Source organism: Arachis stenosperma, chromosome 3 (assembly GCF_014773155.1).
Source record: "Arachis stenosperma cultivar V10309 chromosome 3, arast.V10309.gnm1.PFL2, whole genome shotgun sequence".
NCBI classification, from domain to species: domain Eukaryota; kingdom Viridiplantae; phylum Streptophyta; class Magnoliopsida; order Fabales; family Fabaceae; genus Arachis; species Arachis stenosperma.
In genome coordinates, this window is record NC_080379.1 from 3,582,171 (window position 1) to 3,636,424 (window position 54,254).

Here is a 54,254-nt window from a genome sequence, read left to right on the forward strand (position 1 = left end):
ATAAAACAAAACTAACCTCGTCGACAATGGCATCGACAATATGGGCAATGTCGTTCAGTCGGTACAAATTCTGTTCGTTTGTCATGATATCCAGCTGAAGGCCAGCGCTGAGAAACCCCGAATTCGCTCTCAAAGTGCTCCTCCTTATCTCAAATTTTCTTCTCTCTAGCCAAACTCAAAATTCACACCAAATGAGGAATCCACGGCTATCTTCCACGATTTTATAAACACACTCAACGTAAATCACTAATGTCTCCAACGGTTTACGTTCACGCCACCCAACACATAGCGGTTTATGCACATGTCACACTCAACAAAAATCGTTGTTGTTTATAGCAGTTTTTGTGTAAAACGTTAACCCACGTAAACTGCAGCTGCCAATAGCGGTTTACGTTATTCTATAAACCGCAATTACCAGTAGCGATTTCTATAAAGATATAAAAAATTGTATTTGCGTCTTGCCATTTCAAAAGTTGTATTCGGATAAAATTCTTCTCCAAATAATTTATTTCAGTAAATTACCCTAATTTTTAGTGTATAGAGAATTTGATTATAAAATATAAATTTAATTTTGTAATGTTATTTATGAAAATAATTTTATACCATTCATTTATAAAATTTATATATTTAGATAAGTTTTTAAATAATAAATTTAAAAAATAATTAATTTTATTGATATACAATACACAATTAATTATCTTACACTGATTGATCATTGAAATTAAATTTATAAAATATTATCTATCCAACAAAAATTATAGAAATTGTTAAGTCTTGTTATTTGCATGTAAGTGTGTTTGTTGGTTCAATTTTCGCTCAGAATAAAAATAAAAAAAAAATAAAAAGAAAGAACATAAGCTCTCAAACTATTTTTAAATGAATGATGTCATGAAACATTGCACTAATAACGTATCGAAATTGACATGAAAGTATAGAACATAGAAGATACCTTATTATTTATTTATTTTTTTACATGAAATATGTTTATCTATGTAATTATACTTGGATTGAAATAAAATAAAACATAAAAAAAACGTTTTTTTTTAATTGTTGATATTGAAAGACAAAAAAATATGAGAAAGGATAGAAAAATAATGTATATAGTATACAATATAAATAATAGATTAAGATTTAGTTTGAATAAACAACTTAATTAAGTTTTTTTTTGAAAATTTAATTTAAACAATAAATATTTATATTAAAAGTAACTTATAAATAAATTATTTTATGTTCTTTTTTTAGTTTTAAAAGTGCTTATTTTAAGAAAAAAGTGATAAAAAAATTTTTATTATGAGAGAAGTCATTTTTTTAACTTCTCCATAAACATTAAAATAATTTTTTAAAAAGCTGTAATTTAATTGAAAATTGTATCAAACATTAATGCTATACCTTTTCATAAGTTAAAAATAGAAAAGTAACTTATAAACCTGTCCAAATGTCCATTCATACGATTACTTCAGAGCTCTACGTTCATCGCTTACTATACATCTTTCATATCTGGTACACCACCACAATAGAACGCCGCCATTCCCCTCATACCGTTCAGACGCAGCAGAATGCTGCTGTCACTCCACCCCTTGCATACGCAACCGAATGCCGCTCTTATCTGCACTCGTGTAGTCGCTGTACCCGCACCACTCTCGGACGCGGCCATAGCCGGACCCCTGTTTGGATCTTTCACTGTCCCATGCGCACTCAGTAGCAGAACGTAGCTATCCCTCCACCCTTTACAGACGCAACCGAACACAGCTCTCTTCCGGACCCGTGCCGTCACAATTGTAGCTGTTGTACCCGCACTGCTCTTAGACGTGGCCATAGCTACACCTCCGTCTGTTTTTTTTTACTGTCCTATGTGCCTTTCGTAGTCCCTTTCTGTTGTTGTCTCGTGATTACTGTTCACAATCGTTGCGATTATAAGTCCCAAGCCAATATTGTGGTTGGTGTTGTAGGCGTGGAGTTGGTACAGTTGTATACTAGATGTTTATTTTATTAGGTATGAGGATAATTATTTTCATTTTAAATTGGGTGTTTAGTTTTTTAAATTGGATTTAAGTATATACAAATACAATTAAATTATACTAGATGTTTTATTTACAGGTATGCGAATGGTTAGTTTCATTTTTAATTATATGTTTAATTTTTTCGCCGATGAGAGGGCTGGGTAGAGAAGAAGCGACAACACTGATGCTTGCTGTGAGGGACGTATTAACGTCGACCAGTGTAGGCAATGAAAAATGGAGTGTCGCCGATGAGAGAATTTGGGAGTCAATAGAATAAAAAGAATATTGTTAAAAATTGAAATGTGAAAAATATAATTTTTAGTGAGAGTAATTGAGAGTAAATTTTTTTTTGTTTTTAACTTTGTTGGGCCAGAATTATAGGATTTTTTATTTTAATATTAAAGAGTGAATAAAATTTTACGGTTAATATTATAAAAAATAGAGTTTTACCATGTTCTGGAAATACTGTTCTATGAACACAATATGTAGAACACCTATTACACTGACAATACGCAGTTTATGTATTTGCAATACGCAATCCGTGTATTATAATTTAATATTAAAATAATGCAATACACAATTTACATATTATCTTTATAAATTAAAAAAAATTAATCGGACAATCTGTCTTATGTGAATTTTACAGCTCCCAATATTTTGTAAAATATCGTAACTTCTAATATTAAAAATTATACTAATTTTTATCCAATATCTAAAAAATGAACCAAAATTTATTATAACCCATTATTTGTATTGTTTACAATTCCTATTGCCTATCTAGCATAGCCGAAAAGATATATATTGTTATGAATTATTGTTTGCAGTTACTAATTTACTATAGATCATGAAAAAAGCGTAGGTCATCAATCATCATCATTCCCAAATCGAAGAACTCGAATCGTCTAGTAAATCAACAGGTGAGAGGATCTTCTTCCCAATTTGATCCATCCCTTCATTTTCTTCAACCAAAAACCCTTTTTTCAATTTGTCTCTACAATCGAAGAACCCATATAGCATTTCATTTAATTGAATTGAACTTGTTCAGTGTTACTCCTTGTCCTTCTCCCACCACAAAGATACAATCTTTATGCGCTCTTTCTCCCCTGCAATTCCCTTTTTGTGATGAATTTCTTGTTTCTACACTTGGGGTTCGCAAATTTTTGCGTTTTATCCTTTTTGGGATCGTAGGTTCAGGAGAGTTTGTTGTCTTGTTTGATTGTAAAATTAGCTACCCTTGTAGCTAAGCATTTGATTTAGGGATTGTATATTTGGTTGTGGTCTCAATAGTTTATGGGGTTTGCAGAAGAGAAAACAAAAAACCCTTGATTTTTGGGAGCTTCTGATTGAAGAGACTCTTTTTATCTTGTTTGGATTGTAAAGTAAGCTACCCTTTCGGCTGAAGTTTTGATCTTTGGGGAATTGCAAAAGTGTGGTTGGAAAAGTTAGGAGCTTTGGGAAATGGGGAAGCCTTTGTTCTATGAGATCTTGGAGAAGCCAGCAACTAGTTGCATCATAGGAATATGCAGTGCTATTTGGTTCTACATACAGAAGAAGAATATTGGATACTCACATGTTGGTCTGAGTTATGAGACTGCCATTGAAGGGCATTATTGGAGGATCATCACCTCTGCATTCTCCCATATAAGTGTCATTCATCTTGTTTTTAACATGAGTGCACTTTGGAGTCTTGGGGTGATAGAGGAATTAGGGCACTTGGGTCTTGGTGTTGGGTACTATTTGCAATACACACTTGTATTGGTTGTTTTATCAGGGTTGCTGGTTCTTGGAATGTACCACATATTGATTCAGAGATTTAAACTCGAGTATTTCCGCCGAATTACAGCTGTTGGTTATTCGTGTGTTGTATTTGGGTGGATGACAATTCTCGCTGTTAAGCAGCCTTCCTCAAAGTTGGATCTCTTTGGATTCCTTTCGCTTCCAATCAGTTTCGCACCGTTTGAGTCGCTTGTTTTTACTTCGATTATTGTCCCTCAGGCAAGTTTCCTTGGCCATTTATCAGGAATTGTGATTGGATATGCTATAGCATGGGGTTTGATTCATGGTATGAACAATTACTGGGCACTCTCCTTGTTGGGTTGGATCATACTTGTCTTCATCTTCAGCTTGAAGAGATCTGGTGCTGTTGACCTCAACTTCCTTGAGATCGAATCCGTGACTGATCCATCCTTCCCGTCGGTACGGTTTTTGGGATCAGGCAATGGCAGAACATTGCAGATCAGTGCATTGCCTAATGGAAATGTTGAATTTGTCTAATAATAAGTTCATAGAAATATATCTTTGTGATTTTAGATGTTACCTTTTGGCATACTCAACATGATAACAATTTGATTTTAATTCTTCCAATATAGAAGTTGTTCAAAGCTCCATCAATATCTTCTCTTTTTTATAGCTTGCATCTTTGGTTATGTGATGATCGATGTTCTCAGATGCCATATATCAATTTTAAGGGAATGATAGTGCTAATTTTGTCTAACTTTTGTGTGCTAAGAGTCAGCTATTGTTTTCATGTATGACACACTTATTATTAGATATAGTAGTATTTTTACCATTTCCTAATCCTAATTGTTTTTAAAGCCAAACAGAAACTCATGTCTCTGGATTTGAGTGAAGATTTAGTACCTGGGTTTATATAGTTGATTAATTGGTAATTGTAATTTTGCATACTTGGAAAGATGCTTGTTGATGAATTTCATTATTATCCACTGATATTAGCCTTGAACATCAACTCATAAACAAAATGTTAAGATAATTGTGGGCAATAAGAATTTACCATTTCCAAGATACTCAAGAAAAGATCAAGCTGCCATGGAGGTTGTTCCTTTTTTTTTTCTTTTCTTTTTCCATAGATATTCTTTTCATCTATTTACCAACGAAAGATACTAATCTTTTTGAGCGGCACTAGGTTTGTTTTTCTAACTTCAGTTTTCTCCAGAAATTGAACAAAGAACTCTTAAAGGGACTGAGCATATACTATTTAATATAATATGTTTGCTTTTTGGTTTAGAAATGTTGGTATCATAGTTGGTTGTTTGTTTGCTTTGTTTGTGTCTTTTTTTTTTCCCAAAGCTTTGGAAATGTAGATTTAACTTATGATAGATGTCACAAGAAAATGTTAGATCATATCTATATATCTATGTTTTTGTGCCAAATCTCGAGGTTGCTTCTTTCTTCCTTTGATTTAAGTCGCCAATTATACTTATAAGTTATAACTACTAGAATCACTGTTAAAGATAATTTACACAATGTAGCACCATAAAAGTTGAGGCAATTCTGAATTCCCAAAAAACAGGTATGCCCCAAAGACAATAACAAAAAATCTCTCAACTACAAAAATTTTCATAAGCTTATTACTAAGAAAGATCTATATATCCAGCTAAAAAGAATTGAGGGAAGTGTATTTTTCTGCAGCCATATAAAAAATATTAAATAAATAGTAATAATATTAATAATAACAGTAACACTAAGAGCTAGCTCTTGCAATGGATGATGCTTTGGATTCGACCATAGGAAAAGAAATTGTGAAAAGAATAACCAACTTTAATGGAAACTCTCCATTTCCCTTCAAAACCTTCAGTATATCTGTGGACACAAAAGAGAGTAACAGTAACATAATCAAAATGCTAATGCTGAATCATGATATTTACAAAACACTTAGCAAATTTATAAGCTAACCAGATAAAAAGCACTCATTCATTCATTCATTGCTTTCTTTCCAATTCTCTCCTCTTTTCTATTCATCTCTTTTAAAGAAGCTATGTTTGTAACAAAAAGGCTAAAAATAATGGTCTAAATCAGGTTTAGAAAACAGTTACATTATATTCCAAGAAGGAAATTTATAGAATTACTTGAAGGGCTAATTAGTGCTGTAAGAACATTGATTAAGGAATCACAAAGAGAGAGTTTACATTGAAAGATTTAAAAGTTAAAGGCGCGTTTGGTTTGTGCTTTCATTTTCTATTTTCATTATCATTGTTTTCAGCTTCTAAAATCTTGCGAAGAAAAAAACAAGAGGTGAAGACAGAAAATATGATTTTATTGTTTTCATCATTTTTTTTTCCTTCCCAAGATTCTAAAAACAGAAATCACTAAAATGAAAATAGAAAAATGAGATCAGAATTGAAGATACTCACCATTTCTTCACATGAATATCCTTTGTGGCAGCGCTTTGAGATGCAGGAGGAGAAGCAAAACCATCTTCTTGAGAACCTGGAAGAAGAATATTCCCTATAGACTTCCATAACCTCATTGACAAAGATCGGTTTAGTGAACTGCTGCTCATGGAAGGTGAAGGCAAAATTGGTGTAGCAGAAGCAGGATCAAGGCTACAAAACCTCAACGCGCCAAGCAGTTTCTCAGGTAGCTCAGATTGAGTTTGGCCCTCAAGAAGAAAAGCCAGATCAACAGTCAAAGTTTTCACATAGCCAAATGCCAAATGAACTATTGCAGTTGCAACCATGGAAGATCCAATATCAATGTCTACCTCTATGAAATTTGCTCTCACACAGTACTTACAAGCAAGTGCTCTCCCAATTATGCATATTGCTTGCTCGCCCACCGCCTTCTTTACAATCCAAGGACCTTTAACAATGTTAGCAATCAACTTAAGCCTCGAGTTTCTCCACGCGTCGTCGCCTTTCAGAAACTTGTCTACCAAGGAACCTTCAGGGAATGGTTCTTTGGATGCAAAATACATGACAGCACAATAGTTATCCTTGGTTGGAAGTTGAAGGTTGAATGCCCAAATAAAAGGCCTATTATCACTATCTGGAAACTCCTCTTCAATGATCTTCCTAACTATGTTGTTTCGATTTCTCAAAATCTCATTTATTTTCACAGAACCTCTGACCCAATCAAATCCAATAGGCTGTAGCAGATAATCACCACCAGGGATCTTAACCTTTGTTCTCAAGTAATCAGAACCTCTAACCTTGAATGCAGATCCAGGAGGTGTAAACCAACAATTTGAACTGTTATCTGATTCAAGATATGGAACAGCTCCTTCAGATTTTATTCTCTCTATCCATCCACATTTCTTTTCGCCACCACGGTTGGCCATAGTGTGTACAGTTTCTGAGAAATAGAAAAGTTTATACAATTGCAATTAAATGGTAAAGAGAGTTGTTTTTAGAATTCTGTCTTATACATTGAGTCGACACACGATTCTGACACAAGATTAGTGGTGTGTGACTGTGTGTTAACTCAATGTATAAGACAAAATGAGTACAAATAACACATCTTAATCGGCAAAACATGATCTATGCTTTCCAAAATTGGCAAAATAACTAGAAATGTTGAGAAAATGTCGACTAAATATGTTTGGCACCAGAGTAGGACATTGTTCATAGCTATGCCTTTCCTACATTTTTTTCTTGAAAGAAATTGAACTGTAATACTAAAAACTAAAAAGCCCTCAACACTTTTCTGCATTACGACTCTATTATGATGATGAGTTTTGGATCCTCTTTGAAGAAATCACAGCAAACATGTCTGGTATGTGGATAATTTTAACAGATCTGGTAATTTTCAACAATAGATCCATAGTATAATGATGCGTTGCATGAATTGCTCATGTGCACGTAGAATATTCATAATAAATTCATATACATACCTGTACGTATATGTACAATAATACAGTGGAATACAAGTACAATGCAGGACTAGCCAGAAGAATCTCAGGTATTAGGATCCACCATTATATCACAAATTTGATCTGGAATAATCAGGGTTTTGTTCATTCATATTTAGAACATGCTTCAGGATCAAGAACATGGATTTTAAGTTTGTAATGACTTTCTTTATATTTCTAACGATTAGGAAAAAATGAGAAATATTTCGTGTACTTAACTGTTTATTCTTTTTCGTATAATAAAAATACCAACCCATATTTGTCTACTCAGTATACGCGAATAACATATTTTCGTGTAAAGAGTTTCAAAAATGCTACTCGGACACCAAAATTAGCAACTAAAATTAGTCACTAATATATTTGTGTATAAATATATATGTGATTTAATTTATTTTTAATTTGTATTTATATTTTAATATGTATTTTATACTGGTGGCTGATTTTGGTGTATATATAACATAGTCAATTCTTGTGAGTACATGTTTTTTTTGAATGATTGACTTGTATACATTTTTTTTATTATTTTTTGATTCTATCTTTGTATGTATATTTTTTATGTAAAAATGTGTCTTGAATTTATTTATTTTTCTTTCTCTTTAATCTCTTAATTGGTATGTCATTTTTAGTGTGAGTAGAATTAGTTCCTATAATCGATGAAGAATATAAATAATACTTTGAATAATTGAAAATTTTGCAAACACGTTAAAAAAAGGAATAGAAAAACTTGTGCTGCTTGCAATAATTTTACAAGGAAAAGTATAGGTAAACAATGAAAATATTAAATAATGTAAACAATAGATATATCGGATGTTCATTTTACTAGTATACGGATGGTTATTTTAATACTAAAATTTAGAAGGTTAATTTAGAGATGTGATATGTTTTAATTTGATTGGTAGTTGTTCATATTGTTCAATAAAATCATTGTCCCCCTAGCATTCTCCATTTTACAATAGTTGATTTCTATGTTTCGCCAAATAATTAAAATTATTAGAAGAGAATATGACTTAAATTCATATAAAAGAAGTTAGTATCAATATTTGCTTAAAATAACAATATAAAAATGATACTGCATAATAGTCTATAGAGAGAAGTTGAAACATGTACAAAGTATGAATCATCATAATGTAACTGCTTCAATGATCGTTTATTTTTGTGGCATTCCAATATTGACCTCTCTTTGTCTCTTTGATTCATACTTTGACATAGCTTGCCACTTCCAAATCCAAGTTTCTCTTTTAGTTGGTTCAACACACATTTGAATTAATTCCTATACCAGGATCAACTATCCTTGCATCTGCAACTTTGAAATTTCATGGATTCAATCATAAAATTATATTTGACATTACATGGTGCTGATGCTACAAAAGTGATTCTCAGTTTCTTTTGCTTTACTAATTGATATTGCTATTATCATATATTAATATAAACATCCGCATATGCACACAGCATTGAAAGCAGAAGTGGGGGAATATTTGGATTCAGAAATTAAATTATTTAGAGAAGTGATAATCACATACCAATATACCTATACATACATCATCTAATGCATTGTGCAACATCAATAAGGTACAGTTCCAACTCATAAGAAAGAAGGCCAAAATGGAAACCATTTTCTTTCTTTCCATGCACCTCCATTTTCATTTGTGAGAGAAACAACCAAGATATCAGAGTGTTAAATGACCGGAAATCTGCTTCAAATTCTTCTTCTGCCTTGTCATGGAGGAACTTATCATACAGCTCAAGAAATTGTCGCAAAGAAGTAGTGGAGTCAATATATCCATCAAAGAAAGCACGTTTGGTCTCACTTCTTTGAGTAGTAGACATTCCTGCCCAAAAATCATTCTTCAAGAAGCTTGGGACCATCTATGTCGCTCATTGTACAGCTCACTCAACCATTGATTGTCTTGTAGATTGAATTCTCTGATGAACTGATTTCACTGGTCTTCAAATTCACCTTGTCACAGTGTCATGAGTTACCCTCTTCATTGAATCTTCTAGCATATTATGTTTAGCCAAAAAATTCAACTTTTCAGGTACTTTTTTCATGATATGCAATAAACACTACCTATGCCGGGTTGTTGGAAAGACTAACTCGGTTGCATCTTGAATTGATGTGCATTGGTCAGTAACAATACCCTTAGGAGGATTCCCCGACATGCAATGAAGCCAAGATTGAAACAATCACACAAAGGCCTCGACGTTGTAAGTTGAAAGTAGACCACAGCCAAATAAAACAGATTGTCCATGATGATTAGTACCTGTAAATGCAACAAATGGCATGTAATAATTATTTGTAAGGTATGTTGTATCAAAATTAACCACATCCCCAAATGAATCATATGTTGCCTTACTTTTTACATCCAGCCAAAATACATTTTTCACTTGAAAATTATCATCAAAGTCTATATCATAGAAAAAATTCTGTTCTTGCTCTCGCATTTTTGTAAAAAACCTCCTCAAAGCCTTACAATCAGTTTCCTTGCCAATTGCATGAATTTCCTTCTTAACATGATTTCTTAGTTCTTGTTCGACAAAAGATAAACTTCCATTCTCTTCTGAATCATGAACAAGAGATCGGAACTCATCCTCATTTCATGATTGGTTTCCATTGTTCTCTTCCGTGCCTTTGGTCTCACTATCTTGATAGTTTAAGGCCCAACATACATCATCATTTGTATCTTTCATGAAGGCCAATTTTCTAAACTTCAAAAGCCTGCAAAAGCCTTGCTTGTGTTGCCAACATACTGCAACAATAGTTACCCTTTTCCAAATAATTCAAGAAAAGTACTTCTTAAGTTTCTCACCCAAATAATTTAACACTTCTAATAAAATGTACTTCAACCATTATATCTAAACACAACAAGCTTTGTTTCTACCACTACTAACAAAGAAGTACTTCTCCTAGGATCTTAGACAAACATGCCCAATATATACTTCAAGCACTATTTCGATTTGTTCAATTTCATGCATTTATCACACACCATATATCATCAATAAATATGCAAACCTAATCGAAGAGCATGAATCATAATTATTGCATAAGACAACAATATTATAAAAGTCTTCTTTTGCTTCACAACTGGGAATCAAATGCATACAATACAAGTCCAAGGAAATCACTCAATCAAGCATGGTCCAAAGAAAAATAACTACCGTAGTAGCAAATTCTCAGACACAACATTGGAGAAAATCTCCATCATGCAATTCAATGCACATACTCCTAGCAAAAACATAACCAATATTTAAAAAAAAAAAAACTTGACAATGTTACAGCCAGCAGAATCATACAAGTTACTCACAAATTGAATTGATGTTTTTTATTCTAAAAATCCTTTCAAAAATGAATCATAATCATAAAAACAGGAATGAGTAGTCAGAAAGAAGTATTAGCCCTAATCAAAACCACTGACCTGGTTCATGGCAAAAGCATACATAGTTATTCCCAATCTCGGAGAAAAAATGAACATGCATAATTGAGAAATGAGTCTTACTGTTAGGTGGAAGTGTTAAATGTTGATGGAATTTTAGTCCTGCAAGTGAGGGTTACAGCTTCTTACTCATTCATTAATGCCTTTGTGATGTGGAAAAAGGGGATTTTCGTGTTTTCTTTCTCCAACTGAGGGAACAGGAAAAGGGTTCAGAGAATGAGAGCAGAGGAACTCGAAAACGAAGGAAAGGAAGGAACTTGAGTTGTGTCGAGTTCAGAGTTCAACACGCCGGGGGCGTGGTATATGCAGCACGCCGGGGGCGTGGAGGCGTGGAGGCCACCTGGCAGCACGCGGGGGCGTGGTATATGCAGCACGCCGGGGGCGTGGTATATGCAGCACGCTGGGGGCGTGGAGGCCACCTGGCAGCACGCGGGGGCGTGGTATATGCAGCACGCCGGGGGCGTGGAGGCCACCTGGCAGCACGTGGGGGCGTGCTGAGTCAGCACCAGGGGCGTGCTGACATGTGGCAACACGCGATTGGATGAGGCATGCAGCACGTGGGAGCGTGTTGAATGCTGCCTTCTATATAAAACATTTCGGTACCATTTTCATTTAGAACAAGTGTGTGCTTTGAGAGTTTTTTGAGTGTGTTGAGAGTGTAATGGAGGATACTGCAAACTTGGTAGTGTATCGCAATGGTGAGATAATACAGAATACTCATGAGGGAGTGAGGTTTGTGTGCCAAAATTCGTTTTCATTTGTGGTTCCGTGCACCATGACGTTAATAGAGCTTCAGAACGGTCTCTGTCAAAGCATGGAGAACGGTATGTCAATGCGAGTGAGCAGAATTTTGTACCGGAAACCAGTTGTAATTTTTGGTGGTCTAATACAGTTTGATACCATGCCGATCACTGATGAAGCAAGTATGCAGAATATGTTTCAAATTCACCGACAGACTCAGATACGACAGCCACAGATTGAGCTGTACGTTGAGTTTGAAGCCGTAGAGGCAGTAGGGATTGAAAATGATTTAGATATCAAAGATGATAGAGCTGCAATGTACGAAGGAATGAATAGTGACAGTGAAGAGGACTTCGAAGCCACTTATGAAGCCGGCGATGAAGACGAGGATAGTGATGTGGGAGTTGAGGTAGCGGCGGACAATGTAGTGGTTCATCCCTCGAGCAGTCAACCGATGTACGTTCCACCTTTTATGCGTGAGTTGGATCTCAACGCCATGCATGCCCCGGAATTTCCGGAATATGCAAACATAGGTACGTGTTGACTAAATAATAAGTTTTTGCTAATTTATACTTTGAATTGATAAATAAACGATGATTTCGGCTTTCTGTAGGTGTTACTGATTATGAGGACGGAGAGTTCCGGATTGGAATGGAATACAGTTCTAGAAAGTCAGTCGTCGCAGCAATTAGAAGTTACACTATCTCTAGAGGAGTTGACTATGATGTGTATGAGTCTGAGGCACAGACGTTTTATGCAAAATGCAAAATGTATGGGCGTGGGTGCGACTGGCTTATCCGAGCCAGCTTGATACAGAAAAAAGGTTGTTGGGAGATACGCAGATACAACGGTAGGCACACGTGCACAATAGAAACGATTTCACAAGATCATTCCAAGTTGGACTCGGATACAGTTGCTGAGGCGATAAGACCAATGGTCGAGACTGACCCGTCCATCAAGGTGAAATCTATAATAGCGGAAGTTCAGTCAATGTTTAACTATACCATCAGTTACCGAAAGGCTTGGTTGGCAAAGCAGAAATCCATAGCCAAAGTTTTCGGTGGTTGGGAGGATTCTTACCAAGCCTTGCCATGGTGGCTCTCGGTCATGGTTCAAAAGATGCCTGGTTCAGTTGTCCAAATAGAAACACGACCACTGCACAACGGGAATGAGGAGGCGCATGGTGTAAAAATACTTCATCGTGTATTTTGGAGTTTCAATCCATGCATTAGGGCATTCAGGCATTGCAAGCCCCTAGTTCAGGTTGACGGCACACACCTGTACGGAAAATATAAGGGTACACTTCTAGTCGCTGTTGCACAAGATGGGAACCAGAACATTGTGCCTATCGCTTTTGCCTTGGTGGAAGGGGAGACAGCTGATGCGTGGCATTTCTTTCTCAGAAATCTGCGAATGTATGTTGTTAGAAAAGACGGTGTGGGTATGATTTCAGACCAGCATGAGTCAATCCGGACAGCAGTAAATCGTTCCGGAGGTGACTGGCAACCTCCAAGAGCATGGTGGATGTTTTGTATAAGGCACATCGGCAGCAACTTCCTAAGAGCATTCAAAGTCCCTCACTTGCAAAAGCTTGTTGTCAACATAGGGTATTCAAGAACGGTGGAGGAGTACAACATCAACTATAAAAGGTTGAAAGAGCGAGGCGAGGCATATGCCAGGTGGTGCGATGCCATTGGACTCAGACATTGGGTATTGGCATTCGACGAGGGACATCGATGGGGCCATATGACGACGAACCTTGTCGAGTGCATTAACTCAGTGTTGAAGGGTGCCCGTAATCTACCTGTGTTGGCGCTGGTTCGAGCAACATATTATCGGTTAAATGAACTGTTTACACGGAAAAGTGCCGAGACTCACGAACGGAAGCGTGCTGGATTTACTTACTCAGTATTTGCACAACAGCGAATAGAAGCAAATATGCAACAGGCTGGGAATATAGTTGTGCACCGGTTTGATAGACGAAATGAAGTATTTGAGGTGCGCGAAATGACTAGCGGAAAGGTGTTAGTTGTTGATCTTGCGCGACGGGCGTGTGACTGTGGGCACTTTCAGGTTGAACGACTACCATGTCGCCATGTTATTGCTTGTTGTGCTAACCAGCGTCTCGATTGGCAGTTGTATGTGCATGATGTGTACAAGATGACAGAGGTTCGTAAGGTATATAGATTTGAGTTCACACCATTAGGTGATCCCGAGACATGGCCTGCTTATGAGGGACCCACATTGGTCGCTAATCCCGCCTTGAGGCGAACGTCAAAAGGTCAGCCCAAATTGACCCGATACTTGAATGAAATGGACTCACGCGACATGCGTGTTCCTCGGATATGCCATCTCTGTGGTGCTCAGGGTCATAGTCAGAGTCAATGTCCTCAGCGTGCTGGACCGAGTGGTGCAGATGACGAAGATGGTTCGTAGGTCTTTTTTGGTCTTTGTGTTTGCCAGTGAATGATTTTTAAAATCGCCGTGTTTGTATTTTTAAATTTGTATTTTGTTTATGCGATGCTTTTGATGTTAGTCGTGTTTATATTTTTTAATTTGAGTCTATCCATTGATGTTTAATGTCAGGTTAATATTATCATCAATTGTTTTCGTGAATTATTATACAAAAGATTAACTACGGAATACATAGGTTAACAAACAAAACATTAAATACGAATTATATTAACTTAATTCTTAAAATTAAAGCTAAAAATCCTAAACCCAAGCTCATTTCTTTCGAACCAACCAGTTCAATCCCTTACCCATCACGCCCTGACCGAACTGCGACGGAGTATACACTATATATTTATTTTTAATAGAATTCTTTTAGATTTTTCTTTTAAAAATCTTAATGGTTTTATCTCTTGTAAAAGTATAGTTAGATTCTTAGTAATAAAATTCAAATATCAATGCTTCGATTGGAATTAGGAATGAAAAAAGTATTTAAATTAGTGATTTTGAATCCCTCGTTTATTATATGGGCCAAGGACATAATTCTAGGAGGAAAGGTTAACTCAACTTTAAGATTACAAGATATATCTGCGGTTTCATTTTATTTAAATAATATATAAAACTATTTTAGAAAATACCTTTCAAATTAACTAAGAAAAAGAAAAAAAAGAAAAGCAACTTTATCTTGTATCTTTTTGTCTACTCTAGCCTCTAGGTTTTGATGCCTAAAATAAAAAAACTCACCCAATACAAACAAAAGTGTAGTTGAACTTGAAAGTTGAAACCATAAGAAACTGATGGCAAGATTTAACTAACAAAAAAAATCTACCTCCATGATCCATTACCATAGCTAAAGGTACAAGAAGACTAGTTTGCATGGCAAAGATATAAAATCTGATCCTTAATCTCTAACTATTAGAACCATTTCTACTGTTCTTGAATAAGGGATAATAGAATGACTATGTCCTAAATTAAACTCTAGACTCAACACAAACTAAAGGGTAATTGTGGTGCAGTTCCTAAAATTCTATGCTAATGTTCCTGTTGTTGCTGTGGTGGTTGTGGCTGCTGAAACTGCTGCAGATGCTGAGGTTGATGGTTCTGGAATAGCTGCTGTTGATGCTGTTGCTTCCTTGAGCGAATTTGGAGTTGTTGTAACTGCTGGGCAGCTAAAATGGTGTGCATGGACTGATTTTTGGATTGGAATTGTTGTTCTCCTCCAACTGATGAAGCAAAGTTCATAGGTGCTCCTCCATTTGGCAAAGCTTGTCCAGTAAGGACTCTCAAATGCTGAATTTCCTCTTTTAATGCATCGTTAAGCGCTACACACGAAAATATAAATGAATTGATTCTTATAGCAACTGAGATATAAGATCAGATTCAGGATCAACTACCTTTGCACATTCAAAATTCAAATTTGACTTTCATGGAATGGTTTCTAAAGTGAAGGCAATAGTATAACAAGTGTATCAACTTCAACAAAATTCCAATTTCCAAGTAGTAATACACAATACATCAAAATGTGCCATAATAAGTTAAGAAACATTATAAGGTTGTTTTGAGCATGATCTTACCATCTTGCAAGTGAACTTGTTGCTCCATCGATTGCACCCGCACTTTCAGCTCATTGTTTTCGGCATTCAGTCCACCTGTATCCCTCTGCTCATAAGATACCAAAACGAATTGATTATTTTTCCTCCAAAAGAGCTTTTCAATCAGAAAGCGACATAGTAAATAATGACAATACACACCACTGAGAAGATAGAAGTTTAAACATATATAAATCACAGTCGCGAATTGATACAAGTGGAGTAAAGTAGAAAACACTGTAAAATCAGATACAGATGATTAGCTAATACACACCTGCAAGATAGTTAATTGTGCAGACAAGGATGTTGCTTCTGTTTGCAATGTCTGTACCCTCTTTTCAAGCTCGGCGATGTAGCGCATCTTCCTTTCTTTTGACCTAGCAGCAGACTGTCTATTTGCCCATATCCTGTTACCCAACTAAGCAGTATTAGTTACAGTGTAATTTTTTTCAAATGTGAACTAAAACAAAATGTAAATAATAGGAACACAAAAATTTCCAATCATGAATAAGGTGGAGGGTTAATCTACTTGAATAGAAAGGTATGCTAATGAAGCCTTTCATGTAAGCAGTTCAGTCCAAGATATACATTGAAATCCGCATACAAGACAGATATAGCAAGAAAGTAGACTAGGGAAGGTAAATAAGCACCACTAAATTCAAGTAACAATTTGGGTGTGGCTTAAAAAATGGTACCTCTTGGCACGCTTTGGATCAATTAAGGCAAGCTCGGCAAGCTTGGCAGCCGAAATAGCCTTCTTGGAATCAACTGCTGAGGCCTCTTCCAAGCCAGAGACTAAAATCTCAGGTTTGATCGTTGTGGATCCATCCATGGACTGGCTATGCTGGTGCCTCACTCTAGGCCTTCCATTAGTCCCAACAGCAGTGTTGTCTTCTGAAGAGGCGGCACCGGCTCCTGATGCCAATGCTGAACTCAATGCTACTGCAGCTGCTGTTGCTGCACCACCAATTGAAGTCTCCCCAATTCCAAACTCGCCTGTAGCGGCCGGCAAATTGAATTTATCCATATCAAGGTACATGGACAGTAGGTCTTCCTCAGTGTCATCGGAGAATGAGGGCCCATCAGCACATCCTCCAACTATGCCAAGGTCATTTTCAAAGCTAATATCATCCGGCAAAGTGAGAATCTCGGAATGAGCACGCCTATGGCCTCGATTTCTTGGAGGGTTATCAGGCATTCTGCTAATGTCATGACTAAAACTAGCAGAGTCCGAGGTTGCAGCCGGAACTGGCAGAGGAGGAAGCAATGCTGATGACGATGGTAACTCTGATTTCACATTAAAAGGGGTTGCGGAGGCTGAGAATCCCGAAAAACGGCCAGAAGAAGGAGGAAAACCTCCACCATGACCAGGGGATTTGTCCTTATCCATGAAGATTATCCAATTGATTAACTACTCCAAAACCCTACTAATTACTAAAAAGAAAATCAACCATAAAAAAATGCATAGCCTTAGTAACATAAGCAAACAATAAGCCTCAATTTCAATTCAGCTGAAATCATATCTCATAAGGATACATAAACAAACAAAACTATGAAAATCAATGTAAAGTAATTCTGGAAGCTACAAATAATAGAACATGGGCAGTTAAAGAACAAACCATGAACACTCGTGAAAGCTAAAAAGTTTGTACCTTAGAGCCTGAAAGATGATAAAAAAGACAACTTTTTTGGAGTGTGGCTTAGAGCAGAGGAAAGTGTGAGATGGGAAGGATCCAAAGGTTGAAACAGCCCAAAAAGGGAGAGAACTGAGACATAGAATGTGTTGTTGTTTATGTATGTGTGAGTTGGAAAGGTGAAGAGAATGGACAAAAAGGTTTTGGGATATGGCGAGAGGAACAAAGGCACATGTAACTGCGGGGAGGAAGGAGCAAAGTTTTCAAATGAAAGGGATTTGGACATTGAACAGAAACCAAACATCCTAAGAGAGACCAAAACCAATGATCTCTCTCTCTGTCTCTCTCTCTCTCTCTCTCTCTTAATTGCTATTAAATGTTGGTATCATATTCATTAATTGATTCCAAAATCTTCAACAGAATGCTCTTATAAACTCAGCAAGTCAACAACAATTACTTCTGAAGAAAGAGAAAAAATTGGAAGTTAATTTGGTCAAAGCAGAACCACTATTAAATAAAAGTTTATATAATTATACTATTACTACTGATATAAAAAAATCAACTATTAAATTAATTATCAATATAAAATACTTATTAAAATATAAAAAATACCAAGGGACCAATACATCTTGTCATCTCTATCCCGATTTCCCACTAAACTCATCTCAATTGGGGATTCAAGGGACCTTATGACAAGATCGTCATGGATGCCGATATGTTCTTTCTTTCCAATACTGGAACTTCTCATGGATCAGATCAGTTTCATTTCTGATAGGCAGGATCCTCAAGACTGAGGCAAGCCTAGAGCATACATGAAACTTAGTAAGCAAAGATAAGCATATTGGAAACTCAAGATTTCAGAGAGAGAGAGATTTAGAGAGTATTCATGGTGAATATCTTACAATGGTTATATTGAAAGATCAACTTCTGATTTTTACAATGGGAGAGCCCTCTATATATAGAGACTCTTGGGTAGTAGAGGATAAGAAGGAATCTTATCCATACAACAGGACAAACAACTTTAAGCAAGCTACTTAAATACAGACACGTGGACCGTACTACTAAAAGATAAGAAGGAATCTTATCTCCGGTTACATTATGACAACTTTATCTCACATCACTCCTCTTGATGATTATAAAAGGACAAACTTACTTTATATCACACCATATTTTACATGATTATAAAAGATAAAATATCATAATTACTTCTGGACATTATGATTGTTGCTGGGTCCCATTCTTCACGGACTGTATTTTGTAATGGGCTCATGTTCATCAATGTCATCCACAAGGTCATGTGGTCCTTCTGTGTATTGATCCTCAGTATCATCGTCTTCAATTCCAGCATCCACATGTGTTGGGCTTGGCGGTATTGGATAGACCCTTGATCCTGGTTCTTCGTCTTCAATATTTCCGTAGCCATAGATGGCTTGATTTTCAAGAGGAGAATTCCATGGATGTTCATCCTGGTAAAGTGGTGGTGTAGGATAAATTACAGATGAAGCAAGGAAGTTGGCTTGGAATTCTCTTAATTCTTCCTGTACAGTCTTGGAGGAGAAAGCTTCCTCTTCTGAGAAAAGTGAGAGTCCTTCAATGGCTTCTGTGAGTACATCAACGTTAGGATTGTTGTGGAAGGTGAGATGTTTGGCCAGATTGTTGAGACAGTGTTTCTCATCTGTTGGCCATATCTTTGAATAACCAACAATGTTGATGTTGTTTCTGGTGTAGAGGACCTCTTGACGGGAAGCAAATAGCCTTCTTAAGACAAAGGCATAGTAAAACCTGTGTCTCGGCTTATCAGGAATGTTCCAAACGTCATGGTCTGTTAGGGCACTGAAGAGTTTTCCTCTCCAAAATGGAATAGGTGCAAACATCTTGAGAAGTTTCTCAAGATTTGTTCCTGAGAAGCTTTTGTCACAGAGAATCCTGTACATAGCAATTCCAGGAACTATGATGGCGCAATCATACTGAACAGAGAGCGCCCACATGAACCACAGCATTTCTTCAGGAATTTCACCTTTGATGGTGGGTATGATATGATAAGGTGTTTTAGGGTGAAAGTGTTGAGGTTTTGCTGTGATTTGGGTAACAAGGAGAAGCCTGTGTAACCAGTAAAACAGGCAGTTTTCGGCTAGGATCTTGACTTCAGTAGCAGTCCTAGGTCGAAGGGAAAAAGGAAATGCTCCAGGTTCTCTTCTATAGAACTTATGATCTTGAGGGCAGTCTGGAAGAGGGAAGGTTGGTGGTGAAGCTCTATTCATGATTAAGATGTGAAGAACTTTGGGTGGAAGTTCTTTGGTCGGTCTGGAAAGGTAGTCAGCTATGGTGTTGTGGTTTCTTTTGATGTGTTTTACTGTGAATTTATAGCGTGAAAACCAATCTTTCCATCTTAGAAGTTGTGAGTTTGGTAGTATCTTCCCTTTGGTGTCCAGCATGGATGGAAAGGACGTATTGTCCATTTCCACAATGAAATGATATGCACTCAAATGAAAACTGAACTTCTCAATTCCTCTTTTGACTGCGAGGATCTCCTTGTATGTAGCATGGTAGTGTTTTTCTGACTCCTTGAACTGTCCGCTAGCATGCGCACAGTAGTATCTTGTTCCATCAATCTCCTCAAGGAGTACAGCTCCCCAGTATCTATCACTAGCATCAGTTTGCAGGATGCGTTGTCCATTGCTAGGAATCTTCAATGGTGGGGGTTTCTGTGCTACTTCTTTCAAGTGCTTGACAGCTGTCGTCTGTTCCGGGCCCCAAGGTGGGGGTTGCTTTTTTAGTAACTTTGACAACTGGCTTGTGTGTCTCGTTACATCCGGAATAAAGTCTCGGATGTAATTGATGATGCCTAAGAACTGTTGGACCTGCTTTGTTGTCAGTTGGTTATCAGGGAAGTTTAACAGTTCCTTCGAGATGTGCTCTCCAGGCTGGAAGAAACCATTATTGAAAGTCATTCCCAAAAAATCAATTTGGGCCTGACCAATAAGGCTCTTTTTTTCGGATAGCATTATTCCATATTTTTCCACAATTTCAGTAAACTGGATCAGAAGGGCCTGATGAGTTGGGCCGTCCTTTGAGAACAATAGGATGTCATCTATGTAGATGAGAGCTGAATGGAGTATGGGCTCAAAGATTCTGATCATAGTTTTTTGGAATAATGATGGGGCTACCTTTAGTCCAAATGGCATGACAGTCCATTGGTATTGTGCATCAGGTATGCAAAAGCCCGTTTTGTATCTGTCTTTGGGGTGGATACCCAATTGCCAAAATCCTGCTTTGAGGTCAAACTTACTGAAAAGTTTAGCTTCACTAAGCCGAGGAGTTATGGCGTCAATCCTTGGTAGTGGAAACTTGTCATCTTGTAAGAAGAGGTTTAAGGGTTTGTAATCAATTACCAATCTCCTCTTTCCTCTGATCTGTTCAGACCTCTTTTCCACATAGAATGCTTGGCATGCCCAGTTGGAAGTTGTGGGTTCAATTAAACCTTGCTTCAGTAACGAAGCGCATTCTTCCTTTGCTAACTTCAAATCTTCAGGATTCATTCCTGAATGGGTTGCCTTGGTAGGGTTGATGTCTTCATTCTTCTTGAAGGGCAATTGAATGAAGAACTCTTGATTCTTCCATAAAGGAAGAGGGTGATCAAACTTGTCATGACTATCACAACAAGTTTTCAGTAACCTGTTCTGAATAGCTTCATAGTCTGAAGGAGCCTTGCTAATTTCATAGATGCCTCTGTTTTCAAGAAATGGCAAGAACTTCCTTTTAAATTTCAATCCTTCAGGCCATATTGACATTCCCTGTGTTTGGTAATACGCATCAAAACCAAACAGGACATCTTTCTCAGGGAGGTAGCTTCCCAGAACTTTCAGCCAAATCACCATTTCAGGAAATATCTGTAGCCCAATATTTCCTCTGGAAATACGGTCAATAATAAATCTTCCTTGGCTGGCTGTTGTGTAGATCTTGTCATGAGCCCAAATTTCATCAGGTAACAGATTGGGCCTGACAACAGTTGCACAAGATCCTGTATCAAGCAGTGCTACGGCCTTTTTTGGCACATCATACTTGGATGCCAAAAGTTTGACTTTGAAGTGGGGTCGTTGGATCCCGTCAATTCTTTTGGAACCTAAGCTGCCAAGACATCCTCCTTCTGTCATCCACTGCTGAGGCGGAGCAGGTGCCATATAGTGGATTGGTCTGTAGTCATCATCAGAAGAATTATCTTCAGGATCATGAAGCATATACTTTGTATATTCATCTGCTTCTGACTGTTCTTCAAGGATGGATTCAAGATCTTCATCTTCTCGAGTTAAGACAGCGTCTTGTAAAGATTGAAGCATCTTTATTTCCCTTTTGCTTGTCTGCTTCTTATTGGGACATTTCTTGGCAAAGTGCCCAGTTTGTCCACAAAGAAAGCATTTGTTAGTTCGCTTGTCCTTGAAAGTCTTTTTTCTGAAGAACCGTTTCTTTCCTTTGAACTTTCTTCTTCTGCCGAAATGGCTTTGATCGAAATCTGATCGTCTGGTTCTTCTGTAATGGTGCTTCTTTTTTGTGTGGCAATCACATGAGTCTTTATCCTTGCATTTGATCTGCAGATAAGACTTGTTGCATGCTCCCTTTAGTTTGAGGGAATTCTTGGCTAATTGTTTGAACAGGTCTTGCTGATTGCAGAGCTTATCAAGAGCTGCTAGAGCCAATTGATAAATTTCTCCGAAGGTTATTGTTGGAATATCCTTCTGGTAGATGGTCATTGTTCTTCGTATCTCTGGTAGGAGCTCTTTTGGAAGTGAGGCAAGATACACTTCTTTAAGCGTTGAGTTGCTCTGTCCTCCAAGAGGATAGTATTTGGCCTGCATCCTTTTGAAATGCTTTTCAAGATCTTTCTTATTGAGTGAACAACATTTCATCTCATAATATTCTTGGGAATTTCTCTGCTGGATAATCCCAATGTCTCCTAGGAATTCTCTATGCAACCTTCCTAGAAACTGAGCAGCACTTCCACCAGTGAGCTGCATTCGCTCATACTCACTTAGTGTGTTTATCCATTCTCTAAGATTGCCGGTCATCCTGGTGACAAACTCAGAGAGTACTTGCTGGATATCTGCATTAGGGCTGGTCATCTTGGTATCAATCCAGGCTCCAAAATCATTCAACCTTTCTCTGTACTTGTGAGGAGGAAGGTTATCGAAGGTGAAATAGTGGTTGCCTGCTTTCGTCTGAGTGGACTTAGCCTGTGGAGGATTATCATCTTCTTCTTCTACGACTATTCCTTCTCCTTCTTCTTCTGAGGTTGGGTTGGCCTGATCAACCATTGCTATTGCAGAAAGGTCTGCAATTTGATCTTCCTCAGATGATTCTTCAACCGAAAAGTCTGATGAGTCAGACGTTACTTCTTCAAACGAGTCACTTGAAGTGACGTCTGCATTAATCATTCCGATTGTCTCTCTTTCTGGTGCCTGTTCTTCTTTTCCTTTAGAAATTATCTCAGTTTTTTCTCCAGAGATTTCTCCTCTGAGAAATTCTCTTTCTGACCATGGTGGATTATGCATCCTTTTTTGTGAAGGTCTTGTAGGTTGGACCGGGTGTGGCTTAGGCTTTGTGTGTAGTCTTCGGGCAAGATGGTAATGGGTCTTGAAGATGTTGTCATAGTCAGGTTCATTTATGGTTGGCTGTTGTGGAGGAATGTAAGTGGGTGTGTATATGGGATACTGTGGTGGATATAAGGCTAAAGGATCTGTGGCCAAAGCTTGTGGCTTGGGTTGTCTGGCTTGGTCTTGTTCGATTTGTCTGATCTGGGCTTTAATACGAATAAGCTCTTGGTCTTTCTTTTGGAAATCTGGGCCAAAGTAATGGGTTTGGATGTAAGTCTTTAGGTCTTGGTCAAGTTTTTGGGCTTGTATGGTCAGTCTACTTTTTAGCTCATCAACTTGGGTTTGAACTGAGTATACTTGTGAGGACAGGTTGTCTGTCTTTTCAACGAGTGTTTCCAAGGTGTGATCGATTCTCAACAGGACTTTGTTTTGGCTAACAGCATTCTCCGTTTGCCAATTCAGGACCTCATCTTGAGGTGAAGTTGACTGGACTCCTTGTGGGGTTACTCCTTTTGGGGCTATGTATGGCCGTCGAGTAATCCTTTGACTGTCAGTAGAAACCTGTAGAGGAGGAAACTCCTGCTCATAAGGCTTGAGGGTTGCTATACATGGTATAGCAATAGGATCTGAGATTTGAGGCCTAAGAATATTCTTTTTCTTTTTCCTTAGGTAAAACCTTGGTGGTTCTTCAGGTTCATCTGGTGGATAGAGCTTTGGAGGGGCAGTACAGCTCTGCTTCCTGTTCTTCTTGGACTGCTTCTTTTTGTAGTAGTCCTCATCTTCTGATTCTCCCCAAGCATCGCAGTCGCAATCTGAGTCACACATACTGTGATCAACATCCCATATGAAATGGCCATTGACGTGTGAGACATAGACTGGCTTTCCTTCTTCATAGTAGTGAATTGGGGGGTCATCTTGATCACTGGTATGTTGAACAGTGAGAGGAGAGATCATATAGATCCTCCTGGAAGATGACTGTCTAGAAAAGGATGGTCGTCCTTCCGTTCCTGGTCTTTGAAAAACCGTTCTGACTGTTCCGTCAGTTTCTCGTGTGACCGCTGGTGGTGCTGTTGTATGGACGTCAGGAGTGCTTTGTGGAAAAGCTCTCTCATAGTTAGTAATCCATTCCAGTGGTACTATAGCAGCAAGCTCGTCTGGAGGAATCATTCTTGGGATGCTAACTATGGCCGGACCATGGTTCCTGTCTGTGAACATCAAAAGCGCATCATGGGTGGTGTTTGGAAGGTTCAGATCCAAAGCGTGATCTTGGATTCTGTACAACACCTGGTGATGGAGTGTTGCTTGTTCAGCACTGGCGTCTTGTGTAACACCAATCAACTGGATCTGTATCCGGATCCTTTGGGAAAGGGTCGGATCTGTAAGCCTGATAGTAAAATCTGGCGAGATTGTAAGAATCACACTCCCATTAGTGAGAGTGGATACATGTGCTCCAATAAGCGCATGTTGGTATTCCTTGAAGGTGGTATCTAAAAGTGCGATCTTTGCGGTGACAGGCAGTCCTTTTCTGCCATGTAAGGTTAGAATCATCCTTATAGCTCCAAGATGCAGGTGAGTATATCCTTGTGACAAGTATTCACGAATGAGTTCTTGAGGGATCTCAATCGTAACATACTGTTCTGCAGAGGTGGCTTGAAGACCACACTGTTGTAAACGGGAGGTTTGAATCACTTCCTTAACAGGGGGTGATGATCTCCTTCTTATGAGGTGGCGAATACTAAACTGCTTTTGTCGGTGGTAAAAAGTATATGGGTTTATGAGAGGTTGTTGAGTAGCCGGGATCTTTGAGTCTTCTGGAACATGGGTGATCTCAACAAGATTTTCTATCTTGTTGGATAGGGTTTTATGAACAGATGGTGGTAAACGATCAAGAGAAAGCTCTGTATTATAAAAGATAGGTTGGCTAGATTCAGGGTCTGACATGAATATTTCAAGTCTCTCTTACTCTCCATTATCTCCAATATACCTTCTCTTTGCTTTAGTTCATTAGGCTCTGATACCACTAGGTGCATCCAGACGTACTTCTGAAAGAACATACCAAGGGACCAATACATCTTGTCATAAGGTATATTTATACTTAATAAATATAAAATACTTATTTATGTATTCATACATAAATATTTAATAATTAATTTTTTTGCTTATAAATAATATTTTTAAAATTCATATATGCATATAAAATAAATTAAATTATTCAATTAGTTTTACAATTTTATAGAATTTATAATTAAATTTTTATATTTTTTAATTAGATCTCTACACTATTTTTAATTTAGTAATTAGGTTCTTTTCATGTCAAAATATTAAAATTATTAAAGTATTTCTATCAAAAAATATATAGTAAAAAATTTAATTATATTTTAATTGTAGATACTTTTAATTTGTAGACAAATAGTCAGTTAATTTTAATATTTTTTATATTAAAAATAATTTAATTATAAAATTAAAAATAGTGTAAAAATTTAATTAAAAAATATAAAACTTTAATTATAAATTTAATAAAATTATAAAAATTAATAAAATAATTACACCTATCAAATATTAAAATTTAATTTTTTTTCTTAAAATAGTCAAATACTTTATCTGCTTAAAGTTTCCTTTAGTATGTACACAGAAATAGATTTTTTCTCTTTTTTATTTAATTGAAAGAGTAAATAAAATTTTTAATCGTTTAATATTTTTTTCTTTTTTTTAATTTTATTTATAAAATATATGATAAAAAATCACAATTTATACTCTTAAGTAAAAAAAATTGACAACATCTATTTCTGTATATCCACTTCTTTTTTTTTTTGTCAATACATGATAAATAAATAGTACTCTTCTTCAGTTAATCACGTTACATAATACGCCAAGGACTAATTGATAATTTGATATGACAACGGATGAATTTGAATACTACATTTAATTATTTTAGATTAAGTCAACCAATTATTATTTTATATTATCACTTAATTAAAGAAATAAAAAAAATCATAATAAACTGTCTTATAAATCTATTATTGCATAAATAAAATAAAAAATTAATCAAAAACCTATATTAAGAACGAGGCAGCAGAACAGTTGGAAAATAAATCTTTTTAATTTTTTTAATTATTTAATAAAATATAATCTCTCATCATATATTTTTTAAGTGAGATAAAAAATAAATAATAAAAAATTATACTTTATTAAATAATTAAAAAATTAAAAAAAATCCATCTCCGATTAGTAGTAGCTATGTTTTTTGGTTGGCAATTTAATGAATTCAATACAGCGGAATTTTCTAAGTGATCAATTAAAGCTCTAAAAGCATATTTAGATTTGCTAAAGTAGGACATGACAAGAATAAGATTGTCAAATCAAAGAGAAAAAATATACTTGAAAAGAAAATGTACGCATGATTGCATGAATATCACATGTTGTAACACTGAAAATTTAACAATATTTCCGCAACAAAAGTCCTAAGCACCTTTAGACTATAGAGACCATAGATATGTCATGTTTTAAACAACTAGTATTTATACCCTTATTAACTCATACTTCGTTACCATTATATTTGTATATTTTATGATTCCCACATTAATATTCTAACTCTTATTTTTCAAATTTGAGTTGAATTAAAAGTTCATGAATAACTTAATTTTAGATGTCTAAATAATACAGTAATAAAAGAAGAAAGGTAAAATAAATAAATAAAAAATGGTATATTTAACCATTGGGTATTATTGTATAAGAATAACTCAGTCTCAAACACACACTAGTTTTTTTTTTTTTTTTAATTCAAGAATAATGAAACCACTTTGAGAACAAAAGTAAATTTTTATAGGCATACAAACTCATGCACGTTACGCACTCATACACAATTATAGGTTTCATCCACTACTAGGCAAAATCTAAATATATATCCATATATTCAAAACCGAGCTGGACATATTAGTTTTCACAAAAAATTCGGTGAACCAGACATTAAACTAATTCAGGTGAGCTGTTGAACCGGATAAATAATTGATCCTATAAAAAAATGATCAAATCCAGTCAAAATCGATTAAAACCAACAAAAACTACTAAAGGTGGTCCCTTAGGTTAGAGACAAGCTTAACAACTAAACTATCATTTTGTTTACATTATTTTTTTTAATATATTACTTAAGTTCAATTTATATACTTAATTAAATTTATTTAATTAGATACTGACCCAATAACCCAGTATGTTGACTAGATCGATTCGCAAGTAGGTTTTGATAACTATGGATATATATATCATGTAAAGTTGCATATTAATGACTTTGTACAAAGTAATGAAGGGAGACACAAACGAAGAACTCCAAAATATATATATATATATATATATATATATATATATAGAGAGAGAGAGAGAGAGAGAGAGAGAGAGAGAGAGAGAGAGAGATTATGCAAGGATAACTAGTAAAATTGTTACAACCCCACCAAACAAATTCACACTAAAAGTAACTTTATACACCCAAAGTATATTCCATAGCTGAAAATGGCCATTAGATAAATTTATAACCAATTCAGAATGACAATCAGAATACATAACCTGGCAGCTTGAGTGGGAAGCTTGCCACTGTAACTAGAAAAGGGTCTCCTTTTGGTTCGGCCAATCTGAAATCATAAATACCACGAAAAAGTTAGAAAAATTAGCTCATTGAAATAAGATAATAATTCAACTTATTTATCTATGTTAAAAATGGATTATAAATGGCTTAAAAAGAGAGATGATCTATGATAGGGTAGTATTAATATGGTAGTCCGGCATTGTTTGACCTATGTAGTCGATTCTATATGGCGGGATAAGGCTTAGTTGTGTTAAAAATGAGTGAGTTTTAATATTCGTAAGGGTAAAGAAATTGAGCTTGGATTTTGCAATACTTTGTACTTTGCTATTCAACACACTTTTTGTTTGTACTCAGATTTAACAAGGAATAGAGTTAATGTGAATTCATCATAGCTAATTGTCTGATTCTTCAAACTGGAATTCACAGACTTCTACATTAACAGTTGGACCATACATGACAAAATCACTTGTCACCAACAATAATCAAGAGTGAGACAAATGCATACCTGCCAGGTACAAATGTAAAAGAACCTTCAACAGAACCTGATGATGTTGGTATATGTGTGCAACTCTGATAAACAAATTCTTTATCACCTGGACACAAAAGTGGGAACTGCAAAGAAATGCCACAGAATTCAGTAGTTTGACACTTTGACCACATCATTTAACCACAAGCAGTGACTACTATTGAAAATTAGAACCACTAAAACGGTATAACTTATATTAACCGTGCTACAAGCTTCACTTGACTGAAGTGCACTCAATTAATATATGCACACAAGACCAAACACCAAAGCTACACCAAATTAAAGAGACACAGGCTTCTGCATATAATCCATTCCAACAACTAGACCTAGTTCAGTTAGAATGCACTTAAATAACTGTTTTATTAAAATTTTGATATTGATAAGTGCTAAATCAAAGGGAAGTTGGATTTTGCATGTGCCGACACCCACGACCACCCACCCTAAACTAGTCAAAACTGAACTAATATATCTTTTTCTGAAATTTCAGGAAAAATTATGCAACTTTAGATCATCCACTGCAACAGCCACACTTGTATCATACTACAGTGCAAGTTTATTAATTATTAAATATTAAATAGATAATAGAAAAAAGAATACACAAGGGAAATTATACCTTCCCGATAACAGCTTCACCATTAACATCAGATACTACCATATCATCAGCACGAATTATCCAGTGCCTCCAATGAAGCTGGCAAGAGTCGAAGGATACCCCATTAATGATGCATCCTTGAGGTTCAAGGGACATACGGATTGAATAGGCAAATAAGAATTTTTCAACATCGTCTTGAAGATCCGACAACTCAGGGATAAGCAGAGCAGAGGCGCGGACCTTAAGAAATAAGCAATAGTTTTAGTATGATAATGAATCATAATAGATAAGGAATTGCTATAAAAATGTCCACTACCTAGTAATCACAAGAATAGACAAGTGACTTGGAATATCTCATTCACTACTAATGAGTAAAAGTGAACAACCTTCGGAAAATGTTCACTACTTTGTCATATATAATTATATATTCCATGTTTCCCAAATCCCTATACAACTCTGAAAACTGACTTAACTATTACTATTGCAGTTCGCTTTTTCATGCCGAGATAGTGAGATACAGAATCAAAAGAGAAACCATAAAGGGTAGTATTTACTTTCCTACCTTCACACCATTGGTTATAGCTGTAGAACAAAGAGGAGGTTCTTCAGGGAAAAGATTAATGGCTCTGACATTTTCTTCTTCGTGCAGTTTGACAAATCCATTCTGTAAACGGCGACCATGTTCTTCTAACCAAAGTAGCATGGCATCCTGTTGCTCTTCACTATTCAACCCGTGACCTAACTTAATCAGCTCATGGGGTACACAAGGGATCATTTCCCCTTCTGTAAGAAGATTTCTGGTTCCAACATATAGTTGACCATTGGTGCAATTGAGGAAAAACAACTTTTCACTGTAAGTGGTCGAAGCAGCCACAAGAACATACTTGGATCTCCTGAAGAAGCCTAATTTACGCGTAACTTGCAGAGTATCTCGTATTACCTGACGTATTGGTAACAGGTACACGTTCACATAATGACTATAGAATGAGTAACCACCAATTATGCCCAAAGAACTGCCAAATGTATGAGTTACTAGATTTGCCTTTTCAACTTCTTGACCATTATGAAAGCGATACAGAATCCTAGTAGGAAGTGGCAGCTTCACTTTTAAGGCACTCTCCAACTCTAGAATCTCTTCTTCTGTTGCACCTTTACAAAGAGTCGCCTTAGCTTCGGGAAAATTATCGTTCAGCCAAGCCTCTATTCCGTCCCAGCACCTCTTCACACGCTTAACAAGTGACCAAGGATACTTCCCAAAAGCTTGACGCCATGATTGATAAGCTTCCTGCACAATAAAAGAAACAGTCTGAATTTTCAGTAACATGAAAGCAAAAGGGAAAAAACTAATCAATTCAGACAGAAAACAACTACAGGAACTTTAGGATGTGTTTGTGAGTTGAAGTTTTGGAGGAAAAATTAAAACTCCAATAACTTTACACTACAAGCCCTTCCCTCCCCTCTTCTATTCTCTCCAAACTCCACAAGATGTGTTTGCAAAGCAGAGAGAGAGAGAGAGTGAAGCTAGTGATTTGGACCAAGTCAACAACCTAGTGAAGTTATATTGAGTGCTCCTACCTATCCATTTCAAGTTTCAACACACAAGGTTGAACGATACCAAGGGACAACCAGCATAATATGACCCCATATTCTCCTTGAAATTGAAAGATGCAGCAACAAAACAAAACTCAACTTTGACAATTTTTTCCTCTCCAATCACCACTATCCAAAGCCTTTCCCACCATGCCAAAGGCTCGTTGGCCACTACTAAAACCCTTGCAACGCAATTTTTTTTCATCCCCCCCCCCCCCCCCCCAAAAAAAAAAACCACCTTTATTGCACAATCCAGCATAAAAAAAAAGGAACTTTTTTAGGGTACAGAGTTAAATCAGAAATACGAGGAATTGAAATTAAAAGTAAAAGTAAAAGGGTGAAAAAAGAGGATACCTTGAAGGAAGGGAGAGGGTTTCCGAGAGGATCAAGAGGGTGACAGAGGGAGAGATCGTTGCGACAGAAATTGATCCAAATTAGGTCATCGGAGGCAGAAGAACGAAGCCTTTTGCTGACGCAGGAAACCCTTCCAGCGTCTTTGGGAGGCAGCTTCTTGAGAATGACATGAATCGCCAAATCACCAAGCGATTCCAACCCCATAATCGCGTGCTTTCTCTCTCAAATTCAGTCACTCGCATTCATCAATGGCCTCCGCCTCAGCTTCAGCTACTACTCTTAACTCTGCTGCCGACCCAGCAATTATGAACAACCAATAAGATTATCAATTCAGCTCCATGTATTTTCGATGTAAGAATTGGATTTTTTTTTTCCGCTGTTCTTTTTTCTGAAACGGGATAAAAACTTGGATCAATCGGATGATTGAAAATATATATATATCACGGTTGAAACTGACACTACAGTTAATTTCACGTGTATAATTGAGAGACATGAAATGATAATTTAATTAAATATATCAAATCATACCTATTAATTTCACATGTACATGAAGTTAATCTGAATTTCTACCCTATATAACATCCAGATTTTACGTTAAATAAAGTTCTCGATTTCTTTATTTCAGCTTTTAATTTCTGTAGTTGAAATTTTTAACAATTTTGTTTTCAATAAAAGAAGATAAAACAAGAAAAAAAATAATAAAAATGAATGTCCAAACATACGTTAATATAGGGATATAGTTAAAACTTGAAAGTCCATATAGAATTGTTGTGATGTTATGTATGATTCATCACATATTTTTAAGTCTTAGATTATTAGATAATCCTATCACTATTCATAATTAGAAATTAGTCGTAGCGAGATTGAAACTTATAGAGAGGGAAAAAAATTACTATCTAATTTCATTACTTAATACACTGAAGCCATTTGTCATGTTAGTTCTTTACTTCTTTTCGTTAATCTTTCTTCACGGGTATTTTTTGCTTGCAAATTAGATAAGAGAAAATATAAAAAAATAATTATTATTATTATAAATAATGTGAATAATAAATTAAAAAAAATTAAATTAAATTTCAACATATGTCTAAAACGCTGTCATCATTTTTCCGGTCCTCACTTCGCATCGCTGCACCCTTGTCAGCACTTTTCTGCCGTCTGTTTCGACACCGCCCAGCCTCCTGCCACCAAAGCATCTTCTCGTCCCGCTTGCGTTCTGTAGCAACGTCATGCATCCTCCTTTCCGTTGTCCCGCCGCCGGCCGTGCAGACCCATTATGATTATCGCCGCTTCTTAGCTTGATGGTGGCGCTGTCGTAAGTCATGGGGCTTCTCTTTCCGTCTTGAATGTTCTGTCATATTCTCTGGTAGTTTGCGTATATTTGTGCTCCCCAATGACCATTTTGCTGAGGAACAATGCCTTTGAACTTCTGAAACCTTGCATTCTCTTCGTACCTCAAACGTTTTTCCATTATTTCTTTATTATTATTACAAGGTGATGAACACGTTTCAGAGTTATTTGGCATCATCATTCTATGTTCTTATGAATTATGATCATCACTCTTATAAAAGGACCAGTATAGGATGGTCATTTTAGTAGATATGCGGATAATTATTTTAATCTTTATATGAATGATTATTTTGATTGGATTAGATTTAATTATATATAATTAAAATATTGGATGTTTAATTCATTAGATATATAGATGATTATTTTTATCCTTAAGTGAATGATTATTTTTATTAGGGGTGAGTAATGCGTGTGGCAAGCCAAGCAGTGACGGTAAAATATTGTTGATGAAGGTGGGGGTAGCAGCTGTTTGAAAAAGAAAAAGGTATTAGAGTAAAATATTTTGATAAATTAAGGTTTGGGATGGTTATTTTTTAGAATAACTAAATAAATTTTTTTATTTAGATAATTTATAGAATATTTTTTATTTTTTATATGTATTAGACTAAATCTACGGCCCATTATTCACATTGTTTAAATTCTCCATTTCGGAGTTGATTAGATAATTAAGGAGCAACTTTCATAGTTTACTCATTTCTTTTTTCTATTCTCTGGGAATGACGGAACTTGAAGTGCAAAAAAGAATAGTTGACATATCGCTTTGATCATTTGGCTGCAATTACATGTTTCCTTTTTTTTTTTTAACTTCGACACCTTTTGTTAATATTTAGTTATGACGAAATTAGTTAACATGATATATATCCCAGCTAAAGCTATCATCATCAACATATCTGTTTGAACTTGGAACCAATACCCATTTGGTCACTCTACATGCAAAATTGCAAACATACAAAAACAATCCTTCCACGCGGTTCCGCAATACACGCCCAAAATACCAAATAACGAATACGTTCGTGATTACAATTTAGGAAAATCACAGAAACTGAGTAGCGGGGTAAAAAACTGATTGGGGCTACATTTAAGCTGGAAAATTTATTATATACATTCACCAGAAGGAAACAAAAACTACAAAAAACAGCCTTACATCTATGAAGTTCTGAGAGAACAAAGATGCAAGGCGAGCGAACGGGTGAAGAAAAAGAAAACGAAAACTAAACTAAAAAGGGGAAAGAAAAAGAGACGTTCCTTTTGTGGTTGATTAAATAGACGATAGCATCAACTTTGTAATGGCTACCAACGGCGTTGCATTGGATCGGTGGAGTAGTCGTAGCCTTTGCTTTGAGCGATTCCATTACCTATGCGTCATGGAGAACGGAATATAAACGACACGATTAGGAATGTAATCATGGCGATTTTGCAAAACCTGTCAAAAATAGTTAGCAACGTTTTAATCTCGTTGCGCATGAATTGCCTTGACGTTCAATACTAAAAAGGGTAATGGTAAAAACAGTCAAGTTAATAGACGCAGATTACCACAATTCTAACTTACGTTCTTTGTTTTAGGACCAAATAACATAATTAATATGAACCAGAAGATTAGTTTAGACAGTAAAACATTATAATTCTTTTTAAGTGTTCTACGCATTGAGCACTTCGGTAAAAAATAAGATCGCTGGATACTTACTAGCATCAACCATGTATTATACACTAATAATGTACTGTATGGGGGAACAAAATGCGATTTTAGTATTGCCGAATGCAAACGTTAGATTTGATGGTAATGTTCTTCAAAACTAATAATCACCTCAAGCTGTTCGAGGAAAGGCAAGGCGACAACAAATACAATAATCTCAACATCCTAAAACCAGATTAAAGTGATTTTGCACCAATACACCCAATCCATGGACACATAATATGATGTTTTAGGTCGCGAATTAAAGTGGCTCCGATATTTTCAACAGCAAAAGCTTAATCATCAAGAAGCATTTTCATCTCAACTATGCATTAGTGATTTAAAGTGAATTTCATTTAAACTTTCTTAGCCACATCATATTCTTATCGAATAATATTCATCTCCAATGATAACCGACTCACTTCCCAAACCAGAACACTAACACAAAACAGGAAACCAATGTCCTCAAACTAAGTTATCGGGATTTGGTAGAACATTCATTATGACAAACAAATAAGTGTTTGCAACCCCAATAATTGTTACAGGTCACTAGCATTTTATTTTGGTAAGGAAAACCAATCAAGTAACCCCAATAATTGACTTGCTAGTTTAATGTGGTTCGTCGTAATATTAGGACTTGGGAGGAAAGAGGTTGAATTCAGTGAATTCCGACGACAACAATCGCAACAATGGATGGCTGTATTTATCTATAATATGTACGGTGTAGTTAGACTTCCTGCCCGAAATTTCATAAGCCATTACTCAGTTGAAAGTTGATCTCCAAACCAAGTCAATGGACTGATTAGCATTAGATTCAGAGTTGCAGGGGACATTAATCCTCCTATTAGTTCAATTACTACATTAAACTTTGCAGTTTGTGATTTCTATGCATCATCAAGATTGAATGGCAACGAAGGAAACGTAGTGAAAGTTATTCCCATCTGATACCAAAGTTATCGATTTAGTTAGCCGATTCATGGTTATGATTAGCTAGGGAAATAGTGAACGTTAGTACACTCTAAATTTACAAATTTAATAAGTTCTTCATATAATCTTTAGAAGCATTTCAAGATACCTTACATATTGCAAATTACACCACCCGATAAGAAGTACCTTAAAACTACCTTTCCTAGCTAAATTCCATAGGATGGTAAACAAGGGAAAACATATCCCAGCCTACAGCTAAAATATAATGGGATACAAACACTTTAAGAAAAGCAAGTATTACCATGCAACTGCAAGCATAGCAAAGCTCAAGAATCTATGCAAGTTTCTATGTCATACTACTTGTTTCTATTGAACATTCAACAAACAATAACTTCTTTTTAAAAAAACAAACATGTATGGCATACATATTAGGCAGATATAATAAAATAGTATGTGTGTGACAATATGGAGATTCACATATACTGCAAGCATATAAAAATAAGGAGAACTATAAGTGGATCAAAAGCAACTTATTTATCCACATTGATCATGTGGCCATAATGATGGTTTTACCAATCGAATGGGTTTCAAATTACAAACTAGAAACTAAGCAGAGAATCATCCCAGCTATTCATTATGACTTAACTGCAATTTGGAAAACCAGCTATAGCTCTCAATCTAAAACACACTGTACTTGGCATTGAAGAAATAGCAAAGCAGATTTCACATTAGAACATCATTATCCACTTCCTATTCCATCCCCTGCTAGAAATATTTGGGCCAATAAAGATAGCCTAGGGTACTCCAAAACTAGTTATGTATCGAGTAAATAAAAAAAATAATTATTATATAGCACTACCACTATCATGCGAACTACCTAGCCTAACCATAGATTGCCTATACAAACTACCATTTGCCTTGTATTTTGACTTCAAATGCGCACTTTCCCAGCCCAAACAGGTAATCTATCCCAAGACCCTCAAAATTTGGACGAGACTCCAAAAAACACATAAATGATCAAAAGCCTAACTTAGTTCACATATGGTCTCCTTATTTTTGTTTTCTGTGTGCTATGGTGTCTAGGATTTTAGGACAGAAACTTAAACCCATAAACATTAATATAGGAACCAGAAAGCGTATATCAACCAAAAAAAAAGGTACTCAGGAAAAGAACATAAATATGATATATAGGAATTTATTTGTCTAAAAGAGGTAGCTAATGAGGAGATGATTACTTACAGAAGACGATTCTCATTATTGAATTCCTGATCCATGTCCTCCAGGGGGTTGCTGTTGCTGCTGCTGCTGTATTTGGAAGAGAAGATTGGCAGCAAACTGTAGCGTTGATTGGTACCTTTGGTTCTTATCAGCCTCAACTTCTGTTGAGCCCTGACCAACTCCATAGAGAGGATGTTGCTGACTGTTAGGGTCAGCATTTACTTGGTCCAGTGTATATGGCAGGACACCATGTTGCTGTGATGGATTAACACTCTGAACTTGAGTGGATGCAGCAACTGAATTATTTGGTTGTTGGAAAGCCTGAGAATTATATAAACCAGAGGCATCTGTCCCTTGAAGCACTCCATATCCTCCCTGGTTGCCAGGGGAGGCTTCAACCTGATACTGCTGACTGACATGGGTGGGTGCAGCTACCTGTCCACTATGAGAAGGTATCATGTAATTAGTCATCTGTCTAGACGAAACAGCACCCTGCTGCTGCAGACCAGCAGCAGTGTCTTGAATATGCGAACTGCCAGGGACCACTTGATTAGGGAAGCCAGGAGCAGATTGTGGTGGATAAGGCTGATAGTGAGCATTGTGAATGTTATACATACTCCCCAAATTTTGAGAAGGATGAACAGACTGATCAACAATTTGATGGTCCTGTTTCCATAAATGAGATTGGTTACCATCATTAGGTGCAACAGGGGGAAATGGAGGCCTCACAGTTGAGGAGCCTACTGCTGACTTGGCACCATCAATTGTCGATGATTGAGTTGTTCCAGGGATTAAATTAGTTAAAGCTGCAATAAGCTCCGGAGTTAATCCAACTCCATCTTGGGACATGGAACCAGTAGGATAATCCGGAGGCCCAGCCTGAAGTGAGGGGGGACCACTAGTGGCCGGATAGACTGGTTTAGGAGGAAGTTTAGACTCATCATGCAACAGTCTGTTATAATCTGTTGGCAAAACTGGTTCTTCCTTTGCAGAAATCAATCCATACTCAGCTTGTGAAGGAGGAATCTGCTGCATATACTGACTTGATGGTATAGGCAAATGTGAAGACTGCTGCATTGGAGTATTACCTGGAACTGGAGGAAACTTAAGAACCACACCATATAGACGTTCAGGTCCAGTGACCTTCAAAACTTTTGTCAGGAAATCAGAAGGGGGTACCAAGAATAATGTGGTATTATCAGCAAATTTTGCAACACCCGCACGGTTTTTTGCACTAAGATAGCGAAGGAATTCAGTGTAGGAAGCAAAATCCTCTTCGCTATCTGGCAAAAAGAAAACAATGTCAAAACCAATAGCATCAGCATAGTGTTTTGTGAGTATATCCAATCCCGTCCTAGCTGAGCAATCAACCACCTCGGGGCTGCAGCAGAACAACAAAACAAACTTCAATTACTGCTACTGCACTAAACATGTATTTTACCAGCTAGGGACAAGACAACAAAATACAATGGGCTCATTTCCAAAATACTCAAATTGACCCTAATATCTTTTTTGATGAAACGTTGTAGGGAAAGATATATAGTATTAGTGGTACTAAGAAATTTCCAGTTGCACAAAAGAAACAAGATTTACTAAAAGTAATGGTCAGTCATTTCAGAATTGAACTAGTAAAAAATATACTTATCAAACTTTCCAGGTCTCCGCAATTACATATTGAATCTACATATCTTGACAATAATGACAACAGGTTTTCAAGAAACACTCAACTCCTACTCCCAATGCTAAAACTGAAACTGGAGGTAATCTTAAGTATTTTCATGATAGGATATCTTAGAATTCTGTTAAAAACACTATCAAGCCAATGCTCATTTTCAACAAGGAGATAAGCTGATACACAATGCAAAGATATGTTCATGGCAAAGATATAATGGACTGCGTGAAAATGAAACTTAAACGCGCAAGGGGGTCAAAAAAAATACAAGAATTATCAATTGATTTCGCATAAGGAACATTCCTATCTTCACTCTTCCACCTTCACATTTCAAAATTCAATAGAAACTTCAAAAACAAATAAAATTATACTCACAGCTCAGCAGCTATCCCTTTCCCAATAGGGACACATCTAGCTTGACAAACCGGAGTCCCTCCCTTTGCAATGATTCCACGCCATATATGATCAGCATCAGGTTGTGCAGCACCAAGTACTCCAGCTCCCAACCTTGTGCTCACCGGATCAAGACCATATGTTTGGTCCATACCTAACACACGATCATCTACATTCCTTAAAGGATACGGAACATCATCAACAGGCATAGTACCATCTAATCTCATACGTTTAGACTCCCTTGGAATATGGTTTATGTCAAGTACATCCCATCCACCGGAAGCTGATCTTGAAGGGAGCCTGACACCTGATGCAGGAGAAGGAGAAAGCATCCCTGGGGCAGGAGGAGAAGGCCTTTTCCTGTTTGGACCCATGTTACCCTTGGAACTACCATCCTGAAATTTGTGGTGCATGCCCATTTCATTAAACTCGGGACCAGAAATAAGAGGTTCAAGACTCCCTTGAGGACCAAACGGCCGCATTTGTGCATTTGGTCCAAGAATACCTCCAGGTGGCAACTGTCCAGGAAAATTATTTGGAACCACTGGACGATTATGACCAAATGAATCCATTTGCAATGGTCGAAATGGATGGTCATTCATGAACGCGTCAGTTCTTGGACCGCTACCACCATATAAGCCAGGGTAATCTTTTCCAGACTCATTGCTTGAATACATAATTGTTATCCGAGGGTCATTAAAAAGGCGTCCTTGAAGACCCTCTTTTGCACGCCGAGCTTCATCAACACTTCTAAATTCAACTAATGAATAGTTCCTTGAAGGAAAACTCTTGATTCTCTCGATTTCTCCAAATAAAATCATGGCATTGTGGAGCATTTGCTCGTCAATCTGAATGGCAGGAGGATAGCCAATCCACAAAATATTACTGGGTTGACTATCACTTTTCCTTCCCATTGGGGGTTGTGAATGCTGTTTGAGACGAGAAGAACAATTTATAAGTACACTGCTATTTATATAGAGAAAACAACAGTGATTGTACTTGCAGGTGCAAGCATTACTTTACACTGTAATGTCAACCTAAAAAGTACGTGATGCACTATGACAGGTATGCACTTTAATGAAGATAACTTACCAGAGGTCTTTTTTGTCCAGTGTAGGGATCAGTAGGCCCATAGCCTTTTCCTTGAAACTGTCCATAATCAGACGACTGATCCTACAGCAATCAGAAAAGGACACATTGGTCACACAAGAATAACAAAGAAATACGCAAAAATCTTGATAACTGTATAAAGAAACAGTGCAATCAGACCATGCATAATAAAAGAACTCCAAGCACACGTTTAAAGGTAGTGCGTAAACTATAGAAAAGCAAGCTTCTAATATTTATCAATGTAAGAGCAGAGCCTAGGTTTCACAAAAAAAGAAAAGAAAAAAGCTAGAAACAAGGCCAGCAATCTATATGTTACACTTACTTTTCTTGTAGAATGTGATCGAAGGAAGTCTACACGAATGTGTTCACCACCTAAACGTTTCCCATTCATGACTTTCATTGCCTGAGTGGCATCATCCAGATTGAAAAATTCAATACATGCAGTATTTCGATCCCTGAAAAACTTAAAATCCTCAATTTTACCAAATTTACGAAATTCGGCTTCTAATTCTTCCTTTGTCACAGCTGGGCTAATACCACCCACCCAAAGCTGTTTACATGGCTTTGCCTGAAAATAGGTTTTCCATTAAACACATATTAGAGAAAATGATAAATGCAGATCATGGGGTCAATATGGATGTAATTCTAGCACGTAAACCATGCAAAGACGGCCACAGCTACCTTGGGCCAAAAATAAATAACTAAAAGGCAACATCATGTACAGAAAGAAAGTCGCATCACTTTCTCAAAAACCTGGAAATATCCTTGTTTACTGAAATTATTTTATGCAATATATATTTCTAAAGAAAGGATTCAATTGTATCACACAAAGCTCACACTTAACCCAAACATTTTTACTTTTATGATAAAATTGTTGTATGAACTAGATGACAAACTATAACAGTTATAGTGGGAGAGACCTCCGGACAATTAGAATTTTTTTAGCATTGCTTCTCATATCAGCATCGTGTAGGGTAAAATTCAACCATTTTCAAATTATTTAGTGTGTTTACTCCACTCCGCTCATCAACATCCCCAGCATATTCTTTCCCACATTAATTAGAATATACAACCTATCACTGGAGCTGTCATTTGTTTAAGGACTAAATAAATAGTGCAGCATCATCCCTTGATCAACTCTCCATTAGAAGCTCTACTAGCAAGTTTCTATTACTCCATGTTATTTTCAAAGATCGTAATCAATTTAAAAGAGCAAGAGAAGAATATTACTGCTAATCAGAATTCAAGTGCGCTTGTTATTTGGTCTATTAAATAATTATTGTTCACGATACTATAGAATAATTACTGTAAAGCTTCATGGCGCCATTGTTATTGATATTTTCTAGATTACAGTTTACTTCCATTATATAATTGAAACAAAGATGACATGCCCAGTATCATATCTACTTGAAGAGCTCGAAATTTTTTAGGTAGGATTTTGTCTATCAATGTTTTAGTTCAGGTTTTATGAGTAACGTAAATTTCCATATATATTCTGTCTGTCAGATTCTATTGGGGCCTCTTATCCGCAACATCACATACACTTCAATTTGGCTCTAGCTTACCTTAGAAATCAAGTATTGCTAAAGACCGCCGGGTCTGGGAAGTCAGATGCGCCTTGTGGCCGGTTTTTATCGATCCTTTATCCCTTTATATGTATTCACCAACCACACGTTTTTAAATATGATTAAATTTCAAAATTTGAGTTAATAGAACACATGCATATTTTTTAGCCACTAATTACTACAAAACACCGATTTTAATTCTGGTACCGGGTAAACCCCCCAATACTCAGTGTTTGTTACTGTAACCATAACTTATTCACTGTGTTTGAATATGTGTCCATTCTATCATTTCGAGTTTGTTGTTTCTTTCTCGTTTTACTTCATTGATGCAATTTCGTAATTTATATCATTGCACTTCCCTCACGGCTGCAGCTACCTGATGTATACATAATTCCCATGTCCCAATAAAAAGAATATATATTATATATTTCAGAAAGTAATGAACATAAACACGAAGCCTCGGCCCTCGGTACCTATTGGTTTTCGCTTGTAGTGGGTGATTTCAGCTTATATATATTTATTTATATAATAATGTTTTAGCTTACTGTCATATTCTTTTCCCAGTGTCATTGTTAACCCTAACGATTACCAGTTGCATAAGTAGTTTAACGAATTAATTAAACTTTGCTTTAAATATGTTAGATCTTCAAAACAAACAAAACAAGCTACACGAGATCTTCTTTAAAACTAAAAATCATAAATTAAATCAAACAACAGAACAAGCTTCACCAGTCGGTGGAATATAAATCAGCTGAAATTCCGCAATTGATTGATAATAACAATGATAATAACTAATAATAATAAAAAATTTTGAGAAATAAACAAAATAGTTTATACTAATTAAAAACTCATTTCGTAGCCTAACGCAATTGAATCGATTGCAATGGCGATTTGCCTCAACGCAGATTTGATTCCCAATCATGCACGCAAAATAGGATAATTGTTAAAAAATAGGGATTCGATTTGAGACATTATTAAATGCACGCAAAAAACAAAAATAAAAGATAATCGAGCAATTTGAAGAGCCGAAAATAGGAATTTAACAATAATAACACGGTTCATATTGCAATAACAAAAACAATAAGAATAAGAATACATGAACCCTAACAGAGCACAAAGAAGACGAGAACAAACCGGTCTAGCAAACTCGATTTTCAAGGAATTGCCGCGGAGGGAGAACCCTTGGAGAGCGTTCTTCGCGGCCTTAGCGTCCTCCACGCGCTTGAAGTACACGAAGGCGTAGCTACGGGCCGAGTAAGAGGTGACACTGTCGAGGGCGCCGTACTGCGCGAACAGGTCCATCAGATCAGCGTCGGTTACGTCCGGCGCTAGATTCCCAACCCAGAGGTTGTTGGAAGGTTCGTCGGAATCCCTGGCGGCGGCGCTTCCTTCGTGCGACGGCCTCACTGATTTCGCCGGACGCGGCATTGCAAGGCACAGACTCGGAATAACCGGATCGAGAGTGAAAGTTGAAGGAGGAAGGAAAGTAGGAAACCCTAAATGAAGAGAGAGAACGGAATTTTCTGTTATGAAAAGAGAGAGAGAGAGAGAGAGAGCATGAATCGAGGTGGTTCGGTTTTTGTGTTTTTTTTAAAGAGTAAAAAAGTAGATAAAATAAAATAATAATTTACGGCGCGTCACACCGTTAAACAAATGGGCCCGTGGGCCTGTTCGAAAGTTTCCAGAGAGTTCGGATAGAGCACGTATTCCATTTTTTTTTTTTTGAAAAATAAACTATCTAAAGTCTAAATTAGATTGATGTAATAGTTCATTAGTCTACCGTAAATAAACACGAGTAATTTGAATTTTATTTTATGTATATAACAATTAATTAATCAACAGTAAATGTTTAAATAGAATTTTAATCTGTATTGAATTAATTTTTAGTCTAAATTAAAAAATATCATGAGAAAAAAATGAACTAGCTAGATTAATCTATCTAAGAAGTCTCTATAACAAAAATAAACATTGATCTTTCTGTGTGTGAATAAAAATGTTGATTTGGATAAATTATCTTGTAAGTAATGTAATATTACTTTATTTGTAAACAATTAGTTTTTATTTGATAATGAATATCAAAAACAAAGATTTAGCATAAAAACAAATTATTCATAAGTTTTTAACTATTCAAAACTTAAGACAACTTATATACCTTAATTAAAAAAATTTATGAATTTAGCAGAGATTTATATATAATTAAATTTTACTACAATATAAATATTTTAAAAAAATAATTAAAAACTCATTTCTTTTTTTTTCCCTTTTATAATTGATTTAAAAAAAAACAAAAACTCGATCAGTAGACTACGTAAGTCTTTTCTTTGTGTGGATATTAATCTGATAAAATTGTAATCTTGAAACACTGATACCCAACAAAGAGAAGATTGAGATTCTTATCTTTTTTATCTTATTTTATTCAATTTTTTTCAGATATTTTATTTAATTATTATATATTTTATGTGTATCCTTGTATAGCTAAATTTTTAAATTAGTGGATGATCAAATAAAATATTTATTCATATAAAACTAAAATTAATTATTATTATTATTATTATTATTATTATTATTATTATTATTATTATTATTATTATTATTATCAATTTAAATAAATATTACATTTGTCAATTTTGATCTTTACAAAAACTTAATAATATTTATATTTTATTTTATTATTTTTTACATATATATGAGTTTAATTTTAATATAAAAATTTTCGTATAATTATCTAATTAATTAAATTCATGCATTTATATATCATTTTAAGTAATCATTGTGAAAATTAATTATTTTTATTAATATAATAATATATGATTAGTTATCTATAAATTATTTACACTAAAAAGAATAGAAAAGATACAAGATTATGTGAGGAGGGATAAAAAGTTTGTATAAAGTAAATATTGATTTATATATAGAGATATAACAAAGAGTAAATATAAAATATGAGAATAAATTAGAATTTAACTCAATTTATACCTATTAAAAATAATTTATTAACATTAAAAAGATATAGTAACTTATATAAATTTAAAGAATAAAAAATATAAGAAATAATATTAAAAAATCCTATTAACATTAAAAGTACAGAATAATCTATATAAAATTAAAACACAAATAAAATTGATATATTACGTATCAAATACAATTAAAAAATGAGGATATAATGGAAACGCTATCTGCCCTGCCCTTACTCAAAAGAATCGACACAATACGTTCCAATTATTCCAAAAAAATGCGCATCGAGATCCAAAAAAAAAAAATAAGAAACTCTTTAGAAATGGAAAGATTTTTGGACAAATCTTTTCGTAGAGCAATAAAAAACTATATTAGTTGCATGACAGTTCCAAAAAAACGCATCTCAAGATCTAAAAAAATAAAAAATAAAAACTCTTTAAAAAATGAAAAGTTTTTTGCTCTTCTAAAGAGACACACCTTGATATCCAAAAAAATTAAAAAAACTCTTTGAAAAAGAAAAAAATTTTTGGACAGATCTTTTCGTAAAACAATAAAAAATTATATTAGTTATATGACATTTCCAAAGAAACGTACTTCAAGTTAAAAAAAATTTTAAAAACTCTTTAGAAAAGAAAAGGTTTTTGACAATTTTAAAGAAACGCATCTCAAGATCCAAAACAAAAATAAAAAAACTCTTTGGAAAAGGAAAGGTTTTTGGCTCTTCCAAAGAGACACACCTCCATATCCAAAAAAAATTCAAAAAACTCTTTGAAAAAGGAAAGCTTTTTTGGACAGATCTTTTCGTAAGGTAATAAAAAATTATATTAATTGCATGACAGTTCCAAAGAAACACACCTCGAGATCCAAAAAAATTCAAAAAACTTTTTGAAAAAAGAAAGATTTTTGGACAGCATTAAAAGCCTATTCATCAGTGCAATCAATTTCTACGGAAAATTCAAAAAAAAATTTGTATAAAAAATATAAACGTTGGAATACTCTGAATTAGAAGGATTCTATTCTCTAATAGAATATAGAATTTGTATTAACTAAAATAATTTCAAATAGTTATATTTTTAATAAAATTAAAGAAATAAAATGTTAGAATTATTTTTCTTTAATTTTAATAGAATCTTTAAATAAAAATAATTCTATTAAATAAAAAATTTTTATTTATAATTTATATAAATTTCTATTTTTGAATCTATTTATTTTATAGAGAAAAATATTTTGAATGAAATACTTAATTGGTGATCCAAAAATAATAAATTTTTGAATTTCAAATCATGTCATCCTTATCTCGAGCTAATACTTATCGTAGGAGAAATAATAAGGGATCAATTGAAACTTATTTAAATTGGAGATACATATATATCAATATTTATATATAGTATATGGTAAATGGGCAAAATGTATTGGGGTCACTTAAAATTAAATAATAAATATTATTATATTATTAAAAAAATAAATAATAAGCGTTCTTAGTTTAGTTTGGTAGAATGTGGATTTCCAAAATTTTAAAGAGACTGATTTCATTCTTGTTATATTTGAGAATGACAATGAAATAATTAGACAATAATACTAACTTTGACCTCTTGAACAGTAAAGTTTTAAAAAATTAAGAATGAATCTAAAACCACTAAAAATTAATGTGGCATCATATTAAAATCATAAGAAGTTAAGAATAAATACGGAAGTTACCTTTAACTCTATTATAATATATTACTAATAGATAAATAGATTGTGAAAAGTAATTATCTGAGAGATTTTTCTTTGTACATAGTAAAAATATTTCTATTATATTTTTTTGTTTTTATCTTTCTTTTTTTTTGCTATGCAAGTTTTTGGATAAATAATACACTAAAAATAGTAGAGATAATAGTTATTATGCACTAGTATTAACTTTTATTATTAATTAGATTATCATGTGAGAATAAAAACAATAAAATTATATGAATATTATAAAATAACTAAATAAGAAAGATAAAATAAAGAAGTGTAAATGAAAGACTTTAGTATTAATATTCACTAATATTAATATCCTACCATAATAACGAGAATTTATATATTAATATTGTATTTGTAGTATATGAAGAGAAAGAGAAAGAAAAGCTTTATATTGTACGTAGAGAGAGAAGAAATGCTTTATTGATGTGTGTTGTTTCATACGTTCACTTCCTCTATTTATACATACAAAAGATATTCCTTTTCAACCATCATTAAATTCATTCTCTCTTGATATCTTCAGCTTTTAACATTGTAAACATGAACCACCCATATTAAATGATGGTCATCCACCTCATTTGATCTTATCACAACACTCCTCCTTTGATGATCATTTAGGATTATTGCCTCGTTAAAACTTTACTAAAGAAAAATCCAGTGGAAAAAATTTTAGTAAAGGAAAAAGAGTACAATATCCTTTAGTGATAGGGATTGCCTCATTAAAAACCTTGTCAAGAAAAATCCAATGGGAAAAAACCTTACCAAGGAAAAAAGAGTACAGTTTCCCCCTTTTGCCGACATTATTTTATATCTCGAAATCGGCGCATCCCAATCTGATGTACCAATCTTTTAAAAGAAGATTTTGGGAGTGACTTTGTAAATAAATCTGTCAAATTATCACTTGAGCGGATCTGTTGGACATCAATTGTCCATTGATTTTGAAGATCATGAGTGAAGAATAATTTAGGAGAAATATGCTTTGTTCTATCACCTTTGATATACCTGCCTTTAAGTTGAGCAATACATGCTGTATTATCTTCAAACAGGACAGTTGGAGCTATCTTCTGATCAATCAGTCCACATGATGACAGAATATATTGGATCACACTCCTCAGCCAAAAATACTCACGACTAGCTTCATGTATCACTAGTATTTCAGCATGATTAGAGGATGTTGCAGCAATCGTCTGTTTCGTGGACCTCCATGATATAGCTGTACCACCATAAGTGAACAGGTATCCTGTTTGAGATCTCCCTTTGTGTGGATCAGACATTTATCTAGCATCTGCATAGCCAACTAATTGTGACTTGGATCCATAGGGATAAAACAATCCCATATCAATTGTCCCATGAAGATATCGAAATATTTGTTTGATTCCATTCCAATGTCTTCTGGTTGGAGAGGAACTATATCTTGCTAGTAAATTTACCGCGAATGATATGTCAGGTCGCGTATTATTAGCAAGATACATTAGCGCTCCAATGACACTAAGATATGGTACTTCAGGACCAAGGATATCTTGATTCTCTTCTTTAGGACGGAATTGATCCTTTTCCACATCTAAAGATCTTACAATCAGGAGTACTTAATGGATGTGACTTATCCATATAAAATCTTTTCAAGATCTTTTCTGTGTATGTTATTTGATGAATAAAGATCCAATTTTTTGTATGCTCGATCTGCAGGTTGAGACAAAATTTAGTCTTTTCAAGATATTTCATCTCAAACTCTTCCTTTAAAGTTTTTATAATTGTTGGAATCTCTTTAGGAGTTTCAATGATATTTAAATCATCAACGTAGACAGCAATAATAATGAATCGAGATGCAGTTTTCTTTATAAAAACACACGGGCAGATATCATCATTTTTTAATATGTTTTTGGCCAGATACTCAGTAAGACGATTATACCACATTCATCCAGATTGCTTTAAATCATATAAAGATCTTTGCCATTTAACTGAGAATAACCCCTGTGGATATTCATTGGATGGTTTAGACATCTTTAGTCCTTCAGGAACTTTCATATATATATCCCAATCTAATGAGCCGTATAAGTAGGTTGTTACCACATCCATTAAATGCATATGCAGTTTATGATATGCAGATAAACTGACCAAATAACGCAATGTTATCGCATCCACTATAGGAGAATACGTTTTTTCATAATCTATATCGGGCCTTTGTGAAAAATCTTGTGTCATAAGTCGGGCTTTATAGCACACAACTTTATTTTTCTCATTTCGTTTTCTCACAAATACCCATCGATATCCAACAGGTTTTACATCTTCTGGTGTACGGACTACAGGTCCAAAGACTTCACATTTTGCAAGTGAGTCTAACTCAGCCTTCATGGCTTCTTTCCATTTTGGCCAATCATTCCTTTGTCAACATTTTTCGACTGATCTTGGTTCAAGATCCTTACTATCATGCATAATATTTAATGCCACATTATATGCAAATATTTCATTGATAACTATCTTTTTTCGATCCCATTTCGCTCCTGTTAAGACATAATTTATCGAGATCTCGTCATTTTCACAATTTTCAGGTACCTGAACGTCTTCTGGCGTTATCTTTATATCAGAATTTTGGATAACTGCAAGTGTCTCTACTATGTCTTTTTCAACAGGAATAATATTTACCTCTTTTTTCTTTCGAGGATTTTTGTCTTTGGAACCGACAGGTCTGCCACGCTTCTGGCATGTATTTGCTTTGGTGGCAATTTGTCCAACTGGGATATCAATTCGAATTGGGATATTTTCTGCTGGTATATAAGATTTAGTTATCCTCTTTGTATTGGAAAATGCATCAGGCAATTCATTTGCTATTCTTTGCAAATGTATAAGCTTTTGAACTTCTAGTCCACATTGCCCTTATCAAGGATCTAAATGCATCAACGATGATGCATTCTAATTAAGTTCCTTTTCAGGAAGCTTATTCTCTCCCCCTAATGTTGGAAATTTTGATTCATCAAAATGACAATCCGCAAACGGGCTTTAAATACATCTCCAGTTTGTATTTTAAGATACCTCACTATAGAGGGAGAATCATATCCAACATATATCCATAATTTTCTTTGGGGTCCCATTTTGGTGCGATTAGGTGGTGCAATGGGAACATATATCGCACACCCAAATATTCTTAAATGGGAAACATTTGGCTGCTGGCCAAATGCTAATTGCATAGGAGAGAACTGATGGTAACTCGTTGGCCTCAAATGAATAAGTGCTGCGGCATGTAAAATAGCATGCCCCCAAATCGAGGTTGGGAGATTTATTCTCATAAGCAAGGATCTAGCAATTAATTAGAGGCATTTAATAAGTGATTCTGCTAACCCAATTTGTGTGTGAACATAAGCTACTGGATGTTCAACACTTATTCTATTAGCCATACAATAAGCATCAAAAGCTTGGGAAGTAAATTCACCAGCATTATCAAGACGAATTGCTTTGATTGGATTTTCTGAAAATTGTGCTTTTAATAGAATAATTTGAGCCAGTAATCTTGCAAACGCCATGTTGCGAGAAGATAATAAGCACACATGTGACCATCTCGAAGATGCGTCTATTAGGACCATAAAATATCTAAAAGATCCACATGGTGGATGAATAGGTCCACATATATCACCTTGAATCCTTTCTAGGAATTCAGAAGACTTAAATCCAATCTTTACTGGTTATGACCTTAAAATTAACTTTCCGTGAGAACATGCAGCACAACAAAATTTACTAATTTTAAGAATCTTCTGGTTCTTTAGTGAATATCCATGAGAGTTTTTAATAATTCTTCTCATCATGGTTGTTCACGGATGACCCAATCGGTCGTGCCAAGTTATGAAATCATTTGAACTAGTAAATTTCTGGTTTACAATAGCATGTGATTCAATTGCACTAATCTTAGTATAATATAATCCAGATGAAAGTAAGGGTAACTTTTCTAATATAACCTTTTTATTTAAATCATGAGTTGTGATACATAAATACTCATGATTTCTCTCATTCATTGTCTCAACATGATATCCATTTCGGCGAATATCTTTGAAACTCAATAAGTTCCTCAGAGACTTAGTAGACAATAGTGCATTATTTATTATGAATTTTGTTCCTCTAAGAAACAAAATTATAGCTCTTCCAGAGCCTTCTATCACATCACATGAGCCAATAATAGTATTAACATATTCTTCTTTTGACACAAGATGGCTAAAATATATATCACTTTTAAGAATAGTGTGCGAACTTGCACTATCCGCAAGGCAAATATCTTCAGAATATGTCATTGTCATTTTTTTTCAATGACAAATGATAATAATAATAAAATGAGTAGAAGTACATGCACAGTAAAATTATTCACATGAATACTTAACAAACACATACGCATATCAAACTATTCCATCATTGATCAAATAGCCAATATTTCCTTTAGAATCCTTAAAGAAATTAGATACATCATAATGAGTGGTGGAATTTTCATCATTTGAAACAAAATTTATTTCCTTTCCTTTGTCATTATTTCTCAATGATACTTGATAAAGATCAACTAGGTGCCTTGGGGTACGACAGGTACGTGACCAATGATCCTTTCCACCACAACGGAAGTATTTATCCTCAATTGATATACTTTGCCCGTTATTTCTTTCTTTATCCCAGTTCTAGTGAGATCCTTTCTTATGAACATAATTTATTTTCCTTCCATAAATTTTCTTGCTACTAAAATCTTGTCATTTACCTCTTCTAGGGTAATGATTTGCCGCATTTACTTCAGGAAATGGGGCGGCGCCAGTTGGGCGCACTTCATGATTTTTTAAGAGCAACTCATTGTTGCGTTCAGCAACAAGAAAGCAAGAAATTAGTTCAGAATATTTTTTAAATTTTTTTTCTTGATTGCTACTGCAGGAGCACATTCGAAGCATGAAATGTGGAAAAAGTTTTCGCTAACATATCGGATTTGAGGAGGTATCACCGTCTTTTGATGATTGTACCTTTCTTCAAAGTGTTTCCACATATCTGCACGATCTTTTAATGTGGGATATTCATTTTTCAATCATACGTCAAGATGACGACGAAGAAAAATCATGGTTTTGGCTTTATCCTTCTAAGATGTATTATTTTCAGCCTTAATGGTATCTTCAAGATCCATTGAATCAAGATGGATTTTAGCATATAATACCCATGATAAATAATTGTTTCCAGATATATCAAAAGCATTATATTCAAGATGAAAGAACTTCGACATAATAAAAATTTGTTACTTGAAGTCTTCCTAAAATTTCGTTAGAGTTTCGTACTGATAACGCGTTATAAAATAACTAAATAAGGAAGATAAAATAAAGAAGTGTAAATAAAAGACTCTAGTATTAATATTCACTAATATTAATATCCTACCATAATAACGATATTTTATATATTAATATTGTATTTGTAGTATATGAAGAGAAAGAGAAAGAAAAGCTTTATATTGTACGTAGAGAGAGAATAAATGCTTTATTGATGTGTGTTGTTTCATACGTTTAGAGGTGTCCGCAGATCGGATCGGATCGGATATGGCCAAAAATTCTATCCGATCCGCATTAAAATCATCGGATCAGATCGGATCTAATATCCGCAGCTTTTAAAGTTGGATCCAATCCGATCCGCACATTTGCGGATCGGATCGGATCGGATATCAGATATATCCGCAAAACACAAAAATATTTTTAAAAGCTTATTTTTATTAAAAAAATATCAATAAAATTCATTTTTTCTATTCTTTTAAGTATGTTTACTCTTAAAATAATATTAAACATACTTTTCTTAAATAAGAAATTAAAACAATATAACATATATGATAATTATTAATTTTAATAAAACATAAAAAGAATATTTACTTATTTATTTCTTTAATTTTGCGGATACGCAGATATGCGGATACCAACAAAAAATCTGCAATCCGATCCGATTAGTGTGCGGTTCTGATTCGATCCGATCCGAAAGCCTTACGGATCCGATCCATATCCACAATTTTCGGATCGGATTCGGATAAACACCGCGGATATACGGATCGGATCCGATCCATGGACACCCCTACATACGTTGACTTCCTCTATTTATACATACAAAAGATATTCCTTTTCAACCATCATTAAATTCATTCTCCCTTAATATCTTTATCTTTTAACATTGTAAATATGAACTACCCATATTAAATGATGGTCATCCACCTCATTTGATCTTATCACAACAATGAAAACTTATTTACAATATCTATTTCAAATTTTTGATAATTTTATACAAAAACTGAAATAAAAGCAACCTAAAATTATTTATCTCACTATTGACAATAACTATTTAACTACAAAAACTGTGATATGCTATATCACACCTAGAACTTTCCAAAATAGAAACCGGAAAGGGTTCCTACCGTAATCCACCATCATTAATCGCTATTGGCTTTGAATCTACATCAACAGAAAAAGCTTTGTTTTTCTTCAACTCACCCTTGGAATTAGAGATAAACATGTCTGAATGCAGAAGCTGGTTAACGGCTAAATTCTCACCTTTGCTACCAGCTGCAGGATCAGGATATTTTACAGAACATTTCTTCCGGAAGAGAGAACTTTTATGTGCATTAATTTCTTGGTTGTTTAATCCTCCTGACGTAAATCCCCCCTTGTAAGGATCAAACTTCAGTCCTCCTTCCACACCCTGGACCGACTCGAGCACGGTTTGTAATTTTTTTAAAGAAGAAATGTCAAGTAAATGTTAATTTATATAAAAAATATAAGAAGGAGTAAGTATAAAAGAAGAGGATGAATTATGTTTTATTACTTAATTTATACCCATTAAAAAAAATAACATTAGTATTAAAATTATATAATATTTTATATAAAAATAAATAGTGAGAGACTCTAAAAAGTATAAAGTAACCTATATAAAAATAAAGAATAGGAGAATATGAATTTATAGAGTAATCTAAAAAAAATAAATGTCATGTGAGTGAGAAGAAAAATAAAAAAAAATTCTAAACTATAATAATAAAGCACATGAGAAGTAGAAATAAAATAATTAAAAGTAATTCAATTAGAAACAAAAGGATTAAAAAGTTATTTAAGTCAAATATTTTTTTATCATGGTTAGTTGAGTCACAATCATTTTCTTCTTCACTTTCTTCCTAATAAATACAATTATACAATCACTTACTATATATATTTAGTAAAAGTGGTTGGAAAAAAAAAGAGATATGAGATTATACGAGAAGGGATAAAAAAATTATATAAAGTGAATGTTGATTTATATAGTGATATAACAAAAAGTAAATATAAAATATAAAAATAAATTAAAATTTAACTCAATTTATAGCTATTAAAAAGAATTTATTAACATTGAAAGAATATAATAACTTGTATAAAATTAAAGAATAAAAAAATATGAAAAGTAATATTTAAAAAATCCTATTACTATTAAAAGTATAGAGTAATCTATATAAAATTAAAACACAAATAAAATTGATATATTACGTATCAAATACAATTCAAATATGTAAATATAGTCCAATAGTAAAATTTATCTTTGCCAAGGAGAAGACGCGAGTTCGATTTCCACTATTTGCCCTTTCCATTACTTAAAAGAAAATTGTGACTCTTTCTTGAACCTAATACAAAACTATTTGTTGCATAGCGGTTTTAGAAAACCGTACCTCGATATCTAGAAAAAATCTATATTACATGCATGGACTCAAAAAAAATTCGGACTCTTTCTTAAACCTAATAAAAAAAACTATTTGTTACATGATGATTCTAGAAAATCGCACCTCGAGATCCAAAAAAACTATATTAGATGTATGGATCGCACATCGAGATCCAAAAAAATAAACTATATTAGATGCGTGGCAGCTCGAGATAAAAAAAAAATTCTTGGACAGCACAATCAGTATCAGTATCAGTATCAGTATCAGTATCACTATCACTATATTAGATGCATAACAGTTCCAAAAAATTCTTTGTAAAAGGAAATATTTTTGGACAACGCAATCACTATCACTATATTAGATGCGTGACAGTTCTAAAAAAATGCACCAAGGAAAGGTTTTTCTACGGCGCAATTACTATCACTATATTAGATTCATGACAATTCCAAAGAAACGCACCTCGAGATTAAAAAATCCAAAAAACTCTTTATAAAAGGAAAGGTTTTTGGACAGCATTGAAAGCTTATTCATTACCGCAATCACTATCACTATATTAGATGCATCACAGTTCCAAAGAAACGCACTTCGAGATTAAAAAAATCCAAAAAGCTCTTTGGAATAGGAAAGGTTTTTTACAGCATTAAAAGCTTATTCATCAACGCAATCAATTTCTACGAGAAATTTAAAAAGTTTTTTTATATAAAAAAATACAAACGTTGGAATACTCTTAATTAGTTGGATTCTATTCCCTAATAAAATATAGAATTTGTATATAATATTAACTAAAATAGTTTCAAATAGTTATATTTTTTAATAAAATCAATGAAAGAGAATTTTAGAATTATTTTTATTTAATTTTAAAAGAATCTTTAAATAAAAATAATTCTATTAAATAAAAAGTTTTACTTATAATTCATATAAATATCTATTTTGGAATCTATTTATTTTATAAAAAAATATTTTAAATAGAATACTAAATTGGTGATCCAAAAATAATAAATTTTTGAATTTTAAATCCTGTCATCTCTATCTCTGACTAATAGGTATCGTAGGAGAAATAGTAAGGGATCAATTGAAACCAATTCAAATCAGATATATATATATATATATATATATATATATATATATATATATATATATATATATATATATATATTAGTAAAAACGGAGGAATAAAAATAAGTGGCATGATATTATGTGAAAGAGAAGATAAAAAAGAGGTGTTAAGTAAATGTTGATTTACATAAAAAATATAAGAAAGAGTAAGTATGAAAGAAGAGGATGAATTATG

At 34.6% G+C, this 54,254-nt stretch overlaps 6 protein-coding genes and 1 long non-coding RNA gene across 9 annotated transcripts; 2 read left to right on the plus strand and 5 right to left on the minus strand.

Annotated features, from left to right (window-relative positions):
- Window positions 1-2,813: 2,813 nt before the first annotated feature.
- Window positions 2,814-4,385, plus strand: LOC130965546 (RHOMBOID-like protein 13). Its single transcript, XM_057890306.1, has one exon. It carries the CDS (start codon window positions 3,459-3,461, stop codon window positions 4,272-4,274), a length of 816 nt encoding a protein of 271 aa, XP_057746289.1. The 5' UTR covers window positions 2,814-3,458; the 3' UTR covers window positions 4,275-4,385.
- A 1,762-nt stretch (window positions 4,386-6,147) lies between these two features.
- On the minus strand, window positions 6,148-7,712 carry LOC130970241 (protein ENHANCED DISEASE RESISTANCE 2-like). The gene is made up of 2 exons (XM_057896252.1): window positions 7,630-7,712; window positions 6,148-7,091 (listed from the first exon to the last, which is right to left on the minus strand). Exon 2 carries the CDS (start codon window positions 7,075-7,077, stop codon window positions 6,148-6,150), a length of 930 nt encoding a protein of 309 aa, XP_057752235.1. The 5' UTR covers window positions 7,078-7,091; window positions 7,630-7,712.
- Window positions 7,713-9,098: 1,386 nt separating this feature from the next.
- On the minus strand, window positions 9,099-11,612 carry LOC130968708 (uncharacterized). The gene is made up of 2 exons (XR_009081727.1): window positions 10,002-11,612; window positions 9,099-9,908 (listed from the first exon to the last, which is right to left on the minus strand). It is a non-coding gene; the product is annotated as an uncharacterized LOC130968708 (long non-coding RNA).
- A 127-nt stretch (window positions 11,613-11,739) lies between these two features.
- LOC130970246 (uncharacterized) lies at window positions 11,740-14,255 on the plus strand. Its single transcript, XM_057896258.1, has 2 exons — window positions 11,740-12,352; window positions 12,433-14,255. The coding sequence occupies exons 1-2, from the start codon at window positions 11,740-11,742 to the stop codon at window positions 14,253-14,255; spliced, it is 2,436 nt and encodes an 811-aa protein (XP_057752241.1).
- Window positions 14,256-15,048: 793 nt separating this feature from the next.
- On the minus strand, window positions 15,049-17,875 carry LOC130967066 (probable transcription factor PosF21). Its single transcript, XM_057891888.1, has 5 exons — window positions 17,512-17,875; window positions 16,555-17,293; window positions 16,134-16,266; window positions 15,845-15,929; window positions 15,049-15,592 (listed from the first exon to the last, which is right to left on the minus strand). Exons 2-5 carry the CDS (start codon window positions 17,247-17,249, stop codon window positions 15,303-15,305), a joined length of 1,203 nt encoding a protein of 400 aa, XP_057747871.1. The 5' UTR covers window positions 17,250-17,293; window positions 17,512-17,875; the 3' UTR covers window positions 15,049-15,302.
- Window positions 17,876-27,474: 9,599 nt separating this feature from the next.
- Window positions 27,475-31,128, minus strand: LOC130969763 (F-box protein SKIP16). Its single transcript, XM_057895646.1, has 5 exons — window positions 30,720-31,128; window positions 29,338-30,060; window positions 28,797-29,015; window positions 28,163-28,269; window positions 27,475-27,703 (listed from the first exon to the last, which is right to left on the minus strand). The coding sequence occupies exons 1-5, from the start codon at window positions 30,921-30,923 to the stop codon at window positions 27,625-27,627; spliced, it is 1,332 nt and encodes a 443-aa protein (XP_057751629.1). The 5' UTR covers window positions 30,924-31,128; the 3' UTR covers window positions 27,475-27,624.
- Window positions 31,129-32,959: 1,831 nt separating this feature from the next.
- On the minus strand, window positions 32,960-42,187 carry LOC130967781 (flowering time control protein FPA). Of its 3 annotated transcripts, none has more exons than XM_057892787.1 (6): window positions 41,758-42,187; window positions 39,381-39,626; window positions 39,041-39,121; window positions 37,931-38,877; window positions 35,905-37,264; window positions 32,960-33,421 (listed from the first exon to the last, which is right to left on the minus strand). In XM_057892787.1, exons 1-5 carry the CDS (start codon window positions 42,049-42,051, stop codon window positions 35,920-35,922), a joined length of 2,913 nt encoding a protein of 970 aa, XP_057748770.1. In that variant the 5' UTR covers window positions 42,052-42,187; the 3' UTR covers window positions 32,960-33,421; window positions 35,905-35,919. The 3 variants fall into 3 exon arrangements, with proteins under 3 accessions (XP_057748770.1, XP_057748769.1, XP_057748771.1); XM_057892786.1 differs by having other exon boundaries at window positions 32,960-33,489; XM_057892788.1 differs by lacking the exon at window positions 32,960-33,421 and adding an exon at window positions 33,513-34,679.
- Between the last annotated feature and the right edge of the window lie 12,067 nt (window positions 42,188-54,254).

What these genes read in the sequence shown, in the direction of transcription:
- LOC130965546 (XM_057890306.1), top strand. Translation starts at nt 3,459, where the DNA reads ATGGGGAAGCCTTTGTTCTATGAGATCTTGGAGAAGCCAGCAACTAGT.
- LOC130970241 (XM_057896252.1), bottom strand. Translation starts at nt 7,077, where the DNA reads ATGGCCAACCGTGGTGGCGAAAAGAAATGTGGATGGATAGAGAGAATA.
- LOC130970246 (XM_057896258.1), top strand. Translation starts at nt 11,740, where the DNA reads ATGGAGGATACTGCAAACTTGGTAGTGTATCGCAATGGTGAGATAATA. An exon ending in TCCGGAATATGCAAACATAG is followed by an intron (nt 12,353 to 12,432) that starts GTACGTGTTGAC and finishes GGCTTTCTGTAG; the next exon opens with GTGTTACTGATTATGAGGAC.
- LOC130967066 (XM_057891888.1), bottom strand. Translation starts at nt 17,249, where the DNA reads ATGGATAAGGACAAATCCCCTGGTCATGGTGGAGGTTTTCCTCCTTCT. An exon ending in GATCCAAAGCGTGCCAAGAG is followed by an intron (nt 16,267 to 16,554) that starts GTACCATTTTTT and finishes GTTGGGTAACAG; the next exon opens with GATATGGGCAAATAGACAGT. An exon ending in CACAATTAACTATCTTGCAG is followed by an intron (nt 15,930 to 16,133) that starts GTGTGTATTAGC and finishes TCTTATGAGCAG; the next exon opens with AGGGATACAGGTGGACTGAA.
- LOC130969763 (XM_057895646.1), bottom strand. Translation starts at nt 30,923, where the DNA reads ATGGGGTTGGAATCGCTTGGTGATTTGGCGATTCATGTCATTCTCAAG. An exon ending in CTATAACCAATGGTGTGAAG is followed by an intron (nt 29,016 to 29,337) that starts GTAGGAAAGTAA and finishes TTATTTCTTAAG; the next exon opens with GTCCGCGCCTCTGCTCTGCT. An exon ending in TTTACATTTGTACCTGGCAG is followed by an intron (nt 27,704 to 28,162) that starts GTATGCATTTGT and finishes TTATGATTTCAG; the next exon opens with ATTGGCCGAACCAAAAGGAG.
- LOC130967781 (XM_057892787.1), bottom strand. Translation starts at nt 42,051, where the DNA reads ATGCCGCGTCCGGCGAAATCAGTGAGGCCGTCGCACGAAGGAAGCGCC. An exon ending in AAATCGAGTTTGCTAGACCG is followed by an intron (nt 39,627 to 41,757) that starts GTTTGTTCTCGT and finishes ACCTATTTTCAG; the next exon opens with GCAAAGCCATGTAAACAGCT. An exon ending in GATCACATTCTACAAGAAAA is followed by an intron (nt 39,122 to 39,380) that starts GTAAGTGTAACA and finishes TGATTGCTGTAG; the next exon opens with GATCAGTCGTCTGATTATGG.